The sequence below is a fragment of the Hippocampus zosterae genome, chromosome 1, assembly GCF_025434085.1.
Source record: "Hippocampus zosterae strain Florida chromosome 1, ASM2543408v3, whole genome shotgun sequence".
In the NCBI taxonomy this organism is placed as follows: Eukaryota; Metazoa; Chordata; class Actinopteri; order Syngnathiformes; family Syngnathidae; genus Hippocampus; species Hippocampus zosterae.
Window position 1 is genome coordinate 9,598,884 of NC_067451.1, and position 70,737 is coordinate 9,669,620.

The following is a 70,737-nucleotide window of genomic DNA, read 5'->3' on the forward strand; positions in this document are numbered from 1 at the left end:
CTTGCCGATAAGTCAAGTCGGTGCAGAGACACACCGTTTCAGTTTTGGTGCTGTTCCAAATTCAGACGCCTCGTCTGAGATGTGATGACACACACTTCGCTTCTGTCCTTAATAGATTTCCACGCAGTCGTTTAGTTTGCATTCCTCGCTTCTGTTTTCGTTACGTTTTTTTTTTCCCTTTTCCATTTTGCTTCTCCAAGTGTGTGCAGCCTGACAGGAATGACATCATTAACCGTTGCGGCGGAATACCCACAAGGCCCCGCAGGAGGACCGGGGACTGGAGGCGTCACGTTTCTTCATCAGCTGAGGGTGAGCAGTGCCCCCTCCACTCGCGCCTCCTTTCCCCACTCCAGCCCCTCGACCATTATTTGTCCACCGCAACAAAAACACATGCTCGCAAATATGGGAAAAAAATATCCCTTTTGCAGACACAAACGGATGAGTGTGATGACTACTGGAGAGGCGGGATGGAAAAAGGCATAAAACAGGAGCGCACGTGCTGCGGGGCTTGGGTGGGGGGGGGGGGTTGATATTTTTATTTGTCAAGGATTTGGTTATTTTATTCCAAGCAATGTATGGGAAATGATCCAATTTCCCCTAATTGATTTGAAAATTATGAATCATTTATAAATAAAGTAGCTTTCTTCATCTATCTAGGCCAGCAATGTATGGTGACAAGCAGAACATTTCAATGTCCTTCCACTGGATGGTAGAAGGTCCACCCATCCACCCATCCATCCATTTTCTAACCCGCTTATCTTCACAATGGTCGCAGGCGTGCTGGAGCCTGTCCCAGCTGTCTTCGGGCAGTAGGCGGGGGACACCCTGAACTGGTTGCCAGCCAATTACAAGGCACACATAGACAAACAACAATCCATTCTCATGCTCACACCGTGTTCCAACTACCTGCCACGCATGTTTTTGGGATGGGGAGGGAAACTGGAGTACCTGGAGAAAACCCACGCAGGCACGGGGAGAACATGCAAACTCCACGCAGGACGGCCGAAGTTGGAATTGAACCCTGTACCTCTCCATTGTAAGGCCAATACGCAACCCAGTCGACACCAGGCCACCCGCAGAAGGTCCACTGACGACAGAATAAAAGCGAAGTGTTCAAATAAACAGGCCCACATTTTATTGTGTTTACAAGTCATTTGAGATGGGATCATCATTATTCCAGTTCTGGTACATTGTGTCACATTTTTTGTTTGGTAGTGTTCCGTGTTCCATTTTAATTTTTTTTCCTCATGTCCTTGGCTTTAAAGGTTGAGCGCAAGTCAAAGCATCGAAGGTGCAACAGTTTGCACGATCCACATGGGTACATGGAAGCATGCAAGGTGGGCATGAAGACTTGCCATCATGCTGCGACAGCCCCCTCCCACCCCCATCAAACCCCCGTAACACTTTCTCTCAGCATAGTTTGATTTCTGAAGGGGATCGCGAGCCTTGTCGCTCACACGCTTTAATCTGATCATTGGCTTCACAGTCAAACAAGCAGTGTTGAAACTTCAAACAGCCCAGGGGGGTTCTGCCTGAAAAGAGCATCAAACAGCTGCAGCTCATTCAGTACGCTGAAGCTCAGTTTGTGACCAGAACATATGATTCCAGTCTTAAAGGCTTTACACTGGCTTCCCGTCAGCTGTGGAATAGATTTTAAAATGATGAGTCTGCTCTATAAATAGCTGGATGCTTTGGGTCCTGAGTAAGGGTAAGTCAGCCCCGTTACGGGTTTTTAATGATATCCTCCTGAGTAATGGCACTGGAGACTATGTGTGTCTCGTTTTGTTGGGTCTGACGGCAGCGTTATATACAATGGACTACAGTATTCTGGCTCCTTGGTCCCAGTACATTTCACCCCGTTGACTTGGGCTCACTCTAAAGGCAACAGTCTCAAATTTGGATTTTGAATTGGATCGGCAAATTGGTCCTGTTGATAAATCTTTTTTTTGTTTGTTTTTTAAATCTTAGGCGGCTGGCTAAAGTGAATTCTATCCTTTCACAACATCACTCGGAAAGAATAATCCAGTGACATCTCAGCTTGATTTCTATAATGCACTTTGTTTTGAATTCAGCCAGTCCTCCTTCAAGCGTCTCCAGTTGGTCCAAAATGCTGCTTGGTCACCGCCTTCCTGGAGGTCATTGGAGGAAGCACATAGCTTCACATTTTAGTTCCAGAGACCTCTAATAGAGGACAAAAAATTCCAAAGACCACCTTTTCATCCAGACACCATCTTAACATAATGACATGAACTCATTAAATGTCATTAGACGAAAAAGTTTCCTACTATTGGGAAAGCAATTGTAATATTACAATAACAAATATGAGAATTGTTATCATTACAAGAACAAAGACACATCTTGTCAGGATAAAACAATATCTTATTTTTCCCCCTATAAAAAGTTGAAACATAATGATATTAACATTTTCACGCACCCCTTCTGACTTTCGGGTTGAGTGAACGCTGGCGCGTTTTGGCTGACGCTGCTCAACCCTTATTGTTTTGTGTTTTTGTGATTGTAAAGCGTCCTTGGGTGTCTTGAAAGGCACTTATAAATAAAATGTATAATTATTATTAACCCGTCCACTGTAGTAATTCTTAGGGACACAACCCTGAAAGGGTTAAAGTCCAAGTTTAACAAGGAAAGAAAGGCACATCTTAACAAGTGAATTGTCACACTTCTTTCCTCGAACAATGCATCTATTCTTTTTGAGAAATAATCTCTCTTAACAAAAACAAGTAGTCTTGTAATTATTCATTTTGTTTCAAAAAATGAATATCACAATCATTTCAGATTGTCACATTCATTTTTAACTGACCCAAAGCTAAAGTCATAATGTCTTTTTTAATCAATACTGTATTTTATGGGGGGGGGGGGGGGTTGTTTGTTTTGTTTTTACCTGTGGCACTATCTATAACGTAGGAATGCACTTAAAATATGTAGAATATGACATTTTTGGGGGCATCTAAGTAACCATTCTCTTTGAAAAACACTGGCCCAGATTCCACAAGATTCAAATAACCTATTCAGCCATTCAGATGACACAAAAGAGGCAACGTGTTCGAGTACACGGGCGCACATTTTACAATTTTGTCAAATCACTGACATGCGATGGTCATTATTTCAGTGGATATGAATTTGAAGCCATTTTTCTGAAGTTGCCTCATCGTCGTGGAATCCTGCAGACTCGACAAACTGGACTACCAGTAATGAGAGGAAGGAATCACCCCTCCAGAAAGTCAAACAAGCTGACGTTTAGTTTCCGTGGCGGCTTTTTCGTGTGCCGCTCGAACGGGGGCCGCTTTTGTGAACTTGACAGCTGTTGCTTTTATAAGGTGAACGCGTCGCAGTGTTTCCTTACTTTCTGCGATGAATCATGCTGGAAAGTGTGAGCGAGGACTCGCAGACAAAGCCTGTCTGACAGACGGACGGAAATCTCGGCGATGTGTTGAATCTTTTTTATTTTTGCTGTTTCATTCACCTGCTTGCGAATGACTCATTCGGAAGACAACGGCTGTTGGTCATTAACCACACTAATTATTCAAACCAACGACACACATAAGTCAAGGCAGTTTTCTTTCCATATCGCCAGTTAAGCACCGGGGTTTTAATAATTGTGGGATATTTTCATCATGGCAATTGATCATTTTTTGTTGTTTTTTGTTTTTTAATTTACTTACTTTACTGCCTCTACTGACGAAATTAATTGGTTCTGGAAGAAACGGTAGAAGTAACTCGTAGCCAATGGGAGGCCAGGTGATGCTTGGTAATAGCCAATGGCAGAGCAGCTATAGGTAAGTTGCGTTCAGGAAACTCCGAGCTGCGAGTGACAAACCAAACAGTATTTTTACCTTTCGTATCGTGAAATTTATTTCGGAAGATGAGGCAATATTTTCCTGTTGAGACGTATCGTAGCTTGAAAATGTCGCATGAAGAGACGTTCGTCAGTAGAGGTACCACTATAATTTGTTTTCTGAGAGGGTTTGTTTTCAGTTAAAGAACAGTGGGCACGTCCGCCTCACAGCGCAGAGGTGCAGGATTCGATATTTGGAAATTTGTTCTCACCGAGCCTGCGTGGGTTTTCTCCGAAATGCGGATTGTTAGTTGTTTATATGTGCCCTGCGATTGGCTGGCAACCAGCTCAAGTGTGTATCGCAGCTACTGCCCTAAGTCAGCTGGGATAGGCTCCAGCACCTCTCGCAAGGATCAAACGGTGTGCAAAATGGACGGATGTCACCATTCACTGTGTGTTTGTGTGGGCACTTGTTGGCCTGATTATACGTGTAAAGCGATTTCAGCAGAAAAGATTACAATGCGCAATTACAGCTATCAGCCACAACACAGTGTACAGTCAGAATAGTTTTACATTGACATATGACTCTTAATTAATTATGTTGATGTTCATTATTAATGTTGATGCTCGCAACTCAAAGCAATCATATCGCAAATTATCTCTCCCCACAAAAATTAATGGAAATGCCTTTAATTTGTTCCAGCCCCCCCCCCCCCCCGTGTGTGTGTATGTGTGTGTGTTTTAGCAAAACAGCCCTCCATAATATTGTACTCAATAAAACCATTAAACTGGGACTGGCAATAAGGCAACTGAGGCATGAGGGTGTTAATTACGGCCACGTGTTGATCTTGACTCAACTGTCAACATTACAAGGAAAATTCATCTGCATGCAATTTGTATTGAAAACCCTTTAAATCTTTATTTGACATCTTGGACATCCATCTTGAGGGTTGTGCACACGCATGCGCTTTGTCCTTACGAGCGGGACAATCCAGTGCGCTTAGTTGGATGTCCAATAAATGTCAAACAACTTTATGGAAAGCAGCAGGGAGGACAATGACCAGTATGTTGTCTTGGCCTCACCTTCTTGCGTAAGTGAGTGAGTGAGTGAGTGAGTGAGTGAGTGAGTGAGTGAGTGAGTGAGTGAGTGAGTGAGTGAGTGAGTGAGTGAGTGAGTGAGTGAGTGAGTGAGCAGGTGGATTGTTGGGTGTGTAGTGTTTGTGCCAGAAAAAGAGTACGTGAGAATCAGTGTGTGTAAGAGATTGTGTGTTGATGTAAGTGTGTGGTGCAGTCCAACAAGGTCGGTATTGCGCCAATCCTGACACGTGTTCCTGTCTTGAGACACGTTGACATTCCTGCATGCTACATCACCGTGACTGGGCGCTCTCGTTTGTCCGGCGCCCTCCCGGCCCTTCAGGAGCGTCCGAGGGGCGCGTACTAAATTCCTTGCTTTCCCCACACGTTCACACACATGTTCTAAGGGGAGCTGAAGACCAAGGTCAAGTGAGGTGACCATCCTTCGATTGGCTGACAACCAGTTAAGGGTGTACCCCGCCTACTGCCCGAAGACAGCTGAGATACGCTCCAGCGCGGCCCTTGTGCAGATAAATGGATTGGAAATGTAGGATGGATGGATTATGTCACCCTCCTCTGCTTTTAATCTGAGTTTGATGTGTATTTGAAGGGTTTAGTTTAAATCTTGGTGAAGAACAAATCAATTAAAGTTCAAGAGTTTGTGCTTTTAGTGCACCCACTTGTTAATTCTTGTTCAGAAAACATGTTATATAATTTTATATTTATGTGAACATTTTCTGTTTTGTCCAATTTTTTTTTGGGGGGGGGGAGCGGGGGTGTCTGGTTTTTATTTATTATGAGGTTTCATTTTATCATTAAAATTATTTCAATAAAGTTAGTTTCCCCCCCAATTATTCTCTTAATTGCTTGATTTGTGTTAATTTTTCCACCCATCTAAATAGTTTGACTCATTTCACAGAAATTGGAGTTGTCTTTTGTCAATTCGCTTCAACTTGAACAACGAAAAAAAATCTTTCTTTCCGAAATAATCTGCAAAATATATTTTTGTCCAACTTTAACAAACGACAGAATGATTTTGTCCAGTGAATTAAAACATACAATTTCATTCTAATAATAGACATTTGTTCTTGAAAAGACAAAAAAGCAACTATCAAAAAAAAAAGTACAGGTACCTGTGTAACATTTTTCAAGAAAGAGGCTTCATTTGACTGGTCGGCGCTAGGACCAGGGGCAGGCGCGCGGCATGAGGCGCTACCGAAGCTTCCTGACTCCACGCAACCCCCGGCACGCACGAGCGGCACTCGTACGTGCCGGTGGGTGCGGGCTTGGGAGAATCATTTGCCACACTCGCCTTGGCTCAGCAGCACGGACGCACCCGCGGAGGAAGCCACTCAACTACTCCGCACCGGCTGCCTCACTGCCGGCAAGCCACCCACAGCCTACTCGTCACATGCATGCAACCCAAAGGACATCCAGTCATGATGTAAACACGGACGGCACATATTCATAAACCAGGTAATATACATTGCACTATATACTTTTCCTTTCTTTTCTTAATACCTACCTGTCTTTTGAAGGACAAACGACCCCTTGGAAGTTGCACTTTCACCTGTGGTGCGTTCATTAGACGTTGATAAATATAATTTTTTACATGCACACCTGAACGTTACAGACAGACAGACAGAGAGATAACAATATTCGACACTCGTATTCAGAATACAGAAATGACAAGTAAAAACAAAGTAAAGGAAGTAAAAACAAAAGTAGATATTTTTTGGGGGGTGGGTTATTTTTCTATATTCATACGGGACATTCAGAAGAATTAAAATGCGTTTATCTCTCTCGCTTTCGCCCGTAGGTGACGCACGGCTAAACAATATACTTTATATAAAATCGAATCTAGGGCTCCTTTATTGATTCTCAGAAGGTAAATTGAGGTGTTCAAGCGGTTAAAAAAATAATACATTCCTCTATTTATGAAATCAGATACACTATCGTAGTGCAGTAGTTAGGGTACGTGAATTCCACGTGCGCCAGTGGAGTGTAATATCGTGTATTAGGAGCAGATGTGCGAAAAGAATGATTTTTAAAAAGAAATTCTGACTGGGTTGTTTTTGGCAGAATTTGCATGCCACGTTCATCTAACAATGAGTGGAAGAAGAACGCAGCCTTTCAAACAAAACTTGACTTGTTTGCTTTCTCTCTCTCTCTCTCTTTCTCTCTCTCTCTCTCTCTCTCCAACAAAAGAAGGAATTTAGTGTCCACTGTTGGCTCAGGCTTGATTTGGATCAGGTTGTTTTTTCGGGTTCTGCATTCACGGCCCAACTTTTTTAGGATTTCACAGCAGGGTCTTTTTTTTGTGCATGTAAAGTGCAAACCTGAGCGTGCGTAGGCCACACCCGTAGACATGGTGGGAAATAATGTTTTTTTTTTTTTGCCACCTTGTCTCAACCTGTCTTTTTTCACTTAGCCACACCTTGGCCGTTCATTGCACAAGTGCCTCAGGCCACTTCAACATGAGCAATGTCTGCTTGTTAATCCATCAGACAAATCCACACTGCGGACATGTCTCAGATTTTGAACCTGGTGAAGTGAAGTAACCAAGGAGTTCCAGGGGATGCCGTGAATTTGACAAGCGCTGCTCTAGACGAGGCACCGGGCATTCTTATGTGTTCTTTTTAAAGAAACAGCTTGTTTTGAGGTTTCTTGACTTCCTCTGTTTTTTGGGGGTTTTTTGGAATGCAAACACGTGTCCATAAAAGTGCTACGTATTGGGTATTTGTCGTGAAATCCTATTTTATTCAGATAATCTGTAGCACATGGACAAAGTGGGACGTTGTTAATGCGGCTTCTGGGGCCTTTACACTTGATTTGACTCTATAGTTTGGGAACATTTTAAGGAAGTAGGGTAGGTTATGTGGGGATGGTTGCTTTGGTGTGTAAGGGTTAAGATGGGTGTTTTGGGTAGGCAGGTGAGTAGGTAGGTAGGTAATCCTAACTTTAACCCTTTCAGCCACAAATTATGATAACTTGATAACATAAGATGTCCACTGTAGTGACCGCGGTCCCTGAAAGGGTTAAACCCGGGTAAATCGGCACATAACTTGAACCTAACCCTACTAACCATAACTCTAACTATGATAGGTAGGTAGGTAGGTAGGTAACCCTCAGTATGAAGGGCTCGGTTTTGTACCCCGACACATTAACCCTAACCAGGTAAACCCAAGGCTCAAGACGAAGGGTTTGGTTTCTTACCAAGCTCAGTATAGGTCGATCGATTGGTATGCAGCACTCTTGTTGTTCCTCTTGGTATGCAGCACTCTTGTTGTTCCTCTGTGAATGTGTAGAATGATTGGAGGAAGGACTGACACTCGTGTGTGTGTGTGTGTGTGTGTGTGTGTGCACTTGCGTATGTTGACAGCGTGGTTCCAGCAGCACCATGAGTGAGCGTGGCAGCTCTCGCCTACCAGCTCTTCTTCTCCTCCTGACATTCCTTCTCTTCGCTTCCTCCCTGGAGACTCCGGACCGTCCCCCTATACGCCCCCTGGTCCCCACCCTGGTCCCCCACCGTCCGACACCTCTCCTGCGCTCCCGCTTCAGCGCCCACCCTCATCTGGACTTGACCACCCATTGCAACTCCAGCTGCTTCCACCGCGCAGGAAGACTTCCGGGTCACCAGGCGGCTGACAACTTGGCCTTCGAGACCCTCTACTGGGACGGCTCTCGCACGCTGACCACCGTGGACGTGGAGGAAGAGGGCGGCGGTCTCGTGGACTCATCACCCAACCGCCGGATCGGACGGCGGCGCCTGAAGCGTCAGATCTACGGCGCCGACGGGCGCTTCAGCATCCAGGGTGACAACTTCCTGTTGGACTACCCATTCTCGGCGGCCGTGCGCATCTCCACGGGCTGCACCGGCGTCCTGGTGTCCCGCTGGCACGTCCTGACCGCCGCCCATTGCCTCCACGACGGCAAGGATTACGTCAAGGGGGCACGCAAGCTCCGGGTGGGCTTCCTCATCCCGCCGTCTGTTAACGCGTCTGCAGCGGAACACTCGTCTGGAAAGAAGCCCATGGTGCGCTGGGTGCGGGTGAGGCGCACCCGGGTCCCCAAGGGGTGGATCCAAGGCCCTCAAGACCTCAGCATGGACTTCGACTATGCGCTCCTGGAGTTGCGCTGGCCCCACCGGCGGGCCTTCATGCGGCTGGCCGTGGCGCCGTCCCCGGCCGGCCTGGCGGGCCGCCGCATACACTTCTCGGGTTTCGACAGCGACCGACCCGGAGAGCTGGTCTACCGCTTTTGCCCGGTGGAAGAAGAGTCCAGCGACCTGATCTACCAGCACTGCGACGCCCGGCCGGGGGCCAGCGGATCGGGCGTGTATGGCCGGGTGTGGGACAATTCCTTGGAACGCTGGGAAAGGAAGGTCATCGGGATCTTCTCGGGGCACCAGTGGCTGGAGGTGGACGGAGAGAACCGTGACTACAACGTGGCCGTGCGCATCACTCCGCTCAAGTTTGCGCAGATTTGCTACTGGCTGCACGGAAATCATTTGGACTGCTCGCAGGACTGACGTGTCCGAGCATAACTTGTTTGGGAAATAACACCCGTCATAAGCAGAGTGGGTGCACGCATATCCGGTTTTGTTACTACTCGGCTGATTTTTGAAACATGAGAGAGCCCACACATGACGATAAGAAATTCCAAATCGGATTCCAACAGAACAGGGAGGGAAAATGACTCTCAATGTGTTCAAGGCCGAAAGATAATTGCTCAACCCAACTCAATTGTATTAAAACAACACTCGTGTATGAAGAATGAATATCGGTTTTAAAGATGGACGGCGAGGGGGCTTGCTCAGGATAATCTTGTAGAGACATTTGACAAACTGACCCGATTTTTTTTTGTAGGTGTATCGTCCAATTAATTGGCTATCTTTCCATTTCACATCCCAAAATCAGAGAATCTGGAGCTCATATGAACTCCGTGTTGAGATAAAAGATTCCAGAGCATAAACATTGAACGGGTCTACTATCTATGATCGTTAACCCCGGCTGTTTCGAGAGCATGACACCAGGTTACTGCTCGAGATAATCTTTTTGACATCTAATCATTGGGCCCTTGCTGACTTTGAATGCAAGCGAGGGGTATGTTAAAATTCGGTCCTATGATCACCCTTCTTAATTGGTTCGCGTTCCAATTCACTTTTCAATCTCGTACATACTTCGGCTGAAATCTTGATCATGATTTGCAATCTTAAACAGTGAAGAAGTCTATGGTTCTGTTTCACGTCACATGAAAGCAATGATTTTTTTTTCATTAGAAATATTGAAGAGGTTGAACATTTACTAGGTTGGCCCTGACAGTTTTGAGAAAAAAAAACTTAACAGACCACAATAATCGTTCAGACATTTTGAGATTTTACACTTTTCTGATTTGGATCGGAAGCTGAAATTCACCCTAAGCATCGATATGCGTGTACCCTACTCGACTGCCACATATTTTTTCCGCTGTACTGTATTAACATGTTTACAAGGTGAGAAACATTCTTCTTGTACATGACTTTATCCATTTACTTATTTTACAGCAGAAACAGCTAAGGGTTGATTCTACATCTTCCGGGATCCACTTCATTTTTTTTTCATCTGAAAAGAAACACGCTAGGAGCTTGACAGACAGAATGTTAACTTTATTTTTGGACAAATGCTTGATATATTTTAATAAATAGATTTTTATGACACCATTGGAGTCGTCTGTTGAGCATGGTTTGAATGGTGATGTGGCGCCCTCGTGTGGATAAGGACTAGACTTAAAACATGGGCGGCAACAACTGGTTCGCACATCGGCCTCACAGTGCAGAGGTACCGGGTGCGTCTGGCTCCTGCCTTCCTGTGTGGAGTTGGCATGCTCTCCCTGCGCCTGCATGGGTTTTCTCGGGGTACTCCGGTTTCCTTCCACATTCCAAAAACATGCGTGGCAGACTGATTGAACACTCTAAATTGTCCCTAGGTGTGATTGGAGTCCGAAATGGTGCCCTGCTATTGGCTGGCAACCAGTCCAGGGTGTACCCCGCTGATGACCGAAGACAACTGGGAAAGGCTCCAGCACGTCTGCGACCCTTGTGAGCATAAGCAATTTAACTCATTTCAACATTGTTCTTTGACATCACAATCCCACAACATGTACTATTTTGGTGTGAATGAGCCATTCGACTTTCCTCATTGTTTCTTTTGACACCAACATTAACATAAAAAAAATATGGTCTGTGATTTCTATGGGGTCAATGAAAAATATCCCTCTCTTGCCGGGCAGAAATTGTGGGGTTTCGGTTTTAACTGCCCCGAATTTGTGGGGTTTCATTTTTAACACCCCATCACTTGTCGTGTCACCAGATTGGGTCAGAAAGGTAGGTTAGTTTATCAGAGATTAAAAGATGAGTTACAAAAAACAAAAATCCTACATGGAAAATACTTTGTGAATGCCAAACCGCGAACATGCGGGTTGACCATAGTGCCTTGGGTTCAACATACCACAAGATGGCGCCAAAGCAACACTTTTCTATTACACAGGGCTTTCAGCAAATAATGGCAAAGATTTACGGGCACTAGGACCATGCCTTTAACCCAGCTGACGAGCTGTTGGCAGCACGTTGACCTTAAAAGTTTTTGGCTCAATTATGTAATGCGCAAGATTCACTTGTTGGTGGTTGTGGAATAAAGACGGGAGGGGTAGGGGTTGTTTTCCTCTTACTAGGGGGGGGGAGGGAATGATGACATGACAGAAAATAAGAACCACTGAAATAAGCTAGGGCGGCCCGGTAGTCCAGTGGTTAGCACGTCGGCTTCACAGTGCAGAGGTACCGGGTTCGATTCTAGCTCCGGCCTCCCAGTGTGGAGTTTGCATGTTCTCCCCGGGCCTGGGCGTGGGTTTTCTCCGGGTGCTCCGGTTTCCTCCCACATTCCAAAACATGCGTGGCAGGCTGATTGAACACTCTAAATTGTCCCGAGGTGTGAGTGTGAGTGCGAATGGTTGTTCGTTTCTGTGTGCCCTGCGATTGGCAACCTATTCAGGGTGCCCCCCCGCCTACTGCCCGAAGACAGCTGGGATAGGCTCCAGCACCCCCCGCGGCCCTAGTGAGGATCAAGCGGCTCGGAAGTTGAATGAATTGAATTGAATGAAATAAGCCAATGTCTTAAACTTAAGGATGTATAATAGGTGACAGTAAGGAAAATTGCAACAAATTAAGATTCGGTTACTGGATTGGTTCTTAACATTCATCAGAAAATTTGCAAAAATGCTAATCGGTGTTTTCCAAAGTGAAAGCAGACGCTTGCAAATACTTGGATTCAACAAAAAGATCATTCTGCTTTCAAAGGACAATATTTATTTTTGAGAGGCTGAAGTTATGAGGATTTGGACAAAAAAAGTTCAATGTCTCTAAACAATCACTGATCAACAGCTGACGATTTATTGTTACGCCTCAAGTCATTTAGATTTGATAGATATTGGATGCAAAGACCTATTTGAATCAAATTCTGCTAACCACCGACTTCATCTCATGAGCTGAGATTTGAGCAATTTGGTGCGTAAAAATACCAACTCAGTCATTTTAGTGCTTTTTTAAAATGTATTTATTTATTAGAGATAGGAGACGATACAAAACATCCACCATTCAATATTCAGTCTCAAATGTGACCACCGGTGTTTCATTTACACTTCGCTCACCATCAAGACCTTAACAACGTCAACATTTTGTCTTTTCCCAATGAGGAGATGCTGGTTTGGGTGAGGAAAAAAAAAAACCAAGTACGAGGAATGTGTGAACTACATGAAATGCCATTGTCAGAACAGGGAAAAAGAAAAGGAACCACTCAAGTTTTGGATTTTTGCATGTTCAAAACAAAGTTTCTATAATCATGTAGCAAGAGAATGTTTTTGATAAGTTTTGTGCAATCCAGAGTGTGAATTAGTTTAACATTACACGTGATCTAAACTAGTTACAAAACTTAGTTACAAGTTTGGCAAAAAAAAAAAAAAAGTTGAAATAAGGAGAAAATGGTTGGAAAACTAACATTTGTTGATGCGTGCCCCATTCAAAATGGGACAAACCCGTCCGGCGTATCTTTAAACATCACAACAACATCCTTCACTCAAGAACCTTTTCATTTTCGCCTCTGTGTTTTGTTCATATTCTTAAACTGGAATGACAGTCTGGATATTGGAATCAATCACCTTTTATTTGCGAACCTGTCGCTGGCACCCCCTCCCGGGCCCACCCGCAATATCCCACCCCGAGAGAGTCCCACAAGCTGCTGGTTCTGATTCTTCTGGTTTTATTCATTGCCCTTCTCCAAACCACACTGGAACGTACAGCTAAACCCGACAGATGCGTCTCATAGGCCTCCACTGAAGCCAGAAAAGAGGGAAAGGGACTTGGGGGAGGGAAAGGGGTCAAGAGCAGATATTTATATTGGGCAGCCCTCCAGGGTGACTACTGAAGTGCCACCCAGCTTTTCCGCCAGCGTGTGCCGGTCTTTCAGGTCTTCCAAACCGTTAACCTGCCACTCGTGCTTGATTCCTGATGGAAATAAAATAAGAAGACATGAAAGGTGAGATGTGTGCACACCCGTCAAACTGCGAACATCTGAACACACACACGTTCCTCAAGGCATTATGCATGTTTAAAGAAAATGAAAACTGTATAAAGATCTAGACCTATGTAGTATTGCGTGTGATGGAAAAGTGGTTAGGACTGCACGACTGTCTGTGTTTTATGTTATGTGTTGTGTTTATTATTTTACCTTATGTTAACTGTTTTGTAAAGCGCTTTGTTACAGCTGCCGCTGTTGTGAAAGCGCTATATAAATCAGCATGTATTGTATTGTATTGTATTGTATTGGTTTCCACCATTTTGTTTTCCTGATGTTTTGGGGCGTGGCTAAAATGGGGCTCATTGATGAGTCGCCCAGCCCCAGGTTAACAACTTGAGCATCTTTGTTTGCATCATTTGTACCATGCAGATAGCTAGTTAGCCAAGTCTACACCTTGCAATTGCATATACTATACAGCGCCTCATCGTTGGCCATGAGTGCGCGCAGGCACACCACAGAGTGAAGATGTAAGAGCAAGGAGTGGTGAATTTTATATTTTTTTTTAAGGTCTGACTTGGTAGCACACACATCTCAGATGAGTAAGATGCAACAGCGTCAGTTGCAACACGTGAGGATGCGCGCACACCGAGCGTTGCGGTCAAACCTGACGAAACTCTCAAGCAGGATGCCGAGTTCGCCAACTAGTTTTCATGAGTGTCAGCCAGTCAGCCACTTGGCTTTGTGGGGACTTAAATTGGCAATTAACTATAACGCAAGCTCTCTCAGATACACAAAAAAATATTTGTGTATACATATATTGCGTTTTACAATAATACTTAAACGTATTTCTAATTTCATATGTGCCTGTGAAGGAAATGGTGGTGTGCAGAGGACAAAATGCAAGCGGCAAACAAATTACACATCTCCACTGTTGCGCCCTTCCTCTCTTTAGTGGTAACTCGACTCCTCCTTGACCACCTCACTTTGGTTTTGTGGTTGAATATAGTTCAGTACAATCAACTTTATGTATCGCCTCATAACCAACAATCTCCGTCTCGGTGAGTCAATTATGAAATCGCTCAAGGTGCAGGCGTTGTCGCCAAGCGTCCATTCCAGGCGGATCTTCGCATGTCGGGACGTAGCTAAGCTTAGCCTGGCTTGGTAGCAGAAGGCAAAGAGGTTTTTACCACATGTGGATTCAAAAGATAACGTAGCAGTTCATGGCTTGACAATTTTTACGGGCTGTGAAGGTGCCCCCCCCTACGTGTTTTTTCCCCAGATCCACATGATCATTAAGAAATGTATTTTGAAGGGTAGCACTCTAGGATGACTTTGGCAAAAGTTGAAACTAATAAATTGCAATCACAACATTGCTGGTGAGCGTCAATGACTTGCTTTTAAACTATTCGCAGCAGGGCCCCGTCTACGCATTTACACATTGACTTTGCTCAGTTTGCTCTTATTCCGTTGTAGGAAGGTCACAAAGTGGACTTGGACACTCGACCTTCTAGCATCCTGTGGAAGAGAAGTACATTTCTCCCCATCACTAAATATTGCTGACATAGATAAACAAATGCAGCAGTTTGGGATACTTTCCCCATGTCAAATTTGATCATTTTTCGTGGCAAAAGACTGCAACGTGCTTGAGAATCCCTGACTGAAGTTCTTCCATCTTGCACCAATCAAACTAAAGCGCATGCTGGCTTGCTGGTTTTCAAATACTGACCTTCGAACTTTCTCTTGATGGCATCTTTTGAGCTGGCGTAGATCATCTTGCTCTTCAGGGGGGCGCATTCGGGAGCCCTGCGAGAAGAAAATTTTCATTCTAATTGCAAAGAGTGCCAAGCCTTCCCGTGAACAGCAAAAAAATAAGCACATCGATGGCTGCGACAAAGATTTGGTTTAGGTGGCACAAAGATGGCAGAAAAAAAATCTACTCGTCTAAATTACACTACTCAACTAACTTAAACTTAAGAGTTAAAAAACTTAAAAGTTGAGACAGTGTGGTGTGTCAAACGTTGAGTAAAAACAGAATACAATAATTTACAATACAATAATCATGCTCAACCTACTTTCTTGAATATGCCACAAAAAAAACAGGTATTTAATGTTCACACTGATCCGCTTTTTTATGGCTTTAGCACATTCCTGAAAAGCTGGGACAGTTGGCAAAAAATACTGAGAAAATGAAAGATATGATCATAACTGAGGAACAGTTATGATCATATGGTGGGTGCCATGATTGGGTACAACAGGAGCTTTCCCGAAGTGCTCAGTCATTCACAAGCTAAAATGAGGCAAGGTGCACCTCTTTATGACAAACGATGGGACAAAATAGTCAAATAGTTTAAAGTCAATGTTTCTCAACGTACAGTTGCAAGGAATTTCATCATCTACGATGCATAGCATCATCAAAAGGTTCAGAGTCGAGAAAAATCACATCCACGTAAGGCCAAAAACCAACACTGAATGCCCGTAACCTTTCACCCCTCAAGCTGTACTGCATTAAAAATCGACATCAACATGGGCTCAGAAAACCAACGGCACTATATATGTAAGTGCAATTTAAAACTCTGCAAAGAAAAAAAGCCATTTATCAACAGCCATAATCACCATCGTGTCAGAACTCATCCAAGACTGATGCAAAGCATAAACGTGTTTTGTGGTCTGACGAGTCCACGTTTAAAATGGTGTTTAGAAATTGTGGACGTCATAGAGGAAAAGAACCATCCGGTCTGTAAGTGGCGCAAAAGCCAACATCTGTGATGGTATGGGGCCATGTAAGTGTCAAGTTATGCCCATGACATGGATAATTTACACATGTGTGAAACATACGCTGCCATCCGAGCAACAAGTTTTTCATGGACGCCCATTTGCTTATTTCAGCAAAACCATGTTAACAATCGTTAACACGCCCCGCATGGCTTTGTGGTCAAAGAGTACGGCTACGAGACTGACCTGCCTGCAGTCCAGACCTGTCACCCAAATGAAAATATGTGGCGGACTACGAGGCGTATATGCCGACAATGGAGCCCCCCACCCCCGACTGCTGAACATACGCTGTACATCAAGCAACAATGGGGACGAATTCCACCTACAAAACTTCACCCATTAGTGTCCTCAGTTCCCAAACGTTGATTGAATGTTGTTCAAAAACACGGTGTGGCGACACAGTCGTCAAAATGACTCTGTCCCAGCTATTTGGAAATGTGTTGCAGCCATAAAATTCCAAGTCAATGGGCATTTTGCAAAAAACAGTTTTCAGTTTGAACATTAAATATCTTGTCTTTCGGGGTGTATACCTTTAAATACAAGTTGAAAATGATTTGCAAATCACTATATTGTTTTTTTTATTAATTGACAACATCGTGACTTCATTGGAATGGTGTTTGTAAACAAAAGCAGTCACTTGTGGCCATCTTGGTGTCATGTTGACGCGAGTTGGGTGGGTTCCCAAAATCCCCTGCAAGTCCCAGATGTGGGGATGCATCATATAGGGGCGATTATTTATGTTTAGAAATACAGTCGCCAACATGCACCTTCACCCAATATTACTTCCAGGCAGAGAAAAGGTCTCACCAGAAAATGAAGACCAAGTCCTCCTTCTTGGTCTCTTTGGTCTCGTAGGTGGCATCGTAGAGCGCATAGCGGCAGTCGTTGGGCGGCAGCATCTTGACGAAGTGCTGGTAGGGGTCCTGCACAGTGTTGCCCAGTTCGCCCAGCAAGATCTCCTTGCCGTCGTCCAGCACGATGTTCTTCAGATCCTTGCTGATGCAGAAGAGGATGGCCTTCTTCCTCTTTCGCTTCTCCTCCTCATTGGCCTGGGCCTTGCGCACCTTCATGTCGTTGAAGACGGCAATCACTTCGTCCGTCACTTTCACACCGGAGGCCTGCATGGGGACGGCACATTAGCGGTTTGTACTCAAAGTTTGGTCAGCCACCACCCCCACACCCCAAAGAGAACCACGATTGTGTCACATTAAAATCTGGATTAGTGAAGTGAGGCTACAATTATCTTGCCTGCAATTTTAAAACACACACATTATGTAAGCTATGGTTGTACAGGACATAAGGTAGAATTTTTTTTTAACTCATTCGCTGATGTAATATCCAGCCATCGCCAGTCAGCGTGCACTCTAAGCCGTTTGCAGAGCACACAGCGTATTATTCAACTGCTACATGACGGAAAGCCAAGCCTCATCTTGCACTGATTCGTTGTGCATGGTTGATTCGGGTTAAACTTGTCTCGTGCGAGTTAAAGCTTCTCTAGGTAACTTAGCTGAGTATAGCTTGTGTCAAAGTGCTTCAGCGTGGCTCAGCAGTGATTGAGTTTGATTGGAAAGTGATGTGATTAGTGTGGGAAATGGATACGAAAAATCAAGCGCAAGGGACCCTCATGTCCATTGCCAGGGGAGTAACCATATTTTGTTTATTTATGCATTTGCGCTGTTGTTTCACTTTTTGTACACCCCCCCCAAATAAGAAATGAATGAATGAACCTGAAGGTTCTGCTGTGCTTTTGGGTAGCAAATGTATGGCCAAGGAAAACAATGACGTTTGCAAGCGCCGGTGCCTGGAAAGCAAACAATCACCACAGTGTTCCATGGCCCACAAAAAAAAGTCAAGAGTGGGAGGAAAAAGGACGAGCAAGAGCCCGAGGGCTACATGTGACTCTGCTGAGGTGTGGCCATGACCACCGGCTGCTGGCTGTGGGACAGACGGCCGAGAAGAAACGACTCAAGCAGGATGTCACAACTTTTTCCACAGCGTCTTAGTCAAGAGCAAGGTTGAATTGAAGCAATTTATTGAATGCGTTCTTGGTTTCTGAAAATGATTTAAATTATAAAATAGTAATTGGGCAATTATGCTATTAGCCTAATGAAAGTATACTCTAAATTGTTGCTATATTAAGTTGATGACAAAGCAAAAAATTACAATTAATATTTGTGTTCGCTGAAAAAAATGTGTGCTCTCCTAACCTTAAAACTCAACATGTGATTTTTTTTCCCTCATTGAGAAGCAAGCAATAACCACAACAAACGGGAAGAGCATTCACACAATGCCACCACTTTCATTGCCTGACCATGCGGGAGAGGTCAGGAAGGAGGCTATGCTAGCCGCGCTAAGCTAAGGCGTGCCATGCGGGGGTTGAAGTGGCCCACAATGGCACCTCTGTCTGGCCCGCTGACGAGCCCCATATGCTACCCTCCACTCACGCCGCTGCATCTGCTGACTTTGCTTAAGCCAATTCATTGTAGAGAAAACGCAGTCTCATGAGGAGGACGCCCCATAGCGAGCGTGCTTATGCGTCAGTGGGGTGGGGGGGCTGACAGGAGAGCAAATGGACAATGAAAAAAGGAAATAAAGCAGGAAAAGAAAAGAAACAGATTCAAGTGTAGAAGAAGCACAAACATCTTCATGTTTACTCCATTCACAAGTGAATGCAGGCGAAGTAGTTAAGATGACACGACTACTGTCCGTTTTATGTGTTGTATTATTTTGTCATTTTATGTTAAGTGTTCTTTTGGCGGTGGCGCGGGCACTCACAGCGGCTCCCCTTGTCTGTTTAAGAGGGAGGAAATTTCATCTGTGCTGTAAAGTTGGACTTGATACTTGATGTTTGCTGAGGATGGAAAAGGAAGTGGGAAAGAGGCGTCTGAAATCGCGCAATTATTAACCAGGAAGGAACCCGCACATTCATAAAAGCGTGATAAGAATTGGCCATTTGTCACTTGACCCATTTTCTGCCTTCAGATGGGCTTGTACTACCAGTTAAGAACCCCACCTCTTGATGGTGCCAGCCAAATCCATATCATCCAGCCAATCATCAATTCACATGGGTTTCCTTGCACTGGAAGCGCAATACCAACAGGTGACACCAATACACCATTAAGCTGCTTTCCCAAAGAACAACTATAAGGAACGACATCACAATTTATGAGGTGCAGTTGTGTTTTCTGCTCACATAGTACGTGTTTGCAGGTCAGGTAAAGAGCAAATGTTACGATTTGTATTTGCACACAATACTGTTAAGCGTAATTTATTTTGTCAAAAAAATTGGATGTTTTTTTGGGGGGCGGGGTAGCTTTAATGAATTAACTGTGTTTCTATTCATTCAATTGTAAGATTTGAGAAACAAGCATGGACATGGAATCAATTCAACGTACATCAAGACACCACAAGACTGTATAATGTGCATACACACACGAGAATGTAGAGAAACCTTAGGATTTGTAGCTAAGACAAAAGTCACACACCTTGAAACATTAAATAAAGATGCATTGGATTCTTGAGTTAGAGTGCGCCTTTTAGGGATGTGGCCAAGTGCGCAACATCAAGAGCTCAGACGACTTGGTCGTCAGTTGAACTAAAGTTTCCACTTAGCACATGCAGGCGATTTCATTTTGGGTTCGTCTTGCTCAATATTCAAAATGAAGCGATTCGCAAGTTGCCAAAGTATTTTCATTGCATTTCAATTTTAATTTAGAGCGACAAAGCTCTCAATGCACAATAATTTAGCGGTGGATTTTCACATCGATTAATTTGGATGAGAATTTTTTATGACAATCTTACATTGCGCAGATGCCATCATGACATCGAGGAGTTTTGTTTTTGCTGCAGCCACTATCAAAATGGCCCCACAAAGCGACAGTAAATTTGAATTACTAATCTAATCAGACTCCTGTAGACGCTTGGCGTTGAGAGCAAAGTCCAACTGACAAGTCCGCATTTGCAATCCCGACATTTGAAGGGTGTGACACAAAATGGCAGTTGACCAGAAATGCCCTGACGTTATCCAACCAGCACCTTTTCATTGGGCAACATCACCAAAACGCAACACAACAATCACTAAAATTGTGATCTAAAGTTTACTTCTATCACTGGACATATTAGATGTAATGGGTATTTCATTATTACACTTCACTCCCAACAATATTACACAGCCCACCTTGTACTAAGTGTACAAATATGAGACACTATTTATTCAGTCACGGAAATTAAATGGTCCTACATCCCAGTAGTGCACTCAATTATGACGGAAAACGAATGCGTGAATAAATGCTCAAGCTTCACAGCAACCTATGCTGTTAGAACATTTAACAACTCCATGTACAACAGAGCTGTTGACAAGTAGTATTACTTAATGTCGTTAACAGAACTAGTAGAACAAAGGCGCCAAACTTGTAACATATAGCCAAGCACCAGAAAACAGGTTAAATTTATCTATGCCAACCACCTATAATAATAGGCAGAACAATGAGATCCTCCTTCCACTGGACAAAAGGTAGAAAATTAAGCTGCATGGCGAATTTTTGTGAATTGTTTTGCTAGATGGTATGCCATGGGATCCTATTTCCCAATCCAAAATGTGTGCTTTGGCTCAATAAAGGTTGGGAAACACTGCTTTAGTGTTCAAACAGCTTTCCATAAAAGTGTGTATTTTTGATGAATACTCAATGTGTACACATTAGGAGACTGTTAATCTATGCCATTTTTGACTTATAGTCACAAAATTATAGGGAAAAAAAACGTTTTGTTTTTAAACGTCTGTGTACAGTCTCAATCATCCAGATCATGGTCAGCCACAAAGATTAAATCACGGTTAGTGGGCTATAGTTTGAAAAATCATTGGTTTCTTGTCTTCCAAAAATGTAAAAAAAAATCTAATAAAATTTAAACCCCTTGGCAATTGTGCTATGAGGCTGCTGAAATTAATCTAAAGCTGTTAATTGAGCACCCCAGTTTTACTAGCAGGTTGGTGACAAAATTAGCATTTGTAAAAATGAACACATTACAATTTTGATAAGCTAAATGGAATTAGTGTGGACCAAAGACGTTACGAATATAACTACCTGAATATTAAGGATATGCAATAAATTCTCCAACGGCTTGGCATACTTGTCGTGGTCGCCTCTAATGGCGTGACGTGCTCGCAGGGCGGTGCAGATTGCGTCTCAAAAGAAAAAAAAAAGGAAGATGCGCAATGAGGATCCGGACCCTGCGGCCTTTTAGCTTCCGCTGCTAAAACCGATTTATATAACGCTTCATCATTCGCTTCTATCTCCAATACGACGGAATGAATAGGTGAGAAAACACATCTCCAATTTGATATTTATTAGGCGATTGAATGGTTCGCGTTGTTTAACATCAAGCACTAAATGGAGGATGCTCTTTGCACCAAATTCAGGGTGGGGCCGTGAATGCAGCACATGTGACCATGACCAGTGGACGCCAGTTTCCTATACCAAAAAAACCGACGCTCGATTTTCAAGCGTTTGGCCATGACTGAATTTTATTTAATCTAATTTCCATCCGTCCTCGATATCACTTTGCAAAGCATTTTGGGAGGTCTGTGGCGAGCGCGTAGAGCCGAGTTAGCGTCAAATGAGACAAAGAAAGCACAAAAAAAAATCACAGCTCGCGCAGCCGTAATGGATGTCATCCCGTTAGCTTAGCATGCTAACAATACCGTTAGCTTTGTTAGCCGCAGGCGTCTCGCTCGCTCTGCACCTGCCAGCTTGACACGAAACATCGCCAAGCCCCGCGGCCGAACAACACAAAGATGCAGCACAACCATGACAACCGGGGATAGCTCGTTTTCTTCCGAACAGACGCGACGCAATGCGGCCAAATGGCTCTGTTAAAAATAAAAATAAAAACCTTTAATGTCGGACGGATCACGGAAATGAGCGAAATGGCGCCAGTCGTTTCAGGCCGTGGACGTTTTAAAAGGGCCCCAAAATCTTAACATTTGAATCCCACGCTTTCCAGGAAGCAATTTTGGATGGTTAACACGACTTAAAAACATACTTGAAAGGAGGGGTCACGATAAAGCTAGCTTCCGTCGCTCTCTGTGGGGCTTGATGCTAAAACAGCTTTTATCTTTTTTGAAGGGGGAAAATGGGGGTTGCATTGAATTAATCTCACTAAAACGGCTTCTTTTCATTTTCAACCCCGTACATAAAACACGTCAAATAGTGTGTGTGATAAGCGTCGTTAAACGTACCATTGTTGTAGCTCTGAGTTGGTCAGCGTCTGGCCAGGAATTGAATGGAGCTCTGAGGGTGATGACGCTGATGAAGATGAAGACTCTGCTCTCGCTCGCTCTGGTAATGGCGTGAACGCGCCGACGTGCGCGAGCCTGAAAGCGTGAGCGACGTATACGAGCGCGTAACCCCTACAACAACATCCGACTGCAATTTTTTTTCACTTAGTATTTGGAACAGGGACATGTTACGTTATATATCTAAAACGGATTTATAGTGTGTGGGCGTGGATTTTGTGTAGGTAATAAATGTGAAAATATACGTTTCATGTTTGTGGTCGCCATTTTTAATAAAATCCCCAAAATGCACAACATTGAGCCGGGTGTTCTGTGTTGAACCCATTCAGATTCCGAATGGGTTTTCTTTTAGTTCAATAGTGGTTAAATTAAGAAAAACACGATTGACAGTGACGACGGCTGTCAAATAAAACGCCAGCTTCTTTTATTCGAATGCACGAATACGAAATATTGAGTCTCATCATAAAGGGTGCTGTGAATTTGTAGCGGGTAAATTGTTTTAAAAACCAAGTCCTTTATTTGCTTGTCTGACAGTGATGACGGCGGCTGACTTTTTTTAAGCGAACAAGGACAAGCGGTTCAGATGAGGGATGAGAGAACAAATCAGGTGCTGTTTGAACCTAACGGAACGCCAAAGGGATGGTTTAATCCAGACCAAGAGGCGTGCATTCAGCCATATTCCACCCCCTTTCTCTCTTCCTCTCTCGCATTCTCTCTCTCTCTCTCTCTCTCTCTCTCTGGCTGGTTGCGTCTCCTTCCCCTATGCGGGTTTTCGTTGAACTCACTTCCTTATTTGGAAGTGAACGTTAGTCCGTGGACGCGCCTCTCTCCGAGCGCGCGGAGAGGGCGTGGCCTCCGACGCTTATCGCCTTTTAAGGAAACAAGGAACACCAAAAAAAGCGCTACGGTAGACGTTTATGAAACGTACACATAGAAAGAGGCTAGTTAGCAGATGATCGTGAATTTTTTTAATGTAAAAGCGGAAGACCGCGCTGGTGATGATGACTCAATAATTCTTTACAGTGTTTGAAGTTACACAAAAGTGAACGCCACCGTTGATGATCTGTTGCCAAGATGATTAAAGGCTGACTTGAAAGCTAATGAAAACATCACCGTTTATGTTGTTGTCATTTTATAAAAGCCCAAAATAACCGTTTGGCTCTTTGTGGGTCATTGGTAATTGTACTGTACGAATACCACGCCCTCATCCTGTCATGCATGTCATATAGCCGGCATATATTGTAAATACACTTTTCACTGTTTGCATCTTTAGGTTGGCTTTATTTTAACGCTAGTACAATGAAAATTCAAACGTTGGGTTTTTTTTCTAGTTTTGTCACTTCCAATTTCAGGTCTTTTCAATCAATGTCTTATGCAGTTAAGAACAAATTGTACCTTTTGGCTCCATTGTGCTTATCTTTTGCTGGTTGAAAACAACATTTTTACAGTCCTCGTTATTCGATGGATAAAAACAGGTGAAATGGGTTTCATTTAGCCTAAAGCTTTTTTAACTTAGATTTATATAATTTTTTGAACAAGGTAGCAATTTACACAAATACAATGGCTCACTGCACTCCAAAAGAGCAAATAGCAAAGTGGACATATGAAACACTGATTGTAGACTGCATGTTGCCCAGTTGCAGTTTTTGTATCAACCCCCCCATCCAAGTCCCGGTGTGGTGAAGGTGAATATCCTCTTCCTTGAAGGGTGTATAAACTCCACAAAAATTTGCTGGGATTTTTTTGCTTGTCGACTGTTTTGAAACAACAGTGTTAACAACAAAATCAACTGTTGAATGATCCAATTGTTTATTTGCTTTGAACAACAAAATCAAATGTTGAATGATCCAATTGTTTATTTGCTTTGTCACCAAAGTGAAAATCTCCATTACGTCCATCTGCAGCACAATCACATTTCTGTCATCATCCTCCATCACTTAAACACTAATAATTTTGAATATGCTGCAAGAAAAAATCTTGTGAACAAAACAGTCTTTTACATACAGTATATTCCTTATAGCAACAAAGGGGCTAATTCAAAGAGGCTGCAAAAGCGAAGCTAAGTCTTTGGCTATCTAGTCACTATATCTTTAAATTAGTCGATGTTCGTCAATCAATAGAACAGTTTGAGTTGCAAACATCGCAGAAAGCGCTTCCTATTATAAAAAAAAGCATCTAAAAATGTTTTCTGTATCAAAATATTTTGCGTAACATGGAGCGAATGGTCATCAGAGAATTTGGAATGTATGATTTTTTTAAGACGGTTGAAATACTTTTGTATGTTTATGGTTTGGCATTTCAAAATACACCAATTTGCTAATTAAATATTAATTTGCCTCTTGTTATCAAGAACTATGTTGAAAGGAGTTGATGCTCAGCTTCACTTGGACCAATGTAGTGCTTTGCCACCATCTTGGGGCCATAGAACTATGTAACTGAACTCAATTGTGTTTAGCCATCTCCCTGTCACGGGACTATGTTGAAGTGAATTGAGGATCTTAATTCAGACAAAAATAGTTGTTTGCCACAATCCTGATGCCAAGGAAGTGAGTTGAGGTCTTTTTAGACAAAAGTAGTGTTTTACTGCAATCTGTGGCATCTATAGGCAATTCTAAACATTTTTTGTTTTGTTTTTTGTGTATAGGTGTGGGGAAGGGGAGGCTCAATTACTGTCCTATTTTGGCGAATAGCAGGTGTTCGCCGTGTACTGTTGCCTCATTTGGTGCTGCTTAGCATGACAAAGTGCATACTGTAACAATTTCCTCCTTCAGTGAAAGTGGATGACTGAACATGAACAGGAATGTTATATCTCCAACGAGACTGGAATGCTTTCAAGGCACAAGGTAAAAGGGGGTAAAAAAGAAAAGTGAGCTGCTAAAATGTGCATTTACAGTAAAAGCTCCAAAAGCCGGCCTTCTTAATAAGGTGGCTGACTAAATTTTGCAAAAAGAATCCCGTGACGGTTGAAAAGTCCCAATAAACCTTTTGTAAACGCGGCAGGATCAACAGAACGTGAGATGCTTTCAAAGCAGGCAGCTTTTGTCATTGCCGATTTGAACATGACAAGTTCAAATGCAGATAAGACAGATGCTGGCTTTTGGGAATATTTCTTTTCTTGTGCTTCGTTGCATGTTTCTCCCAGAGAAAGGGTTGGTCGGGATGAAGGGGCTGGGGGTGGATGCAATGATAAAGCTTTTGTGCTGAATGCGGGTCTGTGCTGTGCGCAACTTTGCGTGCCGTTGAGATGATCAAAAGCCTCGCAGGTCCACTAACTGGATTTCTTCACGTTAGGGAGGCTCTGCCCTCTCGATTTGTTCAGCACCACCGTGGCCTGTCAACAGAAAAGACAACAGTTCTTTTCATAACTTCACTGATCAGTGCCTGGACTTTAGTTGGAAGTTGATCAATGTGGAACCAATTTCATTGATTTTGCGATCTGGCCAAGGAAAGAATATGGCACCTTAACCAAGAGTTTAAAATTGTACACATTCCTCACTATGAGGCATTGGAATAAAACCTATGCTGGTGAAAATTGTGAAATTATTTTATTACTGACAATATGCAGGGTTCTGTTCATACAAATAACCCGTCAAATACAGATTTTGGAACCTGATTTAAATGTAGAGTCCTTTTGATTACGACTCTCAAGGTAAACATTTTGCTGGTTGGGCAAAATTGAAATGAGTGTCGATTAATTCATTTGATATCCTGGTAAGTAACGGGAACATTTTACTCGGTCATGCTTTGGCACTTTCTCACAATGTTGAATGTCTGAACCTTGCTTTGATGATGCCGTTGTGCTTTGATGGTGCTTGCTTACCATGTCCTGGGGGAATACAAACTTTGCACGCAGCTGTGTGACGAATAACCAAAAGAGAGAGATGAATTTAGCTGCCTTGCAAATCACGTCAGTCGCAGAAGCTGAACTCTGATTAAACCCCGGTCAGCCTAGGCCAGGTTGCTTTCCAGCTCAACGCGGCTTGGCTTTTTATTCCTTCGCTTGTGTTTGTTTCAACTCCAACAGCCTTCATTCACGACACAGAGGAAGAAATCATTCCCCATTTCTTTTTAGGGGAGTCCATTCATACGAGAAAGGTTGGGAAACGGCGCTTTCTACAAATAGAGTAATCTGATCCTCAGAATATGAGAGCACTGTTTATTTGTGATAACGGCACATTAGTTTGCCCAAGCGTCGGAAGGCATGAAATGACCGAATATAGGCTGCGCAAACATGAAGGCTTGTGATGAAGAGCATCAAAGACTTTGCTGCTCTGCTCACTCTCCTGTGACCGGGCAATTTGGAGACGACCTAAAAACAACCTTTCGCTACAAAGCGCAATTCCACACTAACGTTACATAGAAAGGGGCGATCCACCTCGAGATTGCGCTTCACCTATCACGGATTACACAATTTTTGTGCGCAATACGTTTCAATAAGTTTCACTTTGAAAACATTAAGCCCTTGAAAGGGTTATTTTAAGGCTTGAACTATTCAAAAGTTATTTTTAACACTCTCATTATGCACACAAAATAAAGCAAAGAAATCCACCGAGTGATGGTGTGCACCTTGAAAAATTCAAATTGGACACTGGTAAATCAAAGTCCCCCTGTGTTCATGAAATGTGGTTGCTTTAGTCAGGTGATGGCATGAAAACTGACCAACAGAAACCCCCGTTTTTATCACCAGACAAACGTCATCTGACCTGCTCCAGCACAGTGCCTGCCGCCTGGTCGATGGCTCCGCCCACGTCCCGGTAGCGGCCCGAGTAGCGGATGAAGGCCCACGTCACCATGGACATCATAACCAGGCCCAGCACGCAGTCACACACCAGGGCCAAGGTGGACAGGCCCACGAAGAGCAGCACGCCTGAGAGCACGTACAGGAGGCACACCAGCACGAACAGCACGGCCGGAGTTCGGAAGGCGCTGAACAGATTCTTTGACTTTAAAAAGAAAAGAAAAAAAAATCAGATTTTGACAGACCTGAAAGCATGTCCACCCTACAACAAAATGATTCTTGAACTTTAAATGAAGAAAACAGAGAGAGAAGACAGTTCAGACTATATATATTAAAGAATCCACAGGGAACTCTCTCTATAGAGAGAGAGAGATTACACACACACACACACACACACACACACACACACACAAAGCAAAATGATTTAGACAGACTTTGATGCGATGTCTATCAAGATATATTTTGTTTGAACTGAATTGGTCTGAAACCGATTATCAATTTAATCCAAATAATGAATATTTGGATTGGATGAAATCTGTCACTGCCGCAACATATCCTGACAGGCCACAAAGTACGCTGTGCGCTGAAAAAAAAAAGCATCTTCAAAATGCGACGACACACAAAGAGCACGTGTACAACCTTGTAAATTGAAATGTTGAAAAAAGAAAATTAAAATCACTCTTTCGCATTTCTCTCCGTGATATGCTTGCACTCGCTGCCAACAATGAGGCGTTCTGAAGCAGCCACGCCAACGCGAAGCCTTGGTCCACGTATTAACTCTCACACAGGACGTCACTGACCTCATTATGCTTGCTGAACGACTCCCACATCTCCTCCAGCTCCTTCTCCAGTTGCTCTTGGTAGCGGTCGCAAAACTCCTGGCCGCCCATCTTCTTGGTGGAGGAGAAGGAGTAGAGAGCCTCCTTGAAGTAGAACTGGTGTTTCTCTTCCAATGACTCAGGAGACACGTAGGGCAGGTCCCCACCACACATCTGAGAGACAAAAGGAGGATTTTGAAGGAGGAAGATTACGGTGAAATTAGCAGATGTCATCTCATTGTAAATAACGTGCTCCACGCCCAACATCAGTAAGTTTAAACAACAGTTGGGACAGACCTTCTCCATGTTCCTGTAATACTGATCTTTGCTTGCTGCCACGGCTGCCAGGTTGTTGGCCTCCGCTGTCGCCTGGCGGGACACACGGACGTCTCAAAATGAGCCAAATGTGAAAACACTTTTTCGTCATCTTGCCGCACTTACCATGAGCATGCTCTTAGGCTGGGGCAAGTCCTCTCCCTGGTAAATCTTGATGTAAGCCTGACAAAAAAAAAGGTTCATAGTTTCGACGTGAGACGAGCTGCTTTTAAAGTTCAATAGTGAACACGGGAAGAGAATAAGAGAGGGAAAACAGCAACGAACAAACAGGCTCACACCGCAGACTGGTAAGCTGTTACCTTGAAGTATTCGAGCAAGCCTCTGCACGTGACTTTGTTTCCATTGATCTCCTTCTCGGCCAGGTTATCAGGATGCAGCAGATTCGGGATCAACATCTTCAGCTGCTCTTTGAACTCTGGCGCCACCGCTAACAAAACCAACAGAATGACTTGGTAACTCACAGTCAAGGAGTGCGTGCAGTGCAACCCGCCTGCATAGCCGTCCATCTTTGAAGTACCACATACCGCTTTTACATGAAACTTCAACTGGGAGTGAGAAACCAACATGAAGCAAGCACACGTTACCTCTCATTTGGAAAACTGCGCGAGCGAGTCTTCTTTATGTCTACTTAAAGTGATGCTACAGTGCGGTGAAAAAGTATTTGCCCTCTTCCTGATTTCTATGTTCTTTGCATATTTATCACACAAGAGTTGAGTTTATCAAGCCAATTTTAATATCACATAGTGCTAACCCAAGGAAGGACAAACGGCAGTTTCTAAATGCCCATTTAATTTATTTAGACACAAACAAGAATCCAAACCTACCTGTTCCGATGTGAAAAATTGCCCCCTGAACCTAATAACACACCACCACTGTTGGCATGTTCTTTCCATCAAATGCATATGTGTTTTAATAAGTTTAAATGTGTTGAATTTGTGTGGGTGAATGTATTCCGCAATTGTAAAATACTTTTTGAGGACACAAATAATTTCTCACCACTAAGTTGCCCCTCAAAAGTGGGGCTGGTGGCAACTTTCAAGCCAGGGTGTGGCAGCAGGAAGCAGGAAATGTTGGTGAAGCAGGAGTGGATGTGCTCCCTCACCGTTTGCAGCTCCTCGTGCTGAGACTCCTGGACCTTCGAAAACAAAGCAGGGAAGTTCATCTCCCAGTGGATCCAAAGCTTGCTCGCATTTGATTTTGCATTGTGTTACCTGTAGGCGCTTATCCAGGAATTCATTGCCTCCTTTAAAGCCGTATGTGTACTCGTAGGGGAAGCTCCAGTCACGGATGAGGAACATCAAGGACTGTAATAGGGAAAAAGGAATTTGGAATCAAAACACAAAAAATAAAAAGTGTCACAAAATGTATCGTTGCCATACCTGGAAGGGCTTCAGGAAGATTTCATCCAAGGCCAGGCGGCCGTACTCTGTGAAAAGCTGCGGATGGATAGATGGCCAGGCAGACGGGAGCAAGAGGAGCCATTGTCACACATTAATATTCATACAAACACTACAGCTAATCTAAATAAGTAGTCACAAAAGATTTCATGTTACATATTGGTATGTGGTAAGTAATAATGTTGATATGCATAATATGTTTGCATAATAGTTGCATTGCACATTGAAACTTGAAATAAAAGGCCTCTTTGGTGACCCAAACTAGTTTGTGAGTTGGATCGTGTAATATAGTTATATTTAATATAGTTATGGCGGTAAATATTTGCTTAACACTAAAAATACATGCTTACATGTTTTTGGACTACAAAAAAAAAATAAAAAATAAAATAAAAGATAAATTGTGGAAATCTCCAAAGCAGCAACACGTGTGTGAGTTCAGGTTGCAAACGAACCTGTAGCTGTTGCAGGTCATCTTCTTGGATGTTCTGGGAAAGATTGTAGATCTACAAACAGGAAACAACCCCAGTGTTATACAAACTTGGAATTTTTAGAATACAGTATGCTGCATGTGATATATGCCAATAATTCCAAACTCAGTGTGACGTATGAGATTATCAGGTGTGCTGTGGAAAATGATCCAGCTTCCCTTCATTGGTCAGAAAATGATTATGTATCGACAACAAATCTATTTTAGTTCATCCACCGATGCCAGCATGTCTTGTGGCGGTGATTCACGTCAATGCTCTTCCACTTCCACTAGGTGGCAGAAGAGACAATTAACCTGTGTTTCCACTTCTTGTGACATTTTAGTTTGGTGGTGGGTTGAGAGATTTTTCGAGTCAGGCCTTTGCTGCATCTTGGATTTCTGCTCCTTGTTGGACAAGGCTGTGCAAAAACTACTGAAATACAGAACAGTTGGCATTCAAGAGTTGAAAGAAGTTCAAATTTGGTTGACCTGTAAAGGTGAAAATGCACTTCAGGTTCATCCTGAAATGTCAACTTTTTGTGAGTTTTGTGTGTGCCCTGGCTCAAAAACGTCAGGAAGCACTGATCTATGCTGTACAATCACCTGAACGGAGCTGGTCATGGTGCTGAGGGCGAAAATCGTGGCACAGTCTTTCACTGTGGACTGGTTATCGAAGGCTCCCTGAGTGTCCATCAGCACTACTGCCAACTGCGGGAGCACATGCAGAAAACACACGGAGAAAGTTGACAATCCATGGGGATCACTTCATTTCTCCGGCAAATATTTATTTGCTGCAAATAATGCATCTTTTCTCAACAACTATGCCAGGGATGTTTCGTGGCAGGCAGAGCATCATAAATGATCTTGCACCAAATGGCAGAAAATACCTATTTAACCTGGATATACACCTGTTGCCATTCATAAAACACAGCATGAGTTGATATACACCATTCGTTCATTCATGGACTAACTACAGGTATCAATGTACAATGGAATGTGGGATAAATAAAGTTGTCTAAATCTGACTCACAAAGCCTTCAGGGTTCTGCTATAAAGAAATAGCAGGGAGAAAAAAGCCTACTACAACATCGGAACTTTATTTGGCATTAATAAGAGTCACTTTAAATAGCAACAGATGTGTGCTGACCAGTGAACAGGCGGTTGAATGTGATTGGTTTCATCCTGTGCAACAATTCTCACTGCAATACTTATCACTTGTTTGATTTCACTTCCCATGTGAAAACAGTTCATTTTCATCCATGATCCAAATTGCTTGTGCTCACAAGGGCTGCTTGCCTAATTGTGCTGCACAGACTAAAGGTCAGTCATGATGAAAAATGTTCTTCAAACTGCCCATTTGAACAGGGGTGTGTAGATGTTTTTATATCCATTGTAGTTGTCCTATTAGTAAGGTCAAATATTTAAGTAACATAATGCTGTTTCAGCATTTATTCAACATCCTTGATAAAAAGGCTAATAGTGTGTGTCACATGCCTACTAGTTGGGTATAGTAGAGCAGCACAGTTTATTAAGGTTTAATTGCATACTAGTAGGCCAAAGTGGCACTAGTAGCTCCTATCCACCATCAATTGTGGGTTGACAGTGTTATGCAAGTGTCTAGTGACAAACTGGGAGGCAATTCCTAACATTTTGTCCCTTTCGCGTCTGATTATGGTGACAAAATGGAGGCTGAAGTGTTCAAACATCTCCTGCTATGCATCTCATTGTGTTGCGCAGGTAGACTTAATATTTTAGCAGGTATCCTGTGAGGCTTAAGATGTCCGCCCTACTGTAGTCACCTCGGTTCCGTCACTCTTCTGGATGGGGAAGACCTCGCTCCAGATCTGGATGCCGGTCGTCTCCGGTTCTGAACCGCCTCGCCAAGAGAATCCCGTCAGAGGCTCGTCATCGTCACCCAGCCACTTTTCGTCGCCCTGCGGTGATGCATGACACGCGAGAAATAGGTGAGGTCAAACTAGCCTGGGCAAAAGTGTCACCACCTGATTGGCTCATCTTTGATTTGTTGACATTGGAGGGAGACATACAAAAATGGGTTGGGAGGCACGCAGGTAGCAGTGAAGCCAGCAAAGCTACTAAAACAATACAAATCAGCTAGTTGCCGCGCTCCACCCTGCCATCCGAAATAATTTCATTTCACAAAACTGGTCAGTTCACATGTTGCGACAGGGAGGAGCAATTGCGTGTGACTATGTCTATGTTATATTCAACCTTGCCTTTTGATCCTTGTTCTCCAAGTATGCAATTTATGCTATCTATTGTTTTCATTTACTGTATTTCCATGTACTTTTAAAGTAAGAGAGAGCTTGATCCCTAGAATAGATTAGAAGAGAACACATTTGCTTCCTATGCACGCCTAAGACTTTGCAGCACTAACGAGTCATATGACACGGTGAAGGACAAAGGTCTAATTGGACCCACTTTGGACAATTTTACCTTGGGGTGTACTCACTTTTGTTGCTCGTGGTTTCATGATAAGACATGAATGGCTTCGACTCTCATATAAGTTGTGCACCGACTGACTAATGTACTGTAGCTAAGTAACATTTCTTCCGTGTGCTCCCATGAAAAAAAAAAAAAGTATTTACCAAAACATGAGGGGCATTCTGACTTTTGGAAGACACAGTAGAATGGATAGAAATCAGTGGTTTGCAAAGGTTCAACACTTAGCTTCACCTGAAAAAAAAAAAAAAACACTACCACGATCAGGACCAACCAAAAAATACAGTAGCGTATGGACCCATGTTAAAAAAAAAATATATATATATATGTATATATATTTATCTTAAATAACGATTATATTAAAATGTGTTGAAAATAAAAGGTAACAAAAATTGGAGCAAAATTCAAGTTAAAAAACAGTGCAAGACCAGAAGGAGCCGTCATTCCACTCTTGGACTATTATTTAGCTAATCTGATATCAGAAATCGGACGTGACAGCCAGCGTGGTGGACAACTGCTTTGCCTTGGTGTGGCAGTTTTAGAGCGCCTCGTTGTTGCAGCGTGGCAAAGCCCTGTGCTGACCCGGAGGGAAACATTCCGTCCATCTGTGCTGTTAAGCGAATATATTTCCATGGGGCAAACATTTGATTATGTGTAGGCATACAAACGATGCTACACCAAGTAGCATCCATTTTTCCAGATGGCAGCGGTGGGATTTGATTGACAGTTGAGAGGTGGGACATGGTTTCAGTGCATTTAACGGAGAGAACGGTTGATTTTTCATGTTTTTTAAGACTTCTTTTTAGCATTCGCTGATATTTTTTGTTTATCATACAAATTCCACTTCACAGAGACTTGAATTATTGTTGACCGAGAGCAGACTGATTGTTGCACATTGAATCAACAAAAGAGACAAATATCAAAGTGGCCCCCGGGCCTTTTTTGAGCATTTTCCGTCGACGGTTCTCAATGGAAAAATCTTGGATGCCGCGAGCTCTGCCGTCACTCACTTTTCTGTACATGTATCGTAACATGAAGTCCAGCAGAAAGCTCTTGCCCTTCCTGAAGGCGCCAGCCACCGACAGGACCACCACGTGCTTGTCTCGCACGTCCGCGGCCAAGAGGACACGTGCGAGTGCTTCCTCGTCCAGCGTGAAGGAGTGATCCTCCTTGCACACCGTCACAATCTGAACTGGGCCTGGTTGGCTCCCCATTGCTGCTGCCTGTGGGAACAACCACATCATCATGAGTCCTCCAGATGATATTAAGGCTTTTAAAACCTGCAAAACCACCTTACACCATAAGACAAATACAATAAAATGTATTCTTGTAATAAAATGTAAATATTCTAAAAAAAATAAAAATTACGTTTAAAATAAAAACTGACAAATCTTGCCAATTTTTCTCTCAATTGTAAAGTTAAAGAAATTCTAAAGGGATTATAAGTATTGCAAAACTGTCAAACGTTTTGGCTGTAATTCATATTTTTATTGTTGCCAAGTTTTAGTTTTAGTCATTATATATTGTCATGTGAGTTACAGGTATTGTTTTTACCCACTTTGGGTCACTATCCTCACGTTCCATGCTATGATTATGACTTTGAATGTGTGTGGCTTGAAAAGGTGGAGCCTAGTTTGGTGAGTGACATGGGAGTCAGCATTAAGATTAATCAACGTGGTAAAAAGATCACTGCGAGGAGATTTTGCTTTAACTTTTTTTTCTAATTGAAGTTTTTGATTAGCTGTTTCATAACTGATTTTATGTCGGTGTATAGCTAATGGGTTTCGTGTGACTAATTGTGAATAAAATCACATGTTCACTATAATTGGCAATATTGTATGAGGTTCATGTTGCTACAACAGCAAAGTTCAGGGCACATCAACAACAAACTAGTAGTCCCTTGCTCGCTGTTTAAAACCTGAAAGTGGCTGGAGCAGACGCCGTAAAAAGGCAAACATTAGGAAGCCTTCTGGACAAGACATGATTAGTTATGGAATTTACACTCGTTCAGTGACGCCAACTCCCACACAGGGTTACAATGTGCGGCTCTGTATTAATTAGTAAATGTGCATGCTCCGATGGGTGTCACACTGTTTGGCTTCCAGCTAAGCAGCGCGCTGTGACCTCAACGGCCTTCAAGGAGCTCCTTTGTTGTTGGTTCTTCTGCGGAGGAGCAAGTCAGCTCCCACCAGGAGGATTACGAGCGCTTTCTCACTTTGACAGACGATTAAGCATTCGGGTCCATGTACTAGTTCACTCTCGTCCGAAAATTTAAGACGATTTAGCACAGTAGGACAAATGTATGTCGCTAACATTGTTTCATGACTGTATGTCATTTCTGCGCATCAAAATAACTTTGGAATACTAGCCAGTCAACTGCATGTAACTAGTGAGGCATAACCGTGAACCATTTGACGTCTTTGCGCCGATAGTACTTGTAGTGAGGCACTGGATGTGAAACAGTAAAATATTAGAATATCAGTACTAGTACTAGTAGCACACGGATGTCAACTCAAGCAGACATGTCAAAGTTGACCTATTGCTAGGACAAAAAGTGGACTATTACTTGGAACTATTGAATGGTTTTATGGAAAGCAATTACATTAGTGCTCGTGTGCTCCATGTCATCACTAGTCAGACAATTCAGTAGACTAATAGGATCACAACTGCACACTGTACTGCAATTTCTTTTTTTTCTTACCATTACTGCCTTAGTTGCACTCCTGTATCACAACTAATAATGTGCAATTTGGCACAATACAATACATGCTGATTTATATAGCGCTTTCACAACAGCGGCAGCTGTAACAAAGCACTTAACAAAACAGTTAAAGTAAAATAATAAACACAACACATAACATAAAACACGGACAGTCGTGCAGTCAGTCCTAACCACTTTTCCGTCACACACTTTGTTTGAAGCAGTTTGAGATGAAAGAGGAGAGAATCAAAGTTTCCTTTAACCAGTGGATCAGAGACGTCATACTCAAAATGTGCACAAGTCTGCTACAAGCTAAGTTTCAAAGTCAACAAGAAGCTGTAGCATCCATTGAAAAAAAAGAAAAAAGGAGATTGGTTCACTTCTCCTGTCCCATAGAAATCCATTTCAATTCCAAGCGGCGACACTCAGTTCCAAATACGCATCGGCGCTCTGCGCCAACGCGCCTCTCCCCAAATCCTCAACTTCAGCAGCCATCCATCCAGCCGCACCAACGCCGACTGTCCAACAGCGCCGACACAGCCACTGAACAAAACGAGGTTGTGAAAAATGCTGCCCATTACAGGCGCAAAAAACACAAGCGCCCCAGGTCTGTCCAGCACCGACAGTCAATGACGCCGACATTCCTCCCAATCAAAATCTGTGCTGGTACAGGTGTGCTGCCGAGAAGGCGCAACCACCAAGCACAGATACTTCTCCTTTGACGAATGTCGTGGCCAAAAAGCGCTGAAAACAGTCCATATCAGGTCCACACGATGAAACAACAAACAACATGTGAAAAAAACAAAAGACAAAAACACCAAAAAAGAACAAAAAAGCAAAGCAAGGCTCTTGAAGAGCACTTGCCGAAGGCTGCCTACTCGGGCGCCATCTTGGTACTACTAGTGGGTTCAGAAGCTACTAGTGCCTGACACATACCTACTAGTTGGTCTGAGTCGTGTTACTAGTGCTGCACAGTATTTTGTGTACTAGTAAGCCAAAATGCGCACTTGTAGTTTTATTAATTACTAGTAACATACAGTGACTGTACTTACTATTGAGGAAAATGAGCATACTAGTACATAGACCTTCAGTTGAAGATCAAGTATATGGAATAAATGCTCAAATGGCTATCCATACCCTCCTTGAAAAAAAAACAAAACAAAAAAACAAGTGAACACACCAAAAGGGTGTGGTCCTCGGAGGTAACGTGCCAACATTTCTGTACAATGTGGATCGTTCCAAAACTTTGTCGTTCGTGACGTCCATTGCACACGCACGCGCGAAAAAGCACATAACCACAAAATAAACTAGTTGCATGTACATTTCTGCGCTTTCCCTCAATAAAGCGAATTTTACGTGTTTTCGCTCTATTTGAGCACATAAACTATCAAAGCACAGCCGACGTCTCAAGAAAACGTTGATAATCGACAAGCACTTCTTTCTGTAGCGCTGTGATAATTATACACGCAGACAACAGTCAAAAAGGCTAACATGTATTAGCCGTTTTCAAGCAGTAAATCGCGACGCGAATTTTGCACAACCCATACCATCGTAGCAATTTAACTTTAACGCGAAACTTTACCTCGACCTTGGCTTTGTTTCCCCTCGCCTGAAATGTTGTGTTAAAGCTCTTAAAAGTCTTTAAAATGTTTCAAGGCGAACTCGTTAGATTGGAAGAGCTCGCAGCAATGTAACTTTTTTTTCCTCCGAGATTGGCATGAAAACAACCATGTCAATATATTCCTGGGGCTAATCTTGCACACTTCCGGGTTTAAAACCGCGCAAGGCATCATGGGAAATGGTGTTATGGCGCAAACTTGAACTCTCGGCTCAGCCAGTCTAAAAACTACAACATCCATAATACATCATAATAAACCTTTACATGGGGAATGTAGTTTTTCTAGTGTCCCGTACACGGTGTTTATCGGAATCACGGTCATGTGTTATGGTTTTACACTAAAGGATTAGGCCGTCAAGAGATTAAAATATATATTGCCTTTTAAGAATGACCAAATTCATTCAAAAATTTCAAACCTGTAATATAACTGGAATATAACAATAACCTTTTAGGAAATGCTGGATGGCTATTTAAAGTGAATTTTGGCTCAAAATATGTCATACAATTTTCTATCCATGATTAGATACATTATTGAAACCCTGGAAAAAATGAGAAGAGCCTATCACCATAAATTCTCTGGCGAGTGTTTCAGTCGTTGGGCAGTACGGTAAAAAACTGGTTAGCACATCGCCTCACAGTCCAGACGTCCATGGTTCGATTCCGGTCTTCCTATGTGGAGTTTCCTCTGTCTCCCACTGCCAGTGTGGGTTTTCTCCGTGTTTTTTGATGGAGCAAAAACTCCGGTTTGCTCCCACATTGAAAAAACATGCATGGTAGGTTAATTGAACATTCGAGGTTGTCCCTACGTGTCATTATGAGTGTGAATGGTTGTTCGCTGATGTGCCCTGCAATTAGCTGGTGATCAGTTTGCCGCCTCCTGCTCGAAGAGAGGTAGGATTGGCTCCCTCGCAATACTCGTGAGGAAAATCGGTTCAAATTTTTGTTTGATTACATAAACTTAACACTCAACTTCCAAGTATAAATACTGTCATTCAGAGGATTTATCTACAAAGCAGGCGTGTCCAAAGTCGGTCCTCAAGGTCCGCTGTCCTGTCTGTTTTCCAGCTCTCTTAAGAACAACACACCTGATTCAAATAATCAGGAACGTTCTAATGCTGCTTCAGAGCTGGCTGATGAACTGATCATCTGAATCAGGTGTGTTGCAGCCGGGAGAGCTGGAAAACAGGCAGGACAGTTGCCCTACAGGCCCGGAGCTGGACATGCCTGATCTACAGAAATGAAAAATTGTCAAATCCCCCAAAGTTCAGTGATTTTTCTTTGGTCTCTTCACTTTTTCCTTGCATAATTTGTGACAAATTGACTATGAAAAGTTCCAACTATTTTCTTCGGTGGCTCATGTGAATTAATGTAAATATGAACAGCTGTTACGGTTTAAAAAAAGAAGTACAAATATGTTTTTTAAAAATTTCATCATCTCACTAAAATATTAAAATACAAGTTACCAGAAACGATGGTTAATACCAGGAAAATGTCTGAAGAAACAGTAAGTTTAATTATTATTACTCAGTAACAAAATGGTAATTTAGTAACTTTAAGTAATAAAGTGTATGGAAATTGACTTATTAAACCAGAAAAAGACAATACAGTCACAATAACAAAATGACATATTTTATTTGTTAGATTAAAAAAAGAACATGTAAACAAAAATATATTTTTCATGAATTCTGATGAATAATTGGGCGGACCCTGAAAAGCATCAATGTTTAAAAATGGCAGTTACCATGAGTTGACAACGTTGCGCTACAAGTGACATTAGATTTGACTAGTTAACATCTCCACTTCACTAATAGGACCAGTTCTGTTTTGCCTCCCTTGTAACATGTAGTCATTCTAGGAGTACGCCTTATTATTTAACTACTTACTGTAGCTATCCTACTAGTGAGCCATTGTTGTAAAAAGAAATCAGATTTCATCTGGATTCAAATGACGGTATTTGTGTGTATGTTTGAGCAAGTGCTTGAACACAAGTGATAAGGTACTAGACAATATTAAAAAAAAATACAAGTTTTGCAATCATTGGGCAGTGACGTTGGTGCCGACAAGGATACAGTGATGACCAAAAAGGCTCTTAACACCCACTCCCCGCTAAATCCAGCAGCGAACCAGCTGCCTCCTGTGCCTCAGTGTCCAGCTGTAGGATCTCCACCGTCTCCAGGTCCAACTCGGTGTCATCGGGTAAGACCAGGTACTGGTACTCGGGAGACTGGTAGTAGTGCAACTCGATGTAGCCGCTGTCGGCCAGTGGGTCTTTGCTCAAGTCCCCGCTCAGATCCTCCGCTTGGTATTCCACTGGCTCAATGGCCACTAGCTCCTCATGCTCTGGGGTCAAGGGGAAATCCGGGTGTTCAGAGAAAGCAGGATTATCCCGGCTGGGGGTGTCGGGCGATGGGGCAGACAGCATCAGTGTGTGAGGGAGGCAATCTGCAATGGACAAAATGCTCAACTGCACTGTATGAGAATGTCAAACCGCGAATATTCGGGTTGACCATAGTGCATTGGCACCTAGATACCACAAAAGGGCGCCAAAATACTTTTCTATTACGCGAATAATGGCTAGGTACCTAAAATCAAAGATTCCAGTGCAATTAAATGGAATTGATATTTTTTCCAACGACACTTGATAATCTCACTAAACTTGAGCACGAGAGGTACATCTCACAGAGGAAAAAAAGTGGAAATCCGTTGTAATCAAGCTCATGATGAGCACATATGGAGGCGCGCATGTCAGAGGCGGGCCACATTAAGGAGGCTATTGGTGCGTTACCACGGAAATAGAAGGTTGTCACTATGGTGACAGAAGGCAAACACAGTAACAATGTCGCATGCAGAGAACGTTGGCGAGAGGCTCAATGGCGGCAGCAGTAAAAGTGACAGTGAGCGCTGTTACACCGCTGATGAAATATAAGTAAGGCTCGCCTGCGGGTGACTGGGTTTAAATTTACTCATTACCAGTGGTACCAGGACTAGCAAGGCAGAAATATTATCAGAAGCTCTAAACTACATTTACAACTTGTATTCTGATTGTTTCATGAAGTCATATTCCTTTATTCCCAACAGTCTGCTCTATTCATTTCCAAGTCTTTCTTTTGGCATGTCATGTACATGTTTTGTCCAATCAGATTTAAGCCTCCATTTGTTGCCACGTCAACCTAATCAGCCCAGGCCTTCAAAATCTAAACTCAAAAGGTTTATTTCAGTGGAGTTTTTACAAGCAAAATTACACCTGTGGCATCAGCACACGTTAAGACGCTGAATACGATTTTATTACTTGTTTTCCACTTAAATATCAATAAATAACACTAAAATAAATACGCTGTTTTTCCACTTTGTTGTTGTCTAAGTGATCCTCCAGTTTTGGAATGAGCCTCCATGTACTAACCTGACATTTCCATGGAGTCACACACTACAGACACGCCATAGTCCACACCTTCCAACCTGGAATCAAATTAAAAACACATCAGCTCAAAGTCCAACAAGGGGATAGTTACTCATATTAACTCAGAGATGGGCCACAAATTGTACTCAGCAGGAATTCCATTAATTTAGAATAATAGAAGTGAAGTAAAAATAAGAAGTAATGCTCCAAATAATTACCCAACTCGTCAAGAGAATGAATGTAAAAAATAGTAAAAAAAAATACCACTACTCAAGTAAATGTAAAAAAATATTTTTGCATTAAAACTACTCTAACAAGTGCGGTTGAACCGCTGAGAACAAGAGTGGGCTAAGACTATTTTGTCACTTTCAAGGTAATTGCAGAAAAGGAATGACCTTCACGTGACCTTCGTGAGGACAAGCTGATCACAAAATGGATAGGTGGAATGACCTTCAGAGGTTCTCAAACTAAAATCACGTCCCACCACCATAAAAACCATATTTAAAGTATATTTAGTATTACCATAAGCCACTGTAATATGAATGCCACTATAACAGAACCTGAACATTGCACTATATTAGACAATAACATGTATATTCAAAACTATTCTGTTAAACAGAACTGAAATGCATTCAACAAATGTAATTTAGCAAATAGTTTAAGACACTAACACAGTTACCATTTTAATTCAGGTGTTTTTTTCTCCAAATACAAGTAGAGTAAGCCTGTATTTGACACATTTTACAAATAATGGGTCGAAATTAAGGTTTAGTCCCAGTTTTGACATGTAAGGGCTCGCAGCATTTTTTCCTGAGTCATCACTGCAACACTGGGCCAACTCCCATTTCCATGTTGAAAACAGCTGAGAAAGTAAATAGTACTTCAGCTTTGGTGCCAGTGTATCTGTATGTTATTATAAGTAAATATCATTTTTTAGGTTTCACAAAATTTTGATAGATTTGAAGACTGGCAACATTGATGATCCTGAAAAAAGTAACGCCAATGGAGTTAGCTCACTTTTGTTCACAGCGGTTCAATTTCTACCACAGATTAATTCAACAAATATGACAGACTAAATGTGAGTACTTCAAGACGAAATAGAAAATAAGCGTGATTGGTCTTATACAGGGCAGGTTGATTTATGAGGCTGGTGCTGTTGCTGTGGTAGGCGTGCGTCTTCCGAAGAACTTCTAGCAGTGCCGCTCGATGATCTGGATTCACGCGCCACAGAGATCCTTTCCCCGCCGACTGAAACAACCAAAGCGGTGTTGAAATAGTTTGGGATTTTTTCCATATCAATATACAGTATCACCACAATCAAAATCAAAATAATTTGGAATCTATTCTGTGGAATGGACTGGCTGTACAGGCGTTCTCCCAATATTACTGTTTTCCACCACATACCTGGTTAGTAGGATCTTTATGGTGACTATTTGCATTTCAAAGCTATTTTCTGTAAAATAAATATAGGTTGAATATAAGTTTTGCATGTTGATCCTCAAATTCTGCGCAGTAGGCCAGGAATGGGACAATCTTTTTTTTCATGTAAATTTGTTAACACTGTAAAAGCTATTCGAGTGTTTCCTCTGTGTAATTTATATGTGACTTCCAGATAAGCTATTTGTCCGCGTTGATTCCAAGAAAATAATTGGGTTTCCATCCCATTCATTATTTATGATAAATCATTAACTCATATAAATCAAAATCTTAATTTATCCGCGGTTACTTGTGTAGTTGATCCAGATCAAAATCATTTTTTTTAAATCATCAGCAAGTAAGATAGTTACCAGATTGGGTCCAAGAATTGACCCCTGTGGCACTCCCTAATTGATATAATATCATATAATTCTGTTTTTGGTTTATCTCAAAAAATGTTCTATTTTCTAAATCGTTTTTTAACCACGTATCTGGAATATTTCTTCTCATAGGTTAATATTGTTTTTTGTTTGTTTGTGTTTTTTTAACATCAAAAGCTTTTTTAAGTCAGTAAATTACTTCCATTTATTTCGATGGGAAAAGATGACTTGAGACACTGTGCCTTAAAACACATTAGATTCGGTTCTGTTGGTAGGAATTGACTATGTGGGTGTGAATGCTAGACACCCACCTGACTTTTTTCCCTCTCCATGCGGCAGAAGCTCTTGCTCAAAGACAGATTGTGCCTGACTGAGTTCCTCCATCCCGCGCTGGCTGTCCTGTAGTAGGGGAACTTGTCCATGATCCAGCCGTAGATGTCCTTCACCGGCAGCCTCTTGTCCACCGACTCCTCTATGGCCATGAAAATCAGGCTGCTGAAAGAGTACGGTGGCTTGGTCGAGGCGGGATCCCGTCCGGACTCCCCTCTGGGCTGAGGTCGGGTGGCTTTGGGGAGTGGCTGGAGAGGGAGAAGGTTGCCCCTTTGGTGCAGCCAACTGAGGCACGTCAGGTCATCCTGGTCCCACGTGTTCAGGGAACCCTCCAGGTGTTGGGATGCCATGCAGTTTGAAAGGGGAGAGCACGAGGAGGATGAAGAGGAGGAAGATGAGGAGGAAGATGTGAGGGACTCGGCCATGGTCGGCGACGGAGGGAAGGAGATGGGCGACAGGGGAAGGGAGGTCATGTGACAAGAGGGAGACAAGGGCCCCCCGAAATCGGCGGGACACGGGGACAACGGCGCTAGGGTGTGGCATAGGTTCTCCATCATTCAACTTCTGCAAAAAACACAACAAAAACACCAAGAATTGATCCGCTGATAACAACAACAACAAAAAATTGCTCTCAGCCCTTTCCCTGATTTATCAGTGCAATACTGGGCCACCACCCTAACGTTCCTAAAGTGAGATTAAGAGATGATTACAAGTCTCAAAACGTGAGTAGTGTAGTGAATCCATCTGCATCCTCGGAAGTGAATATGATTTGTCAGTAGTAGTAGTAAGACATAGCTTAAAGCTTTTTTGTTTGTTTGTTTTTAAAGATTATTGATTCATTCTATCGCCCAAATTTCCGCTTGTTGTGGAGTTGAGTCACCTGGATCATACAGCGCTCATACCTCACGTTTGAACATGCAACTCAAAACCCAAAAACTTGTTCCTACCACCAAATGTATTCACGCAATTTAAAAAAAGTGTTTGTAGATCAACTTCAATTCAAATTCAAGTTCAAGTCAACATTATTGTCAACATATGCAACATACAGCACAAATGAAATATCTTTCCCCTCAACCACAGGAGAGAGAGGAGCCGCTGCAGGTGCTTGCACCGCCATCAAAAGAACAGTTGGGATAAAATGACAAAATAATCCAACACAACATATAAGACACAGACATGCAATCTCAACCACTTTTTCTGCATACACTTTGTTGTTTGAAGCAGTTATAGATGAAAGAGGAGCGAATCAAAGTGTCCTTTTCACCAGCGGACAAAGACGTCATGCTGAAAATGTGCACACGTCTGCTACAAGCTAAGTTTGAAAGCAACAAGAAGCTGTATTGTCCGTTGATGAAAAAGAGATTGGCTCACATCTCCTGTCCCATGTAAATCCGCTTCAATTCCAAGCCGCGACTCCCATTTCCACATACGCATCGGCGCTCTGCGCGGACGCTCCTTTCTTCTCATAGTCAGTTCCACAGGTCATCCATCCATCCAGCCGCAGACTGTCCAACAGCACCGACATTTCAGCTGAACAAAGCTGGGGTGTGAAAAATGCTGCCAATTTCAGGCGCAAAAACACAAGCGCCCCGTGACTGTCCAGCAACGACAGTCAGATGGCGCCGACATTCCTCCCAATCAAAATCAGTGCTGGTACACACACGCGTGCTGCCGAGAAAGCGCACCCACCAAGCTAAGATTCTTCTCTTTTGATGAATGTTGTGGCCAAAAAATGCTGAAAACAATCCGCGCCAGAGCCACACAACGTAACAACACCACCGTGTGACAAAATAAAACTCAAAAACAACCAAAACAAAAAAAAGCAAGGCTCTTGAATAGAACTTGCCATCTTGGGGAAAAACACATTTGGTGCTGATTTCTGTGAACAAAATCAACTGTCACCAAACTTGTTTAGAAACGATGGATATAAAAAGTCTACACACCCCTATTTGAATAATGGGGGCTTGTGTGCTCTGTGGAACGAGGGACACACTACTCACAAGAACTCAAATAAAAAATACCCAGCTGATCTCAAAACACTTTTGTGCGTCATAGGTTTTCCATCCATTGTATTTATGCAGCGCTAACGTAAACTTAGTCCAATACTTCCATCTATATGACAATTGAGTTGGCCAAACTCACACTTATCAAATACAGGAAGACGAGAAATTTAAGTTCCATCTATTTAATGTAATCGATAGACACTATAGAATCTCAAACAAAAACGTGTGCATACATATTTTTAAAGCTGCATTTTCTATTGGGTTGAGGTCTGGAGATGGGACTTTTTGGCCACTTCATAGCTTTCATTTTTCTCATGCAAATCCTGGATCTTGTCTCAAGAAAGTTAGGCAGTTATCCATTTGATTTAGCCTCAACTCTGATGTGCATCCATTCGAACGTTCAAAGTCCATTGTGTGGTCGTGGCAGGTAACATGGTATAGCTTCAGGACTCACTCAACAAGACGTGGTCGTGCTCGAGTGCGTGTGGTTGTGTGCGCGCACACACACTGCGCGCCTTCAAGGCACAAAGCGGTTCAAATGGCAAATGGCGCCGCTATCTTAAGTTTCAGTCCTCTCTGTGTAGTCAAGAATTTGAAGCCGCCCTTTTGCTCTCAGGTGAGCCACCGGTTCCTAATTGTTCACTTTGATCTATTCGTATGTGCGAATAAAATGAAATTCGACTTGAGACTTACCCTTGCGGCCCGTCAAGATTCGTCTTTGTCAGGGTTCAAGGTGGATTTAGGAGACCCGAAATTTTGAACCGCAACCCCTCTGTAGCTCTCCCTTTCTTGTTCCGTGTGCTTTGACTTGTGGTTTGGGTTGCCACGGGAACCGAAAAGGACGCTTAGCAGCCGGCGGGTTCCCGGCAGACAGGCGTGCGCGCTCCCGCTTACATCGCTCAGCGTCACTAAACACTGGAACATGATACAGTCCACTCTCGCCAGCTTCAGGATTCTGCACTAACTAGTACGTTCTTTGTTCTTATAGGAGGACAACTACGTATTAGTGAGGCTAAACTGTGCGCACGTTATCATTTGAAACACAACTAGTGTGCTGAATTGTAAGGACAAAGTATACCAGTGCAGCACTAGATTATTAGCAAGGTTTAATTGTGTTAAGTAGTGGCACTAGTGGTGGAAATAAAGATTAGTTTACGAGTTGACAATCTTGAAAGAAGAATCTCGCTGAACACGTCGATGAACCGGGATGGCCACGGTGGGAGAACACAATTTCAACCACAGGCTGTTGTCAAAGCGCTCTATAAATAAAGATTTACTGTATTGTATTTTGAAATCGTCTTTTTTTAAATCTGACATCCGAAAAACGAACAATTAAAAACTGATGTTCTCAAATGTTAGTTGGGATATTAAGTTCTCTGTGGCACCAGACACTAGTGACCCGCTGGCCAGTAGCCGGGTTGAGGATGCACTTTTTCATGAGTGATCAGTGAAAGATTAAAATTTCAACTTGAAAACTTTATTTATTGTCGAAAAGAAGTTTTCATTTAACTTATTAGAAGATATGCAGATGATGAGCTTGGGAGATCTCTGTACTTTTTGTTCGAATAATAATAATTTTAAAAATCAGCTATATACTCTATTTTTTAACTTTCTGAGATTGGAAAAAATGGGAACATGTTATAAATCTGAAACACTCTTTAACAAGAATGTTCTTGAAGGAATTTAAATGAAGTCAAGTGTTGGAGTTTATAATTCAAAAAGTTGACGCCAACATTTTCCGTTATACGGCAAATGTCGGTTTTTGTTTGGCTTGTTCACCATCAATATATGGTGGCGGCCTTGAAAAAAAGTAAGATACTCACTTGTTCAATTAGCAGAGTATGGTTTCGATCCATCGACCTCTGGGTTATGGGTCCAGCACGCTTCCGCTTCGCCATTCTGCTGGCGATCGTGCGTCCGCGGTACATCATCATAATCATGTATGACGTAGTGTATTGCCCCAGAATTACTGTTCAATGACAAATGTTTTTTTTCAGCGCATTTGTTTATCGAGAAAATCCCTATCAATAAATACATGAATGCCTTAAGACACATCTTATCGCACTTTGGACACCCCTGCTCTATCCAAAAACTAACCATTAGTGAATGCTTGTTGGTGTGAACCCTGCAATTGGCTGGCGGTCAATCAAGGATGTACTCTGGGAAGTCAAGTGTTGGAGTTTATAATTCAGAAAGTTGACGCCAACATTTTCCATCATACGGCAAATAAATGTCGGTTTTTGGCTTGTTCACCATCAATAATTGGTGTCGGCCTTGAAAAAAAAAAACGAGACGTTCACTTGCTCAATTAGCAGAGGATGGTTTCGATCCATCGACCTCTGGGTTATGGGCCCAGCACGCTTCCGCTGCGCCACTCTGCTAGTGAGTGCCGATTCGCGGTACATCGTCATAATCATGTATAACGTAGTGTATTGGCCCAGAATTATATTGTTCAATGACCAATGGTTTTTTTTCAGCGCATTTGTTTATCGAGAAAATCCCTATCAATAAATACATAAATGCCTTACGACACATCTTATCGCACTTTGGACACCCCTGCTCTATCCAAAAACTAACCATTAGTGAATGCTTGTTGGTGTGAACCCTGCAATTGGCTGGCGGTCAATCAAGGATGTACTCTAGGAAGTCAAGTGTTGGAGTTTATAATTCAGAAAGTTGACGCCAACATTTTCCATTATACGGCAAATAAATGTCGGTTTTTGGCTTGTTCACCATCAATAATTGGTGTCGGCCTTGAAAAAAAAAACCGAGACGTTCACTTGCTCAATTAGCAGAGGATGGTTTCGATCCATCGACCTCTGGGTTATGGGCCCAGCACGCTTCCGCTGCGCCACTCTGCTAGTGAGTGCCGATTCGCGGTACATCGTCATAATCATGTATAACGTAGTGTATTGGCCCAGAATTATATTGTTCAATGACCAATGGTTTTTTTTCAGCGCATTTGTTTATCGAGAAAATCCCTATCAATAAATACATAAATGCCTTACGACACATCTTATCGCACTTTGGACACCCCTGCTCTATCCAAAAACTAACCATTAGTGAATGCTTGTTGGTGTGAACCCTGCAATTGGCTGGCGGTCAATCAAGGATGTACTCTAGGAAGTCAAGTGTTGGAGTTTATAATTCAGAAAGTTGACGCCAACATTTTCCATTATACGGCAAATAAATGTCGGTTTTTGGCTTGTTCACCATCAATAATTGGTGTCGGCCTTGAAAAAAAAAACCGAAACGTTCACTTGCTCAATTAGCAGAGGATGGTTTCGATCTATCGACCTCTGGGTTATGGGCCCAGCACGCTTCCGCTGCGCCACTCTGCTGGCGAGCATAGGTCCGCGGTACATCATCATAATCATGTATGACGTAGTTTATCGGCCCAGAATTATACTGTTCAATGACAAATGGGTTTTTTCAGCGCATTTGTTTATCGAGAAAATCCCTATCAATAAATACACGAATGCCTTAAGACACATCTTATCGCACTTTGGACACCCCTGCTCTATCCAAAAACTAACCATTAGTGAATGCTTGTTGGTGTGAACCCTGCAATTGGCTGGCGGTCAATCAAGGATGTAACTCTACCTCTCATCCATTGTCAGCTGGGATAGGTTAACTCGTGACCCTTACGATCAGGATAGACAATTGATAAAAGGATGTGAACACCAATATCACACCAACTTTGAATGGTTTTGGAATTAGGGTGATGATTCTGTTTGAGGGGAAAAAAACTACACGCGTAATTGAAAAAGGATTTAAAATGTAATGTCTATAGATGTCACAAGATGGCAGCAAAGCACTACACGAAGCTCCTTTACTTACCAAGCATATTCCTTGAGCCCAAGATGCCACAAGATAGTGCCAAAATGCTACTTCGAGTAGAGGGGGAAAAAAGTGACAAACTTCTAACTGGCAGTCAACATTTCATTATGGAACCAACGAACAAACAAGGAAGAGTCAAAGGGGCCTGCAATTGAATACACAAAGCTGAATATATTTATTTTTTTCCTACGAAAATTCAAACAGTGTCATGCTTTGATATATTTCAGATAAATAAAAATCCATATTTTGAAATGATGGTGACGTTATAACCAAGTTGTTTATGGAAAGGATATTCAGCATTTATGACATAAACTAATGCATGGTCCAGTACACGGTATCACTTTTGGATGACTAGTCTGTAATTGAAATTTACTAGTTAACTATTGTGCATCTCCAGGAACACAATTAGGCTCGACGAGTACGTATGCTTCATGCACTAGTAGCCTCCTCATGAAGGATGTATAAATGAATGCAAAAAATGGCTTTCCTTAAAACCGTTTATTTATTGCATATCCTTAAAATCCAGGTTTAAGGTCCATCGACTATTATGCCCTTTATCCTCTCTGGTAATTCAGCATACTGGTAGAACGACTGTCTTCACAGTGATGTCACCCCCACCCCCACACACTACTAAGTGACATTTCTCCACACTACTATGACAACTCTGGCGTACTAATAGTTAAACTATGTCATTTGTGAGGCAACACAGTGCACAAGTTCACATCTGGCACAGCACTGCTAACCGTACTAGTTAGATTTGATTATGAATGAGTTGGCCAAATTTGGCACCAGTGGGGGTTTTAAAAAAAAATCTTGTGAGACAGTCACTCCACTGATGCGCCATAGCCATTCTACAAAGGCACTGAATTGGGTTACAAGTGAGGACAAAGAGTCTTGGTACATGGTGCTGAAGCTGGACATTAAGGATAGGTAATAAATGATGGAAATGGCCTTTACTTTTCATAAAGGAAATTAGTTGAATCCAATGATGAAACCAAGCTCTGGATTTGACAGCCCTTGTTTGTTTGTTTTTTTTTTAAAGGTAAGATGGCAGAAAATGAACTTTTGTCAAAATCACTGCACAATCAATTTTTTTGTATACGTTTCATACAATTTGGTTAACTCAAGTACACAATTTCCTTTTTACAACCTTTTTGATAGCTCAACATTGCGCACGCGTGGAGGGACAAAACTGCGCGTGTGGAGAAGAAGGCGAGCGCATGGCCACGCGCGCCAAAGCACTTGGAAGGCGCCGGCTCACGTGAACGCGTCACAGTCACCTGACCAGGTGAGAGGTTAACCAGTAAATGATGATTGGCTGAAAGAGCGCGGTCGCCATGGTGATGTACATGCGCATTTGGGGTTTGGCGCTGGAGCTAGTGGACATGGAGTCTGACGTCAGTGACGTCAGGATCTTCATTTTCAGGGAACGCACCTGCACACATTTCACAGTGAGATGATACTCCCGCTTTATTAGGTACACCACGAGGGTGGAAAGTACTGACTACAGTGGTACCTTGACTTACAGGGGATCCCACGGCAAAACGCTTCCTCACAACAATATATTCTTTACGTCCCCACGGCGCTAAACATAGTTTTCTATTAATATTATGTTTGTGGAATATGAATTAAGCAGATTCATCCATCAGTTGCCATCAATGTCAGGGCTCAGCCATTCTGTGAAGTCACATCCTCAGCTGTTGGCTGAAACTGACATAAAAGTGCCTTCAGGCTCGCACTGCCAACGTCACGTTACAAACCTAGAAACCAGGTAAGCCGTCAACAAATACAACTGCAACTCTCCTTGCCCACGTGTGATGGCATTAGAGTACTTTCATTGGCCGATGATCATACCACTTGAGGAGCACCATATCTTGACCTCACTTGTACCTTAATCAAATCTTATCTCGCATGAAATGCACAGAAAAAAAAATTCAACAGCAACGGATTGGGGGTTGTAGCACTTGTAAGTCAAGGTACCACTCCATTTGTACTTGGTAAGACTAAATGCTTACAATGAAGAACATAAGGGCACAAGAGGACCACGCAAGTGCCACAAAGTAGCCGTCACTGCCGAACAGCAAGCCGCATAGCACGGTGAAGATCATCCTGGAGAATGAACATCGACATTTAGCAGACAATAACTCGCCACAGGGAGTCCTCGGTTTATGACGATACTGACAAAACCTTTTGAGGTTACCAACTGTACGATATCGGACTAGTTTGCTGGGCGGGGAAAAAAAATGTGTGCGGTTATGCTGCACAACAATGCACGCTCGCTGACCACTATACTCAAGATTTTTTTATTTTGTTGTTTCATTTTTATCGCCAAGTAATGCGTTCAAAACAACTGCTTACTTATGTTTTTTTCGAGCTGCTTAGCAATTGAATGAGTGAACATTTCATACAGCAAATATGACCACCTACAAGTGGTCTTATCACATTACTGAAAGAAATGTAAGTAAATAAAATTAGTTAGCCTACTTACTTTCTGGGATTAGAAATTGTAAATGCTAACAACCAAAGTTTATTTTCACGCATCATTTAAAAAAAAAAAGACAAAAATGGAAATGTGTGTTTTTCACAGAATAGCGACGATATATAACATTACAGATTTTTGACACCAAATCATGTCAATCTAATCGTAAATAAAAAAATGTATTGCATATTGCAGAAATAGGTCTGGGCTTTTACAGTTCGTCGGTATATCGTTCTGTAAACGGGTCCATCATTAATTGCCAATGTAGAACTCCGACGTAAACCGAGGAACCCTTGAAGATACCACATTACTTGTCAAGCACTTCTGGAATATTTACCCGACATATTTGTATCCACTGTAGGCGATGAGGTCAAAAGTAGACAGGTCGCTGTGTACCGTCAGCAAGTACAAACTGAGCAGCATCACCAACACCTCGATGATCACCCACACCAAGGCGGTGCTGGCGCAGAGTCCCAGCACCTCTGGACTGAACCTAAACCACAAAGTCAGTCAACATGTCAACACACAAGAAGATGGAGAAGAAGAAGAACCACAACGACAAAAACGAACATATTACCTTTTCTGAATGCCAAGAGCCATTCCAGCCAGTAAAATGTAGGTAATGAAAGCCATTGCTGCAACCGCAAAAAGGGCACATCATGAAGACATTCCAAGCTGACAGTTATCGGTCACATGTGAATTGTACAGCAAAAATGACAATTTTACAGACAAAGCAAAGTCCAGCCAGCCGACACCAAGCCATACCAATGCAGGTTGTATTGGTATGTACAGACTGTACATATCGTTTCTTATAATAATACTTAACTAAGTTTATAATTTCATATGTACCTGTGGCTAAAGAGTGAAGCGTGGAAAGTCTGTTGGCAAAATATATGAGTGTAGTCAGTGAATGGGGCATGAACTGCCAAGAGCCTGTCAAATTCAGATCCTCACTTTTATCATTGGGAAAGTCATTTTCCAATAACAACTCTATGGGCTGCAGTTTTTCCGCGATGAGTTGGTGTGGGTGTGAGGGTTGAAATGATGACTGTAATTTGTGGTTGTCCAGTTCAGGTACTTTCGCTGGCGTCACTCAGGGTCTTAGTCTCTACCACCATAGTCTGAATGTGTTACGTGTGAGTGAGTGAGTGAGTGAGTGAGTGAGTGAGTGAGTGAGTGAGTGAGTGAGTGAGTGAAATAAAAACTTGTATGACGTAAATTGCTTGGAAGTGATCATTTCCATTTCAATAGAAGGGTTGATTCAAAAAGAGACGTAGTGGAATTTCAGACTTCGTTCAGATGAACAATGAGGAATTCGCCAATTCAGGAGGTGACAATAAATGAAATGCTTAACCTTAATCATGCTACCATCACAACTTGTAAATTAGCGTAACGGACCATGAAGTGGTTATTTTGGTCACTGATGCGGTTTGACCTTTACTATCTATCAATTTGGTTATGCCTAAATTGTCAATTATCCTGGCTTGATCTGGACCTTTCAGTTCCATTGATTATCGGCACAGAAATGGCCAATCTCCTCAACTACACATTCACGCAACATGGCGTTATGATGAAGTCACATCTGGCAGACATATCTTGCAGCACAACCCCAAACAAGTTTTTGTTATGGTTTCATTTTCAGATCACAGCCAAGGTTTTTAGCTCTATTGCAGTTGGCTGCGTCTCTTCAAGTCTGCGGAATTCACTCTCATACCGACATCCAAAAGCATCGCCACCCCCCATCCTGACCACCACCCACCTATACAGCAGTTCTTTCAAGTTGGCTTACTTGGTATGTAAAGATCAGGTGCGTTGACGTCTTGTCTTGGCGTTAACGGAGTGTCTCGATGGTAGCGAACTTCCCAATCCTAGCAAGAGTCACCAAGTTCGTTAAGACGTGAGCATACCCCAATGGACATACAGTGGTACCTTGAATCAGCAGCAATTCGGCCAATAGTTATGCATTCTTCAAAAAAAAAAAAGGTGTGTATGTGTGTGTGTGTGTGTGTGTGTGAAAACAACAAAGTATAGAGAGTTTTTTGTTTTGGCGGGCTGCAATAGGTTAAGGACATTTAATTCATTTCAACAGATGATTTTTGATCTGAGTGTTTTGAGTTTAAAGCATGGTCACCAACAAATTAATTTCACAGCTCAAAGCACGAAAAAATGTAAATAAACAAATCTTTTTGGCCCAGTTAAGTGAAACTGAATCATTCCCAACTACAGAGTGAGTGTGGGAATCGCTGCTCGAGAAAGGCTCTAATTGTGTTGAGCAATACTGCAATGTGTTTTTACATGCACATGGCTTATCGTAGCACTATTGGGATGCTCCCAACTTAAATTCCAATGCTCACTTTCCACAGATTAAGGGAGAAAATATCTCTTCGCGGCTAAATAAGTCATATGAAAATATGATAGAGGAGCCGCTTTTCACAAGTGGCGAATGCATTGTCCAATTACCTGATGCGTATATGGAAACATGAGGATCATGAGTTTCTTCACCACATATTTGGTGTCCACGGCAAAGAAGTATTTCAATTTGTTCACAGACATGAATCTGCTGATCTGAAAGGCACAGAAGACGAATAACAGTTTTAATTATCACATGTACTCAATCAAAGACCTGAGTCAGTCATTGTTTACGTGGGTGCTAACGGGCCTCACATTTGGCCTTGACACTGCCAAATGTTGTTCGACAGGTCTGATGGCGTCTTTTAGGGTTTGCTTAGTAGGATACGACTACTGGCCTCATTTTGGTTCTCATGTTATGAGCGCTCCTGATTGGTTATAAGTCAAATCGACCCATTGAAATTGACTATTGATTTTGCGTCCCCTGGCACCTTATCTAAAACCAACAGTCTCAAACTTGGGTTTTAAATTGTACAGTGATTTTAAATTGGACTGGCAAATTGGTGCTGTTGTTGCATTCAGCTTTTTTCATCTTGGGCAGCTGGGTAATGTAAAGCCACTCCTTCCTCAATAGCACTAAAAAACAGTAACTCGTGCTTTTGTTACTTCTTAGGAGTACTGTAATGCACTTCATTTAAGAGTCAGCCAATCTTCCTTAAAGTGTCTCCTGTTGATCCAAAATGCTGCTGCTCGCCAACTAACTGGAGCTAGTAGGGGCTAGCTCCTAATAAGTTATGGGTTAAAATGACACTTTTTTTTGTTGGTCTTTGAGAACTAATTTGCAGTGTCACCTAATACATTCTCAAAAATGAGGTCATAAGAAGATTCAAGGGATGAAAAAGTTGTTTACCAATACTAACACATAAAGAATACCAAGACTAGCAACTAAATACTGACTGAAGATTTTGAATCTCACCTCTTTGTTAACCATGTCCTTGCCTTGGTTGGCCAAGGACGACCCGTACATGACAGCGGCATTGGCCATGGGATCAGCAAACAAGTTGCTGACTCCCGCTTGCGTGTCGTTTTGGGGGCCTGCCATGCTGTAGTCTGGAGTGTAATAGCCCTGAGTGTTCATGCCTGAGGCGCTGGTGTCGTCGAACAACATGGACTCCCCGCCCGTCGGAGTTCCACGACCCCTCTGTTTACCTAAGGGAACAATTAATTAATTAAGAATTAATTGAACTTGTTCCGTGACCTTGACTTTGGTTTAATAATTTGATAAGATACAGCACCATACTGCGTTAAAAAACTGAAATCAAAATAAAACTGAACACAGGGAAATGAACTTGTTTTCTAAAGTATATTGTAGGTACTTTAAAATGTGTGTGCTGGCTTCAGCACTAAAAAAGTACCAAAGCAATTTTTATATTTTAAAACAAGGCCACAAATCCCAGAATTTGTGAGAAATATATATATTTTAATAGCTGAAATGTTCTCATTTTTAAAATTTTACTTTATCAAGAACAAGTCTATAGAAAGAATTTGAATGGCCATGTTTTTCCAGTTATGATTCCACTGCATATACTGATTTTTCATTTTTTGGACATGGCATCCTTTCAGTATCAGCATTGAGGTACTTTAGACAGGTATATTATCAAAGTTATAATTTTGGTGTTGAGAAAACACGAGCTCAAAGTTTGCCTCTAAGGGTGTGTCCAAATGAGTGACCTCGGTAGCTTGAGTTGATTTGGCCTGTCAGTCTGTGTGTGAGAGATTGGGTATTAGTTGTGACCAACAGCAGCTCCAAACAGCAAAATCCACATGTTCGAGCCATGAATTTGCCATTCTATTCCAGTCTGTATCTCTTGCAGGCTTTTTGTTGCAACCTGCTGATGACAGATGACCCTTCCCTCTTGGCACATCCTGTTTGAAGCATTGCCACAGTGAGGTTCATTTGGTAGGGTTTTATTGATGTCATAATGTCAAAATGTGAATAGCCTGATGAAGATCAGTTTTTAAAAAAACATACAATAATTGACCCAGGACGTTTGCTGCATTGCTCCACACATGGATCAAACACCTGATGTGATCTTTTTCAGTCCGGCTCCTTATTGTTCACTTAAATTGTGATACATCCTGATATGAAATGTCACAAGAAAACCGAATATCCCAAATCTCCTGTGAGTAGTCTAGTTGCCTTGACTCATTCAAATCTGGTACAATATAGCAGTTCTCATTTGTATGCAAGTTGACCAAATGTTGTAGTGTATATGAGTATTAAGACTTGCTTATGCCACCAATTTCGTGCTTAGCGACAACTTCGGGAAGTAATAACGAAGAATAGATAACAGTTATTTTTAAAAACGATGACTGTTTTACGGCAACGTTGGTGATTCGCGTTCCACTTACTTGCTCGGTATCCGTGATGTGGCAAATCCATTGCAGGTTCTCGCTGACGTTAGCTTCCCAAATAAAAATAAAAAACAGTGACACATTACCTATGCATGCGAAGAATATGCGCATTACACCGCAAGGCTCATAGGCTGGTAATTAGGATAAATCTAACGTCATACAAGTCCAATGATTATTGATGTGCTAAATGCTAATACTTTTGCTCTAAACTTTAACACCTACTCAGTAACTGCTTGCTATCGAGGCGCAGCCTCGAAAAGGGAGGTTGCGATTCTAAACAACACAAATCTAACAAAACATAAATATCCGATTCACATTTCACAACACATACCATAACAACACACAAAAAACACGAAGGAGAGGAACTTACCTAGCCCGCTAACGTTAGGTAGCTACGTGGCTAATCAGCTGACCCCGCCTGCTCTCTGCGATTGGTTTACGTCATGTTGCCTGCGTGGCACTGCACGCACGTAAGTAAAATAACTCATGGGATGAACAATAAAAATTGGGTCAGGATTTATATCCAATAAAAGTACAGTATGTTACCCCACCTCAGGCTTAATACCACATTTTAATATGATTTAAATGTGTTGGTCAAACTCATCCTCGTCAAATTAGGCCAAAAATAAAACAGGTACATTCACTGGCCTAAACCGATTTGTTCAACTCAAACTAATACAATTGGTCTGAAATAAAATGATTCATTTTCTTTCTTTAATTTGACCTCCCCATTTAAGACACACATTACTGTTCACCAATTCGGATTAATGTGTTTTTATTTAAAACGAATAAAGATTTGTTTCAATAAACAGATACTGTATACATATTTATAATACAAGTACACCGTGGCCAAAAGATTTGAGAATGACACACGTATTAATGTCCAGTGCCTATTTTGTTTTCATGATGATAATTTTACATGTACTCCAGAATGTTTTGAAGCGTGATCAGATGGATTTCAATAAATTGCAAAGATGCTCTTTGCCATGAAAATGGGCTTCAGTGAACCTCAAAGAGAGAGGCTCAATTGCTGTGAAGAAGGCTTCAGCGGGCTAGAGAAAGTGCATAAAACACCAGGACTGTCTCTTAAAGTTGGTTCATCTGCAGGCTCGGAACACCACCAGTGCAGAACTTAAGTCAGGAATGGCAGCAGGCAGATATGAGTGCATCTACATTTACAGTGCGGCAAATACTTTTGGAGGATGGCCTGGTGTCAAGAAGCACAACAAAGAAACCACTTCTCCCCATGAAAAACATTATGGACAACTCCAAGCATTGATTATAGAATAATGACCTGCGGTCAGTCAGGATGTGGCCCAGAAATTAATTGACAGCATGCCAGGGCGAATTGCAGAGGTCTTGAAAAAGAAGGGTCAGCAACTCTGCATAAAGTTAACGTAATGGTTCATAAAATCCTTTCACACTTCTGAAATGCTTGTAGTTATATTTTAGTTTATCATAGTACATGTTACATGTTACAAAAAGAACACTGAAGCAAGAACTGTGAAAAACAACACTTCTCAAAACTTTTGCTCATGACTGTACGAACATTCCCATGGATTTATTAGTAAATGAAGCCCAATCTATTTTCAAATGTACACAGTTTATCACAGTAATACAGTATAACAATGTTCTTAACTAAAGTTCCAACGCTCACTAAGCACAGATAAAGGGTCGGAATATCTCTTTAGGGTGTGATAAGGCGTAAGAAAATATGACAGGGGAACCGCTTCTGACAACTGATGATGAACATGTTGTCCAACTACCTCGTGTGTGTGGGAACATGAGTTTCTTCAGCATATATCCGGTGTCTATGGCAAACAAGTATTTCAGCTCATTCACAGACATGAATTTGGTGATCTGAAAGGCAGAGAGGAAGTGCAAACATTTTAATTTGCCAAATGTACTCGACCTTCTGCCAAAATCAATAACTGCTTCCGAGTTCGTCATTGTTGACGTGGGTGCTAAATTGCCTCAAATTTGGCCGTGACACCTATCTAATGTTGTCTGACCGGTCTGACGACATCTTTCATGGTTCGCTTTTGGGCCATTCACAGTCAACGTGGGGATTTATTTGTAATTATTAAAGAGTTTTCTGTTGAGTTGCCAGTCAAATTTGACCCATTTACAAAAAACAGAACTCAATCGTGAACTTGTTCTCTGAGCAACTCTGTAACTTGCTGTTTCTTGCTGTATTAAAAGTGCATAGAAATGTCTTGTCTGGACATTGTTGTAACATTTTTTTCCTTACCTAGATGCATCAATGTGGGAGAAGACGAGCTACAGAGACATTCAAAACGTAAACTGGCACGTGTGTCACTTTTGCGACTATCTGTTTTTGCTATTAGAAATAAAGCAACTTTTAATGCACTTGGATCAGACAATGCTTAATTTAAACACATTCCTTTTTTTAAATCGAAAAATAGGCCCCTCACCCATCATTAGGTTCCAAAAGGTCAGAAATTATCAAGAAAAAAATCAGTACTATTCTATAATGCACCTGAGAAGACATTTTGGGGTATTTTTTAACTGTATCTATATCTGATTTCCAAAATGCCAAACAACTTGATTGCAAAACAGACAATTCATAAATTTGTTTTACTTTTTAATTTAAAACATTGTTAATCATATATTTCTATGAAGATTACATTTGATTTTGACGTGCGTTTAAAAGGCTGGAAAATATTTTTATTTTGAAGCCGGAAACAAATCTTATTTTGAAATAATTAAACGTATTTCCGGCCTCTCGGTAGGGTTTGAGGTCGGCACATCTGTTCGAAAGCGTCTTGGCATCACGATGCCAAATGTGAACAGCATGTCAATGAGGAACGTTTCAATTTAGGAAAAAATATTTTAATTGAACTAGGAAAGTCATTGCTCCCCACATGAATCAAACACCTGTTGTGAATTTTGCAGTTCAGCTCCTTATTGTTCAATAAAAGTGTGATTCACCCTGAAATGTCACCCGACATCAAAATGTCTTACCCAAAATCTAGTTTATTTACCTTGGTTCGGTAAAAGTCGGGAAACATTGGTACAGTAAAACGGTTCTCATTCGTCTGCAAATGTGGCTGAAGATAACCGCCTCGGATCATGCTTGTCCCCCTAACGACTTCTTTGTAAGTACAGTAATAACTAAGAATAGATGACCGTTATTTAAAAAAACGATGACTGTTTTGCAGCAGCATTTGTGATTCACGTTCCACTTGCTCGGTGTGGTAAATTCAGCTCTTATTATCGCTGACGTTAGCTTCCATAATAAAAAAAGGGGACACATTCGGCAATACATACGAAAACGTACTCCGCTGCTGTTTTAAATGCTGATGCTTTAGCTCTAAACTAACAGCTACTTCACATTCGTTACAAGCTATCGAAGCACAACAGCTCAGAGTAATAGTGTGGCTCACAACGCCACACAACATTTTAGCTGAATAATACATGTCCGATCAGAAGTGTACAGCAAATGCCCTAATAATTCACACCAAATAATAATACGAATGAAATGAACTTTCCTAGCCTGCTAACTTTTGGTAGCTTCTGGGAGGCTAATCGGCCGACCACGCCTGTTCACGGTCATATTAGCTGACGTTGACGTCACGTTGGCTGCGCAGACGCATGTACGTATTACGTTCGTGTTCAAACTTACCCGGTACATTTTGTGTCTGGACGGTATGGTCGAACATTAGAAAGCCACAACAACCGCTTAAAATAATTAAAAAGTAATGACAAATACATTTGGGAGCTTAGTTTTATAAAGTAAACTGTATCATCTTTTTTGGAACTACGCTGAGAAGTCATTCACTGGAGATTTTTTTTTAGGTACAACTGCCTATTCATTGTAATGAGATGATGATCCAATTTTCAACTGTTATACAGTAATAATTATAATAATGCAAATAATAATGTAATGTCCATCCATCCATGTTCCGAGCCGCTTAAACCTCACGAGAGGTTGCAGTGTGCATTGGATGCGGTGTATCGTATGCATTTTACTTTTGATTGGGAAGAGTAAAACAGTGAAGTGTGTTAAAGTCTAAACGTGTGACCGACGTGTTGAAAACATTTGCTCTAAATCGCTTTATGAATTTGGAATCTTGGCTATCATATAGACATTTGTGTGAACCTTTAATAATCATATCACCTGAACCACTTACATGCCCTACGCTGTTTTGTTATCATAGATGTCACGCTATCAAGTAAAGTACAATCTCAACACAGCCAGCGTCTTGCTGGATCATTCAAAGCTTTCCCAAACATTTCTATAAGATATTTATATTTTTTGTTACATATTTACATTAATCAATGACATTTACAAACTACAAACCCAAATAGGTATAATGCTAGGTGGCATAAGGTTGCTGTTACTCCACGTGAACTCTGTGTGTGTGTGTGCGTGTGTGTGTGTGTGTGTGTGTGTGTGTCCCTGCGTGCGTGTGGCTGTGTGGGTATGTTGTATGGGATGTGTGTGGGTGGGTGCTAGTGTATGAGTAAGTGAATAAATATGGTGATTTTAGGGTGAGTAAATTCCAATGGAATCCCTAACTTCCTTCACTTTTGGAGGGAAGGTGAGCAGAGCAGTCGAAATACTCATTCATAATCTGAAACTGTTCAACTCAACATTATTGATAGATTTGTTTGACTGTTAGGCAAAAGTGCAGTGGTTGACATCTGAGCAGCAGTAGTACTACAAGTCAATTCATGTATACCAAGTGTGTCTTACTAGAATGTTTTTTTCAACTCATGTATGAGATTTCTGCACACTAACAACCCAATTTAGGCAAATTAGAAGAACAACTATGTTACTGTACTGTGCATCTTTCTCCTAGTCAAATGATTACGTGCTACTAGTGAGGCAAAACTGCACTGGTTGACATCTGCACACTACTAGTATTGTGCTATTAGTGAAGTGCTTGATTTGAACTGGTAGAATATTACAATCTCACTCGTGGTACTAGTAGGGAATAGATGTCAGTGCATAATTTTGCCTCACTACCAACATATCACTATCTTACTAGTATGCCAAAGTTATTCTGCTAGTGAGGGCAAGGACGTTTCTGCATTTATTTGATATAATTGATACAGAGGTTACTAGTATGTGACGCATGCCTACTAGTTGGGCCTTGTAGTGTTACTAGTTCAGTACCTTAGTCTACCAGTAAGGTTTAATTGATGAAAATGTGTCAAAGGGACATTTGTTGAGTGAAAACATTTTACTGTAAGACTCTACTAGTTCACCCTAGTCTTTCTACTAGTGTACTGAATTGTCTTATTCGTGAGGGCAACGAGCACACCAGTACATGGACAACTGAGTGAACCAGTAGTGTATCCAATAAATACTCAAACGGTTTTACATAGTTGGCAACATTTGATTGGCACATTTCAGGCAAGCGTTGAACATCATTGGGTAAAAGGCCAACATGTCCCGTCATGTAAAACGTCGAGACGCGGCGCGTGTCATCATGACATTCCAAAAGCTTGAGTCATGTGACACTCACCTTCAGCACACAAGCACACTGCTATGATGCCATACCCTAGGAAAGCACACACTTCCTGTAAGCGTCGCCTCATCATTATTACAGGCTGGCATTCTGAAACGAGACAGTTGACAGTAAAATGGATCAATGAGCAACTCGTCGGGGCGTGTAGAAAGTCCACGTGGTGTTGGCAGTTTCACTTTGGCAATCACATGACCTCACAGAGAACCGTGCCATGATAAAGCAAGGAAAATTACCTTTCTGTTTCTCCCTGTTTCTAGGTGAGTAACTCTCAGCATGATATTGGCATCTATGTTCTAAGGATCAGTATCAGTTTATTATTAATATTATTATTTATTTATTTTATTTTTATTTAACATATTTATATATTTATGTAATTTTATGTACGTTTTAGCTGTGTGTGTTCAATGCACTACATGTTTGCACTGTGGTTGAGAGAGGAAAGTAATTTCATCTGTGCTATATGTTACACATAGAGCATATTTGACAATAAAACCTAACTTGATTTGACTTGTCGTGACATTTGGTCGCTTTAGTAGGGCCTTCTCCAATTTCATCCAATCACTATCACATCGCAACTACAGAAACCATTTGTCAAGCTTTTTAATGCCACTCCCATCTGAAGTTTACTCAATCTAAACATGAAACAAGCAGCAATACACACTGTGATTTAAGAATAGCCTGCTTGCTAAATGCTAATATGCACCGGTATTTGAAAATGCCATTGCCATGCTAACGGTTAGCATTGCTAGTTGTACAGTTGTGTTTTAAGCAAAGGCAACCCATGCCGACACATAATGTAAGAATGCTTACAGGCATAACTAATATTTTATTCTCTCGGTGGCCAAGGCGGGCACACTGAAAGTAGCAGCATAATAGAAATGAATTGCCCCATTAAATCACCACACACACACACATACACAAACTCACTGATTAGTCCTTTGCATTCGATTTACAGTAATGATACAATACAATACAATACAATACAATACATGCTGATTTATATAGCGCTTTCAAAACAGCAGCAGCTGTAACAAAGCGCTTTACAAAACAGTTAACATAAAGTAAAATAATAAACACAACACATAACATAAAACACGGACAGTCGTGCAGTCCTAACCACTTTTCCGTCACACGCTTTGTTGTTTGAAGCAGTTTGAGATGAAAAAGGAGAGAATCAAAGTGTCCTTTAACCAGTGGATCAGAGACGTCATGCTCAAAATGTGCACACGTCGGCTACAAACTAAGTTTCAAAGTCAACAAGAAGCTGTAGCATCCATTGACGAAAAAAGAGATTGGTTCACTTCTCCTGTCCCATGGAAATCCATTTCAATTCCAAGCGGCGACTCATGGTTCCAAATACGCATCGGCGCTCTTCGCAAACGCTCCTCTCTCCTTATCCTCAACTTCAGCGGCCATCCAGCCGCACCAACGCCAACTGTCCAACAGCGCTGACATAGCCACTGAACAAATCGGGGTTGTGAAAAATGCTGCCCATTACTGGCGCAAAAAACACAAGCGCCCCAGGTCTGTCCAGCACTGACAGTCAATGGCGCCGACTTTCCTCCCAATCAAAATCTGCTGGTACAGGCGTGCTGCCGAGAAGGCGCAACCACCAAGCACAGATACTGCTCCTTTGATGAATGTCGTGGCCAAAAAGCGCTGAAAACAGTCCATATCAGGTCCACACAATGAAACAACAAACAACATGTGACAAAACAAAAGACAAAAACAGCAAAAAAGAACAAAAAAGCAAGGCTCTTGAAGAGCACTTGCCGAAGGCTGCCTACTCAGGCGCCATCTTGAAAAAAAAAATGATGTTATTACTCTGAGTTTTCATCAAGTACAGTATTATAGATTGATATTTTTCCTATTAAAAAAAACACATTGAAAATTATTTTGTGTGTGTGTTTTTTTGGGGGGTGGGGGGGCGTTGGAGGACCTGGAACAAATTAATGGCATTTCCATTCCTTTCAATATGGAAACATGTTTTGCGATCTGAGTGTTTTGGGTTAAGATCATGGTAATGGAATGAATGAAATTCATCTCTCAAGGGCCTGCTCCATTATTGTTGCTACAGATGTGTTGTCCTAGTCAAACTTAGCTGTAACAAGTTTTGCTTTGAACAACCAATCAGATGATGGCAAAATTCTAATGTCATCAAGTGACAGTACTTTGGTCCTGTGAGGACAAATTAAAAACCTGAATGGTTAAAAAAAACTCATTGTTAATATAGTTGAAGTTGCATGTGATTTAGAATGCCCTGGGCAGGTTATATTGACATGGGAAGTTGTAGAAGCGAACATCTGATTCCCCCCGCCCCTCCCCCCCAAATATCCAATGTCCACAAACATGTACTGGAACCAATGCAATCAAGCGAAATGCCACCAACTGGCAAGAACAGACTATTGGTAATAGGTTTCAAATATTAGTACTAAGGCCGTAATCAGTCACCACTGATCTGCAGTAACACGAGATGCTGGTGCAACAGTCAGCAGCCAGGAGAAGTCAGCCCATGCCGGGAACCCTGCGTGTCCACAGGGGAACCGCAAACTCAGCAGCTGTTGTGACAGTAAGTAACCTTACTGAATTCACATTGTATAGCTTTCACTTTTTTTTTTTTGCCAGAGGTGTAAAAGTTGTGTTCATCAGCACAAAAACCATCATTGAAAATGTACAGCAATTTAATACATCAGCTTTTGTGGCAACAGGCTGACTCATCTCCACAGGCATGTGTGCACATTGATGTGGTTTGTCAAGAAAGAGTAACTCTCCAAAAGGCTCCACACCCTCAGTTGCCTGTTTCATAATTGGCCCGATGTGCAACGTTCACAGTATCACTATTCATTGTTGTAGCATAATATAAAAAGATACCTTATCAATGATGCATTTGTAGGTATTATAACCACACAATTCCACCCACAGTACTGTAGTGTGTAAAAAATGTATTTATGTCTTTAGGGCATTAATGTTGCAATATTTCTACCTTATGAAATATGTCTTTGTGGTGGCGTTTAAGCAAATTGGAATCAGAAAAAAGAGTAAAATTAGATATGCACTGTAAAACAATAACGTTCACTCCATGATGATAAATACTATTGGTTCAACCTACACTAATTGAAAAGCATATTTATTATATCCGATTAGGACAACACACTGTGGCATGAGAATAGAATGGAACAGAATATATTTGGTACAAATTAAAAATGTAAAAATTGTAACACAAATAGAAACGTCAGAAGAAAATGATGATATATATATTTACATTTTTATTTTTTTAGTCAGATTATTTTTTTGGGTACTCGATTGATTTTACATACATCATACAGTACTTTGTTACTTTGTATATCAGTGATATAGCGTAGCTGGAAAATAATATTGGACACGAACTTTTGACTTTCACTTTCAGTGACTCACTCAAAACTGAAAATGACTCAGTGACATTGAGTATTATTATTTTTGGTCATACTCTTAATATACTTAGATCAGACACCAGTCTGAATAACTAAACACTAAAATGTGTTTTTCCCAAACGTATTAAAAGCGGTCGTTGTGGCTAAGAGCTTCAAGTCTCCCGGCCGTAGGAAACTCTCACCATATTAGGAAAATTACATCATGTCACGTGTCTGAATTCCGCGAGAGATTCCAGACACCATTATTTCCCGTAAACGAGGAGGGGCGTGGCGAAACGTTAGTCCCGCTTTAAGAGTTTACAACGGCACAAAGACCGCCACATTATGACTTATAGGTGAGTGACTCATCATCATATGATACACCGAGAGTCGATTCTAGAAGTTTAAGGACTACTGGACCAAAAACAAAACATTTATTTCTTCTCTTACACCCCTTCGATTCGTCATTGCTTGGACTCGACCGACCTGCCTCACATTCAGAGTGTGTTCACTTTAATGTGAAACTTTCTTTTTTCAACACTCGCGTGGACTATATTATATCATCTCGAACTTGCTTGGGAGCACTTATTTGATTTTAAAAAATATACATAAATATTCCAACAGAAAGGATGTACCGAGGTCACGGAAGAGGCAACCTGGCATATGCGGGCGGTGCTTCTGGGTCAAACGCCGCTTCCTTGGAAAGCACCACCACTTCCACTACGCAAGAGCAGGTAGGCTTATACTAATACAGTACATATTACCTGTCATTACAATTGCCTAATGTCAATTATTGCTGATTAACATATGTTTATATTGTGATATATACAATACATACAAAAGGCTATTACCATCAGTATGTTGGCATACCCCCTTCTCTGTAATACTGTATATTGAAAAAATAGGCTAATCAATTCAAAGCAATTCAATAACAGTTGACTGAAGAAAAAAAGAGGCTAAGACTATCTTAAAACCGTACTATTGGCTGTGTGGGTTGTTAGTGTGTTGAGAAATTAAACATTTGTGGGACGAATAAAGGATATCTTATCTTATTTGTCTATGCTGTGCATCCCCATACTCGCAGGAGGATATGGGCGAGCCCAACCGCGAATTACGAAAATCCGTGAATAATTGATGATTGGTGAGCCCTTACAATTGTCATGGAACACAAAAACACAAAGCAAACAAAAACCAAAGTTAAAAAAAATACAAAGGGGACGTGTTTCTGTGAGTAACGGGAGACAAGAAAATAAAATCAAATTAGTGAATTCGTAAATACTTATCATGCAATCTAATATGGCCACTAACAAAGTAATTCCCAACTACTGTGCTGCTGGAAATGATCAGTTTTCACTGAATTTGCCCTCGAATTATTTATTGATCGACTCTTTACCTTTTATCAACCATCAATGCTTTTGAAATACTGCATAGTGAAAGGCAGAGCAATTAAATGTGCTTCTACTTAATGGCAAAAGGTTTACATCATCAACCTTTTAAATTAACTACCGGTAAGTTACTCACCAGGGCTTACAAGTAGCGCTGCAATAGGGCAGAAATTTCCTATTAAATTTTCAGAAATTTAAGATGGGGAATTTTCGAAAGATTCCAAATTTGAGCCATTACGTAAGAATTTATGGGAATTGAACTGGGAATTGAAGCTCTTCGGTTCACTTGTAATAATGATAATCAGCAGAGTTGCTTGGCCTGAAAGCCAATTAGTGGACACCAAAAAAAATTTTTTTAGATTAGATGTGGCTTTGGCCTGAGGACAAAAAATGTAGATTTGGTGGATTTTTCACCTCCCACCCCACAAAATCTGCAACTCAATGAACCATATACACAGCATCACAACATCCTAATTTTTCATAAATTTAGTGCTGATCAGAATACGGATGCCTAATTCTTGTGGTGTTTTGACAGAAGTTAACCATCCCCGGCTCCAGCCAATTCGTGCCCAGCCTCAATGCCATCACAACCAGCCAGGATCTTCAGTGGCTAGTGCAGCCCTCGCTCATGCATCCGCCGGGTCCTTCCCGCTCTCCAGTGCCACCTTACCCCTCCCTATCCAGGACACGCCCGCAGGGTCCACCGCCTCCGCCGCCATCCCATTCACACTTCATCCGGCCGGGCATCATCAGAGACAGCGTCAACCTGGCCATGGGTACGACACGCCGCAGGAACGACGAGCACGTAAGGCGAACATATTATTGGCGTTTCTGGCACAACGTGTGACAACGGAAAATGAGTCATTGTTGGATCAATGTATGTCAAAATTAGTGTGTAATATCCTGTGACACTCACTGACACATCCGAGCTGTCCCAATTGGACTTGAGCAACCAATGCATGGAGACACAACCTGATGAATTAAAGGGTTTTTCTGGACGTGTAAGCGCACACCGTTTATTTATTTCTTCACTTGATGACTTTGAGACAATATTGACCAAGTCAAATAATCCCTTGGGACAAACAAACATTGATAGCAGAGCAGTGCTACAAGTAAAAAAATAAATAAAAGGTAGAAGTACAGTGAACTGATTCAACAGTTGAACCTTCTGAACCCATGAAAAAAAACCTCTACGAGTGGAAATAACAAAGTACGAAATACTTTGTTACTGCGCAAGTAGATTTTTTTTCAGGTGTCTACAATGTATGTATGTATTTATTTATTTTGGGTCAATGTCACTTTGAAAACAGATGTTTTTTCAATGCTCAACTGAACTCAAATTACACTTGCCACTTTGTTTGGCCTCAGGAGATTACATTTTCGACAGATTATTTCAGTTTTACTGTCGTTTGGTCAAATGCGGCCCACATTTATGTAATGTGAATCTCATGCAAAGCACACACCTCCACACCACCCCTTCACTGGCCAGGAGGTGAATCGATTCAAAGGATTTGTTGAATCGATTTTATATCATGGGGAGAAATATTGTGATCCAGCGATTAATTGATATTGAGAACTAGAGTGGGCTAATTCATTTTCGGTCATTTTCAAGTTAAGTGCAGGAATGAGTAGAGAAAATTAATTTCTTTCAGATGACATTTAGGGGACTGCAGTACTTCATTGCGCTCAGCACTTGTCATTACAGCCATAAAACTTAAAATGGCATTCTTGAAAAATGAAAGTGGAGTTAGCCCACTCGTTGTTCTCAGTGGCATCATTTACAGTAAATATATGGTTTCGTTGTAATATTGGAGTGCATTTCAAAATCTGTAGCTTTTTACTTTTACACAAGTATCAGAGATGAATCCGTACAGTTCCTGCTGTCTGACTTTTTTTTAACGTAAGTGCAGTATATGTACATGGAGTGTGAGCACTTTTTCAAATTAGAAATGCAGTTTTACTTTTGTACTATTGTACATTGCAAGGTCTACTTTTTTTATTTTTACCACACCACCATGAGTTGAATCACTCCTCTACTTTTACCATTTTTTTCTACTCAAGTGAGTTGAATCATAACTTCTAATTTTCACCAATTTTTTTTTACTCAAGTATTTACTTGTACTTCAGCGCAAGTGTGACTCCAGTGCCGCCACCCCCCTTCCACACTTATTTTCTCGTAGTGTAAATCGCACAGGAAGTGGACTCGTAGTTGACTCACAAGGCTCGCTAGTCACGTAGCGTGACTCACACCTGAGTCACTGTTGGGCTCAGAGAGTGACTCATCAGTCCTTTGAAAGGGCGGGAAACTGCGGAGCGACGGCAGCTCTTCAATATGCCGCCAGCCAGCGCCATTGCTGGATGGAGGCTGAGTTGGGGTGCAGCACCGACACAAAAGCAGGCACATTTCAAAGATTTTCTGCTGTGACTCATAGATTAGACTGGTAATTTTGTTCTGTGTCATCATGATGGTGCTATTTTATTTTTTACTACTGCCTACTTGTACCTTTCACTTTTTTTAATGATCTTTAGTCATAGCAAGATTTTAGAGGTGACTCACACCTCTGGATGGATGGATGGAGGGCCGGATGGATGGATGGATGGATGGATAGATACATAGATAGATAGATGGCAGTCAATTTATGCTACAGTAAGATTTGTACAATTTGCTCAAAGTATATAATCTATAATATTCCTGACACAAGATCTGTTTATTTGTACTTTTTTTTCAACGCTGTCATTAGAACATTTTTACGTTTATTACGATACTTCAGATGAATGTATTGCCATTTGTGGGGCAGTGTTTCTCAGCCAAGATACACATTTTCCATTCAATAAAAATATCAGGGCATGCCACCAAAATGAAAGTGCCATTAAAGTGGAGTCACAGCTTCATTGTGTACCTTTTCCATAGTGGAAGAGAAAAGAGGTTTGTCATTGCCTACAGATGCCACAGTATGGCATCAGAGATTGAACAAATGCTAATGCAAATCTGGTGGTAGGTCATGGTGGAATTGCTAGTTTTGTTCAGTATTTGTCACTAATTGTTATTGTTTTGGTTTTTTTCCCCCCCAGTTGTCTCACGAGGAGCTGGAGAGACGGAGAATAAGGAGAGAACGTAACAAACTGGCAGCTGCCAAATGTCGCAATCGCCGTCGGGAGCTGACCGATACGTTGCAAAACGTGAGTGTACAAATTCAGCAAAACTAGAAGACAGGTGAAAGTGCTCATTTCCAACACTGTCCATTTCTGAACGCCTGTTGGTTTCAAACAGTCTTGTGTCACATACAGGCAATTATAAAATGATAAAACTTTTTTCAGATTTGTTTCAGAAAAGTTGTTTGCAGATTTTTGCTATTCGCAAGGGAACACTATAGGTGGGAGCAGGCGTCGGCAACCCAAAATGTTGAAAGAGCCGTATAGAAAAAAACAAAAACAAAAAACAAATATGTCTGCAGCCACAAAAAAATAAAAGCCTTCTATAAAACTTACAATGAAGGAAACACATGCTGTATGTATGTAGGAGACTGGACTGCCTCAGAATTGTTTGTTATTCATTCCTTTGTTGTGTGTTCACAAACGCCCCCATAGAATTTATTTTGTAATTTCCTCGCTTGATTTATGTTTTGGTTCATTATTTTCGCTTTTCTCAGTGTCAGTGAAGTGATCATTAATTTCCGTTTTTCAGAGGCTGTTTTTGAACGCCTCTCGAGTTGAACGAGAAGAGAGAAGGGACGGAGTCGGACGCAGACGTGTCTGTGTTTGTCGAAACTGTTAAAAGCATAAAGTGTACGTTTTAATAAACCAACACCCAGTGGCGGTTCTGGATCAATTTCCCTGGGGCCAGTGGTTTTGATGGGGGGGCACATTCAACCCCGGGCTAAAAAGACTGAAATCTTATTTGACTTTCTATTTCTTCAAACTTTGAAATTGTAGTCATAACATTACAGTGATGAGAAAAAAAACAGTATTAGGAGGGCTAAAATGTCTGCAAGCGTAAGAATACGCCATGTCCATCTGTTGAGAATATTCAACAGATGTTCCCTGCCGGGGACAAAAATTGCAAATACACTGAAGCTAGATGTTTTACATGCATAAAATTATCCACATTTTAAAAGGCAATGTCTTATATATTGATCCTGTTAAATAAACATTAAAATAAAAAGGGAGACTAAAAAATTTACACACACGCACAGACACACACGCACGCACACACACACGCACACACAAACACACACGCACATCGTGGTAATTTCCTTCTCTGCGGACTGCTTCTCATTTTCCCGCTCATTTTTAAGTGGTGCAGCGCACGAAAGGGTCCAGCGAGAATGTTAAATCACGCACTTTGGTTCCAACTTTCGCGTCGGCGACTCGACGCGACTGCGTAATCTACGCTCGGAGGGGGGGCTACAGGGGGGCTGGCCCGCGTTGCCCCCCCCCCCCCCCCCCCCCAGAACCGCCACCGTCAACACCACATCTCTTCTTTTTCGGAGCTGCAATATGTATCTATATCTTTTTGAGATATATTAGCCTACTCTCAAAATCTTTATCCATTTTCAAACATTTTTGATAAAGCTCCAGGGAGCCACTAGATGTTGCGAAAGAGCCGCATGCGGCTCTGTAGCCGCGTGTTGCCGACCCCCGGGTTGGAGGATAGATTAAAAAACAGATGCATGTGTACTGGTCTCCATCAGGTCTGAAATGTAAAGTTTGTTGTTTTGTGTGCATCAGGAGACGGACCTGCTGGAGGATGAAAAGTCCCGTTTACAGAAAGAGATAGCCGAGCTGCAAAAGCAGAAAGAGAAGCTGGAGTTGGTTTTGGAGGCTCACCGTCCCATCTGTAAA

The 70,737-nt window shown here is 41.8% G+C and overlaps 6 protein-coding genes and 1 long non-coding RNA gene across 11 annotated transcripts in view; 3 read left to right on the forward strand and 4 right to left on the reverse strand.

The window, feature by feature from the left end:
• Positions 1–6,161: 6,161 nt before the first annotated feature.
• Positions 6,162–10,565, forward strand: LOC127603197 (serine protease 23). The gene is made up of 2 exons (XM_052069338.1): positions 6,162–6,343; positions 8,250–10,565. The coding sequence occupies exon 2, from the start codon at positions 8,268–8,270 to the stop codon at positions 9,396–9,398; it is 1,131 nt and encodes a 376-aa protein (XP_051925298.1). The 5' UTR covers positions 6,162–6,343; positions 8,250–8,267; the 3' UTR covers positions 9,399–10,565.
• A 1,867-nt stretch (positions 10,566–12,432) lies between these two features.
• On the reverse strand, positions 12,433–22,552 carry cfl1 (cofilin 1). Its single transcript, XM_052074324.1, has 4 exons — positions 22,424–22,552; positions 16,996–17,306; positions 15,143–15,219; positions 12,433–13,403 (listed from the first exon to the last, which is right to left on the reverse strand). Exons 1-4 carry the CDS (start codon positions 22,424–22,426, stop codon positions 13,291–13,293), a joined length of 504 nt encoding a protein of 167 aa, XP_051930284.1. The 5' UTR covers positions 22,427–22,552; the 3' UTR covers positions 12,433–13,290.
• LOC127607270 (uncharacterized) lies at positions 21,183–27,911 on the forward strand. The gene is made up of 2 exons (XR_007964044.1): positions 21,183–21,501; positions 27,168–27,911. It is a non-coding gene; the product is annotated as an uncharacterized LOC127607270 (long non-coding RNA).
• Positions 24,273–37,172, reverse strand: atl3 (atlastin 3). Its single transcript, XM_052068409.1, has 14 exons — positions 36,979–37,172; positions 33,706–33,918; positions 32,035–32,169; positions 30,839–30,943; positions 30,222–30,272; positions 29,752–29,808; positions 29,584–29,676; positions 29,369–29,507; positions 28,672–28,799; positions 28,478–28,534; positions 28,334–28,405; positions 28,019–28,210; positions 27,184–27,423; positions 24,273–25,811 (listed from the first exon to the last, which is right to left on the reverse strand). The coding sequence occupies exons 2-14, from the start codon at positions 33,907–33,909 to the stop codon at positions 25,749–25,751; spliced, it is 1,536 nt and encodes a 511-aa protein (XP_051924369.1). The 5' UTR covers positions 33,910–33,918; positions 36,979–37,172; the 3' UTR covers positions 24,273–25,748.
• Positions 37,173–39,028: 1,856 nt separating this feature from the next.
• Positions 39,029–45,458, reverse strand: si:ch211-145o7.3 (forkhead box protein N2). Its single transcript, XM_052069663.1, has 5 exons — positions 45,234–45,458; positions 42,519–43,101; positions 41,538–41,659; positions 40,415–40,470; positions 39,029–39,456 (listed from the first exon to the last, which is right to left on the reverse strand). The coding sequence occupies exons 2-5, from the start codon at positions 43,092–43,094 to the stop codon at positions 39,104–39,106; spliced, it is 1,107 nt and encodes a 368-aa protein (XP_051925623.1). The 5' UTR covers positions 43,095–43,101; positions 45,234–45,458; the 3' UTR covers positions 39,029–39,103.
• A 3,073-nt stretch (positions 45,459–48,531) lies between these two features.
• yif1a (Yip1 interacting factor homolog A (S. cerevisiae)) lies at positions 48,532–59,159 on the reverse strand. Of its 2 annotated transcripts, none has more exons than XM_052072709.1 (9): positions 59,136–59,159; positions 55,621–55,673; positions 54,185–54,417; positions 53,320–53,424; positions 52,649–52,727; positions 51,437–51,494; positions 51,197–51,352; positions 50,396–50,489; positions 48,532–49,815 (listed from the first exon to the last, which is right to left on the reverse strand). In XM_052072709.1, the coding sequence occupies exons 2-9, from the start codon at positions 55,649–55,651 to the stop codon at positions 49,657–49,659; spliced, it is 915 nt and encodes a 304-aa protein (XP_051928669.1). In that variant the 5' UTR covers positions 55,652–55,673; positions 59,136–59,159; the 3' UTR covers positions 48,532–49,656. The 2 variants fall into 2 exon arrangements, with proteins under 2 accessions (XP_051928669.1, XP_051928660.1); XM_052072700.1 differs by lacking the exon at positions 59,136–59,159 and adding an exon at positions 55,990–56,075.
• Positions 59,160–64,822: 5,663 nt separating this feature from the next.
• Positions 64,823–70,737, forward strand: part of fosl1a (FOS like 1, AP-1 transcription factor subunit a) — a 7,346-nt gene continuing 1,431 nt past the window's right edge. The window contains exons 1-5 of one of the 4 annotated variants that reach the window (XM_052071907.1): positions 64,823–65,012; positions 65,135–65,244; positions 66,434–66,700; positions 68,968–69,075; positions 70,624–70,737. The exon at positions 70,624–70,737 is cut by the window's right edge and continues 1,431 nt beyond it. In XM_052071907.1, coding sequence (XP_051927867.1) covers positions 65,140–65,244; positions 66,434–66,700; positions 68,968–69,075; positions 70,624–70,737 — 594 coding nt within the window. In that variant the 5' untranslated portion in view covers positions 64,823–65,012; positions 65,135–65,139. Of the gene's footprint in view, positions 65,013–65,134; positions 65,245–66,430; positions 66,701–68,967; positions 69,076–70,623 lie in introns of all 4 variants that reach the window. The other 3 variants (XM_052071750.1, XM_052071830.1, XM_052071984.1) reach the window with 3 other exon arrangements.

Bases quoted from the DNA above. Each gene is read 5' to 3' on its own strand.
- yif1a (XM_052072709.1), bottom strand. From the start codon at position 55,651: ATGGATTTGCCACATCACGGATACCGAGCAA. The intron at 52,728-53,319 runs GTAATTGGACAA...GACTCTTGCTAG, and splicing joins TGTTTCCATATACGCATCAG to GATTGGGAAGTTCGCTACCA. The intron at 49,816-50,395 runs GTAAGCATTTAG...AAATGTGTGCAG, and splicing joins GTGCCCTTATGTTCTTCATT to GTGCGTTCCCTGAAAATGAA.
- LOC127603197 (XM_052069338.1), top strand. From the start codon at position 8,268: ATGAGTGAGCGTGGCAGCTCTCGCCTACCAGCTCTTCTTCTCCTCCTG.
- cfl1 (XM_052074324.1), bottom strand. The intron at 15,220-16,995 runs GTGAGACCTTTT...TTCTTCTCGCAG, and splicing joins GACTTGGTCTTCATTTTCTG to GGCTCCCGAATGCGCCCCCC. The intron at 13,404-15,142 runs GTCAGTATTTGA...TATTTCCATCAG, and splicing joins CATCAAGAGAAAGTTCGAAG to GAATCAAGCACGAGTGGCAG.
- atl3 (XM_052068409.1), bottom strand. From the start codon at position 33,909: ATGGGGAGCCAACCAGGCCCAGTTCAGATTGTGACGGTGTGCAAGGAG. The intron at 30,273-30,838 runs GTGATTGTACAG...TCCTGTTTGTAG, and splicing joins CCATGACCAGCTCCGTTCAG to ATCTACAATCTTTCCCAGAA. The intron at 25,812-27,183 runs GTCAGATGACGT...TTCTGTTGACAG, and splicing joins CAGGCACTGTGCTGGAGCAG to GCCACGGTGGTGCTGAACAA.
- si:ch211-145o7.3 (XM_052069663.1), bottom strand. From the start codon at position 43,094: ATGATGGAGAACCTATGCCACACCCTAGCGCCGTTGTCCCCGTGTCCC. The intron at 41,660-42,518 runs GTGGGTGTCTAG...TGGTTGTTTCAG, and splicing joins TGGAGAGGGAAAAAAGTCAG to TCGGCGGGGAAAGGATCTCT. The intron at 40,471-41,537 runs GTATAAGACCAA...ATTTGATTCCAG, and splicing joins CTCATAAATCAACCTGCCCT to GTTGGAAGGTGTGGACTATG.